This window comes from Pinus tabuliformis, chromosome 8, assembly GCF_031772625.1.
Source record: "Pinus tabuliformis cultivar Carrire ecotype Pingquan chromosome 8, CPIR1, whole genome shotgun sequence".
Lineage (NCBI taxonomy): Eukaryota > Viridiplantae > Streptophyta > Pinopsida > Pinales > Pinaceae > Pinus > Pinus tabuliformis.
Genome location: NC_142294.1, coordinates 591,805,450 through 591,877,538, shown reverse-complemented (window position 1 = coordinate 591,877,538; position 72,089 = coordinate 591,805,450).

Sequence of the window (72,089 nt, the reverse complement as noted above, 5' to 3'; positions counted from 1 at the left end):
TTTTCTTCCTCCCTGATCTCAAATCTCTCATTCTCTTGATCCTTTTGGGATAAAACCTTTCTTAGGAGTAGTTAGGGTTGTTAACTGCCCAACCTAACTATCTCTTGAGAATTACACCCATCGCCCTTTGACAAGTGTTTTCTCATGAATTATATTAAATCACTTGTAAAAATTCTAACATTGCATTTCTTTTAATAATTTCCAAACAGAAATTCTATTCATTAACCAAAAATTTTAAATCAGTTTTCCAGTTTGTTTTAATATGCAGTAAATAAAAGCATATTCACATTTTCCGGGGATATCACATCTCCCCCCGCTAAGATTGAACATTGTAACGATGTTCCCCTATGAAAATAACTGAGGGTAAGCTTCCCTCATGGTCTGCTCATCTTCCCAGGTGGCTTCTTCAGGCCCAAAATGTTGCCACTGAATTTTAACTTGGGTGATAACTCATCTCCGCAGCGTTACTTCTCTTTGATCGAGTATACCCACTGGTTCTACTAGGAATTCTCCTTCCGATTCGACCTGAAACACAAGAAGACAGAACTTTGTCAAAGTCTGAGATGAACGAAAACAAGTTCATTTAACTGAACCACTCCACTTACAAACACATTTATATGTATATATATTTTTTAATATATCTATGAAAGCCTGTCTTCCGGGAGTTCGACTAAATTGGCTCACCTGAATGTCCTGCCAGTTTGTTATATGTTTAGCATCGTAAATGTATTTCTTAATTAAAGAAACATGGAATACGTTGTGTACACGTATATGACTGGGTAAAGCAAGATGGTACACCACTGGCCCAATTCGGGCTAAAATTTGAAAAGGCCTGCAAAATCGGGGTGCTAACTTAGCACATCCGGTCCACTACAAGGTACTTTTCTTAGCTTGTACTCGTATGTATACATTTTCTCCCACTTGGAATTCTCAGAAATTCCTTTTCTGATTAGCAAAATTATTTTCCCAATCCTGAGCAAATTTTCAGTTATTTCGTACACTTTTCACCATACTCTCCATTTCTTCTAGCATATCTGGTCCCAACATTAGTTTTTCCTCTGGGCCGCTCCAACACAAGGGTGTTCTACACTTACGCCCATATAGTACTTCAAATGGACTCATCCGTAGTGATGTATGATACCCATTGTTGTATGCAAATTCTACTAGATGCAAGTAATCCTCCCACTTAGAGGGTTGTTGCATCACATAGGCTCGCAACATGTCTTCGACTACTTGATTGACTCTTTCCATCTGTCCATCTGTTTGAGGGTGATATGCAGTACTGAAATGTAATTGAGTACCCAATCCCTCAAACAGGGCCTTCCAAAAGGCTAATGTAAATTTCACATCTCGGTTAGAAATTATTACCTTAGGTAGGCCATGCAATTTGAAAATATTCTGCATGAAAATATTAGCAATTTGTACCGCTTTATAAGTGGATTGAACAGGTATAAAATGGGAATATTTGCTCAACTTATCAACAACCACCATAATAGAGTCATTTAATTTTTTTGATCTAGGTAAACCAGTGATGAAATCCATAGATAAAGCATCCCACTTCCATTCATGAATAGGCAGTGGGTGAAGCAACCCTGATGAGTGTTGGTGCTCTACTTTAATCTGCCGGCACTCCAAACAATGCCCTAAATATTCTTCTACTTCTTTCTTCATTCTAGGACAAAAGAATTCCTTTCTAAGGACAGAAATCATTTTCTGATACCCTGGGTGCCCGTCATAAGGACTTTTATGATATTCATCTAAAATTAGATCTTTAAGCAATTTTTGGTTAGGTACATATAACCTTTTTTCTATGGGTCAGCAATTCATTTGTAGGTAACTTGTATCCCATTTTCCGCTTATGGTTGTTTACCAATTTTGCTTGCTGCCACAAATGTTATACACTAAGTCTTGCTTAGCTGTTTCACGAATCTTCTCATAGAAAGTAGTACGTGAATCATTAAAAGAAATTTCATATAAGTAGTTTACTTTTCGTCCTAGGGCATCTACAGCTCGGTTTTCCTTTCCCTTCAAATGTCTGATTTCCAAATCGAATTCACTTAGGAAATAAGCCCATTGAGCTTGCCTGGCATTTAAGGTGGGCTGCTTGAAACAACTTGTCAAACTATGATGATCTGTTAATAGCAGAAATCTCTTGCCCAATAAGTAGTGTCGCCACATTTTTAAGGCGTGAATCACTGTTGTTAATTCCAAATCATATGCAGAGTACTTTTGCTCATATTCTTTGAGCTTCCTTGACTCATAGGCTATAACCCTACCTTCTTATGTTAGTACGCCACCTACCCCTTCCTTGCTTGCATCCGTACATACCACGTACTCTTTGTTAGGATCAGTAATACTTAAAATTGGGGCAATGGTGAGTAAGTGTTTGAGCTGGTCAAAACTCCTTTGGCAGTCAGGGGTCCATTTAAAGGCCCTTCCTTTCTTTTGCAGAGAGGTGATAGGGTGTGCCACCCTAGAGAAACCTTCTACGAATCGCTTATAATATCCCGCTAGACCCATGAATGATTTTATGTCTGCCACATCCTTCGATATTGACCATTCCATGATGGTTTTTATTTTTTGTGGGTCTACTATGATTCCCTCCTTGATGATAATGTGTCCCAAGTACTAGATTTGTTCCTTAAAGAAATCACACTTGCTGTATTTGGCGTACAACTAGTGTTCTCTTAGAACTTGTAGAACAATGCGGAGGTGCTCCTTAGTTCTTCAATGCTCCAGGAGTAGATCAATATGTCATCAATAAAGATTAACACAAACTTGTCCAGGTTTTGATGGAATATGCTATTCATGAGACACATGAAAGTTGCGAGTGCATTACTTAACCCAAAAGGAAACACTACAAACTCATAATGCCCATAACGAGTTCTGAAGGCAGTTTTTGTTATATCCTCCTCCTTTATCTAAATCTGATGATAACCTGACCCGAGATAAATCTTAGAGAAGATGGTTGCCCCCTTAACTTGGTCAAACAGTTTGTCTATGCGAGGTAAGGGATATTTATTTTTAATGGTCAATTTGTTTAATTGACGGTAGTCCATACACATTCGCAACGTTCCATATTTCTTCTTAACGAATAATACTAGGGCTCTCCAGGGAGACACACTAGGCCAAATATACTTCTTATCTAGCAGCTCCTGTAATTTCATTTTTAATTCTATTAATTCGGGTACACTCATGCGGTAAGGAGCTTAGGAGACTAGGGCATCTCTTGGAATCAGCTCAATTGTAAAATCTATGTCTCTTTTCAGAGGTAAACCCGGGATTTCCTTGGGGAAGACATCTGGAAAGTTTTGTATCACCGGTATATTCTCTAGAGCAAAAGATTTCTCCTTAGAGTCAACATATCCTACCTATATGGCGAAAATATGAGAGCCTTTTCTGATGCATTTGGCTAGCTGAGGCACTATCATTGGTCTTACTTGCAGAGGCTTCTGAATGCCTTGCATTTCTTGTCTTTCTCCCTTATCATCCCGAAAATTAATGGTCTTAGTTTTGCAGCTTATAAGGGACCAATGTTTTTCTAACCAGTCCATACCAACAAGGACATCATAAGACCCTAATGGTAATACATTCAGTTCTACCATGATGGATTGATTAGCTAATACTAGTGGACAATTACTAACTTTGGCCAAAACTCTTCTTTTGGCTCCAATGGCTATCAGTACCAACCATGAGATTTTAAACTTTTCTGTTTGTAATTTACATTGTTCTACAGTCTTAGGGTTACCATAACTCAAAGTAGCCCCAGGGTCAATTAAAATAGACACAACCTAGTCTAGAATTTTACCTTCAAACTCAATCATTATTGGCTGAAATTCTGCTTGATGGTCTTCCAGGGCTGCATTAATTTTTGGGAGACTCCTTGCTACATCTCCCACTGTAGAGGCTTCTTGTAACTGAGAAATCTGATCATCTCCTCTGCGTTGTGGGCAGTTCTTGATATAATGCGGGCCTCCACATCGCAAACACTGCACAGTGAACCTGCTAGCCAATTCCACTCCAACTTTGCTCGATTTCTCTTGAGTTTCAGCTTCACTTGGTACTTTCAATCTGTGCTGATTTTTATTAAAATTTCTATTATTTTGTCCTTTATACACCCCTTTGCTACCACAACTTTGTTCCCTTTTTGATTGGGAACAAATTTATTTCCTTTCTTATCATTCCACTTCTTGCTCATGTCTCCTTTTAGCCTATTCTACTGATAGCAAATTCGTGCCTTACGGATCACCCCGTCCATGGTCTTCAGGTTGTCAAATTTCAGTCGTTCCTTCATGAAAAGAGGTAAGCTGCTGATGAATCGTTGAACCTTCACCTTTTCTTCACGTATGTATGACACGTATCAGAGTAATGATGTAAACTTTGTTATGAATTCGTTTGTGGACATTTGTCATTGTTGGAGATCATGAAATTCTTTAGATTTTTCATCATAGAATCTTTCTGCTAGATATTTTTGTTTAAAATATCTCTGGAAATTTTCCCAGGTGATACTTTACTTCCTCCCACCATAGCGTGGCATTTCCTTGCAGTTGAAAAGTAGCCAAATGGGCCTTTAGGTTTTGGTCATATTCGTATAGCTGGAAGTATTTATTAATATTTATGAGCCATGCTTCAGCGACCTCTTCCTATTCTCCATCGAAGAGAGGGGGTTTTATCTTTCAAAACTCAGTCCTATAGTTCCACTTTTTACCTTTTTTGTGTTCTGTGATTGGACACATTATCCGAATCCTCTTCAAGATTCTCTTCTCCACCACCAGTTTCCACATCTTCAGTTCATAATTCTTGTTCCTCTGATGCATTTCTATGTTTGGGGTTGGGAATTAGGGGCCGGTTATTTTTTCTATCAAAAAGACTCTTCAAAAAAATTTCTTGTTCCTGCATTAACCTCTCGTTATCTACCCGTAGTTGGGGCATTTCATCCTTTAACTCCTGTACTGTCTCCCTAATATCTGTGTCAGTGTTTTGTGGCTCCTCGCCCAGCTATACCCACACTTCAGGATTGCCCTCCTGAAATGGTCTGAGTGGTGGATTACATGTTCTCCTCATACTAGTTGTTCCTACTTCCTATGTGCATTTCACAGAATTTGTTACTTCCTTGATCCCAGAGGTCTCAGTTTAATAGCCTGAGCTCGCTTTGATAGCATAAGTCACAAACCCATAAGAACCATATATGTAATAATATATATATTTTTTAATTTACCAAAGTCTAAATCATTACTCTAAAAAGACATTACTACGATTGAAACATAGTTAGATTAGCTTCAAAGTTTTATTTTTACAACATGCGAATAATTATTTGTTCTGACCTTATGATTATAAAAGTTAGTGCTACAAAGATTGTTGGGTATAATGCAATGGTTTCCTTGCTATGATTATTGCATAAATGAATTGTTGATGTTATTCTGTTTAACTATATCATAAACCCTTTAAGTTTTATTTTATAAATAAATAAATACATAAGTGTGTACATCGTGAAAACTGCAAGCTGGTACATTTCCCTTATGGTAGTCATTTAAGATGGTTTGATCACCTGCTTAGGGATTTGAGGTCGCTCCTTCGCGAGTCTTCGGTAAGGGTTATAGCTGATCGTCCTCCGTGTGGTTGACCATGCCCCATCGACAGTTCTCGTTGCAACTGGTCGTCCAACGGTGGAGGCAGAGTTGAGGGACCTTAAGCCGATGTCAGGCGCGGAATGGGGTTTTTCTGTTGTCATTTTGTTGTGGAGGGTTTCGGCTCCATCTTCTGGCAAAGGGTTTCTTAGTGAGAGTTTTGGCTCCATCTTTTGACAGAGGGTTTTTAGTGAGTAACTTCATCTCTTTCTCCTTCGTTGAATCTCTGAGGGTTTGACTATGCTGGTGAATCCTTGTTGTTCTCACTGTTTGTTGTTTACCAACAAATACTGCCATGGTTGAAGCTGAACAGGGTGTTCCGGGGAAGTTCCTCAACAAGTCGGAGGTGCACGACAGCTACCCAGGTAAGAGACAATAGTTTTTTTTTATTCATGAGTTATTTTTGGTTTTTTGTTTGTATGAAGTCCTAACTTGTGCTTTCTTTTTGTTTCTGCCAGGATTCGTGGGCTTTGATCCTGGTGGTTTCCTCCCGGCTATCACTTCTCCAAGACTATCCTTCGGCTTTAACTGGGTATGAGACACAGTGAACACTGCTCCAGGTTTTTGAGGCTTTGAATTCGACACTAGTCTTGGTCTTGACTTATACTTGTTTCGTTATGCAATTTTTTCTTGGAAAGGTCGAACTCAATTTTTCATTAATTTAATGTAAAACCCTCTTTGATGAGATTCTGAGTCTATCAATCATGCTATCTTGCTAGGGATGGCATTGGAAGGTCATTCAGTCCTAGTTGTTTACAAATAAGTCTAAGTTCTAGGGTTTTCGGTGTTTGATCAACCATATCTAGAATTCGATGGTCGGGTTTTGGTTATGCTGGCCTTCTACTTATATCTCTAGTTAGAAGGAGACTACGGCTATCACTGCTACTATTTTACTTCTTTGGTGAACGCGAGGAACCCTCGTGCAATTTCTGGCTGTAGATTTTTGATAACTACTAATACCTTAAGCAAGATTTCTCCCTATGCTTTTTTATGGAAAATTTCCTACTGTATTCACAAATGTTTCCATGGTTTATGCTGTGAAATCATTGAATGTCTATATCGAAAGCTCTTATGCATTATCTGTAGATGTATGAGTAATCTTCAAGAAAAATAATGTTGCGATTTCCTAAAATAATGATTAGTGTTGGATTTAAGGTATCGTCGAGTTGTGCTCATCTTTCTCTTTTGTTTTAAGAGATAAGTGTTTACAGAGCCATGCATATATCTTTAAGGCTTGTAAATGGTTGTAAGCTTTCTCAAGATATTTTTTTTTAGAAAGATTCCATTAGTGTTTCTTGTAGTTTTCACCTCTGTTACCAACACCCTAGTTGGTGAAATTTTACTTTTTATCTAAGGGGAATTATCAAGTCTTAGGCATTTGCTTTCTATATTCAGAATCTGAAACTGTATACTTTTCCCTTTATGGTTAATTCCTCTGAGTAATGGTTAATTCTATGTCGTATTCAAAGGTGACAGAGTGATTTCCAATTTCTTTCCTTCTGCTAAAATTACATGTACAATTGCTTTAAAGCTTATTATATTATAAACATACAGTATTGGTTGTGTTCTGTGCCATTCTCAAATGTAGCAAAGTTATTCTCAAATTCTTCCTTTCTCTAGAATTTACATGTACAAGTACCTTAAGCTTAATTTATTGGAATCCTTGTACCCAAACAAACATAGAGTAATCAAACTAAATTCTGCCTTCAGTCGTAATTAACTCTGATAGCTACTAAAACAAGTTACTCTCTTATGTAAATCTAATAACAACTAAACAAGATATTCTCCAAGAATAGTACTTATCTGGTTATCTGAACAATCAGAATTCTTGACTCGTCTTGCCTCCCAACCATGAGACTTGCGCCACAATGCCTCTGTCTCCCCCCGAGCTGCCCGTTTCCGGGTCTTCTTTTCAAGAAGCTAGATCTTGATTTGTAGTAGTTATCTGGTCCTAACCAGACTTAACTTCTTCAGTTCTTGCCTGTGCTTACAGCACAATGCTTTTCTTTCCTTCCTAATTTTTTCTTCCTCCTTGATTTCAGGTCTCCCATCCTTTTGATCTTTTTGGGATAAAACCTTTCTTAGGAGTAGTTAGGGTTGGTAACTTCCCAACCTAACTATCTCTTGAGAATTACACCCATCACCCTTTGACAGGTGGTTTTTCATGAATTATATTAAATCACTTTCTTGTCAAAATTCCAGCACTGCATTTCTTTTAATAATTTCAAAACAGAAATTCTATTCATTAACCAAAACTTTAAAATAAATTTTCCAATTTGTTTTAATATGCAGTAAATAAAAAAATATTCACATTCCCGGGAGACATCACACTGTGAGTCATTACCAAAAGATTCATATATATATATATAAAATCTTTAATCAAATAAGAATAGTAGAGTGAGTTTTCCTTTTATAAAAATAATAGCCCCAACATAAAACAAGGTAGTTATTTTAAGAGGCTTCCAATTATCTGTTATTTTAAAAGGAGATAATGTTAAGTATACTAAAATATCATCAAACAAACGAGAAAAGATTTAATGGAGTGCATATTGCTTAAGAAAACGATGTTTATTTGTCTGGAGTGTTGCTAGAAGATATTGAAGAAAATCTTCGCAATCTAGACGGATGTAAGTAAGAATTACACCATATTTGCAACACATTTACATAGGATATTATGGACAGCCAGTTCAACACGCGGAGAGGCTTCAAAGGATAAGTGCAATGCTAGAAAATATTAGCTGACTCGGGTACTCCTCCAGTTTCGGAGTGCTTGGTCGCTTGATCAGTGCACGAATAGTTATATGCTCATCTCTTCTTCTTTAATGCTCATACGTTTTGAACTTACGTTTAGTAAATACATTGTTATCTTTTGGCCGGTTAATATTGTTATCTTTTGGTTAGTTAATATTTTTGGTACTTTATTTTATTAAATCTTTCATACGTTTTGAACTTACGTTTAGTAAATACATTGTTATCTTTTGGCTAGTTAATATTAAACTTATGTTGCAATTTATTTTTAGTAATTTATTTTATTAAATTTTAGAGATAATTAATTTTTTTTAGTCAATAAATTTTTAAGAGTGCTAGCTACTATGGGATTAGAATTTAACCAATTGAGTTTTATTTTTTTTAAGTTGATTAATTTTTAGGAGTGTTAGTCAGTATGGGACTAGAATTCAACCAATTAAGTTAGATGAGTTAGTGTCAATGCCAAAAATTCCTTTTAGAACTCCAAGGAAACTTACATTGTGGTATTTAGCTTTTCGATGAAGACAACATCATATGTTTATTTACACTACATGATCCTTATATTGTGGTATTTAGCTTTTCATTGAAAACAACATCATATGTTTATTTACGCTACATGATCAGCTGCAATGCTACACTAGTCGTCAACTAACACAACATATGAAAATTTAACACAATCATATATGAAAATTGAAAAATCGACGTATGAAAATATGAAAATCTAACACAATCATATATGAAAATCGACGTATGAAAATGACACCAATCAATGTACATATCAACCACATTTACTAATGTGGTTGTGCTACTAATTAAAATAATTTTATTTAATAGTGCATTTTCAGAAGGGTCATTTCCATTAGTGTCATCTTTAAAATACTCTTCAATAATTATAAGAAATAGATGTATATCAACCATATTTATTAATGTAGTTGTGCTAGTAATTAAAATAATTTAATTTAATGGTATGTTGTTGTAAAAGCTTGTTTTGCAGCCTCTCCTAGAAGAAATTCAGCAATTGAAATTATCCTTTAATTTTTTTCCATTCATCATATATACAGGGAACGAAATGACATGGCAGACAAACTTTCTAAAGACGGTCTTCAACAAGTTCTGGGCAGCTGGAGAATAGTGGAAGAAATCAACGGGGAGGACCATGTTTCGGACCAACCTCCATATGCTCAAAACGCATAACATGGCACATGGCTGATCAACAAACTCTATTTTTGTTTTTTGTTTTTTGTTGAACATAGCTGAAATAGGAACATGTATCATGCTTTTTGTTGTGATGTATATAAATATTTTTAGTCTAAGGGCGTTTTTCCATGACAAAGGAAGCCCAGAAAAAGAAAAATGAGGATAGACTCCAGATATTAGAAAGAACAATGGCAATGTTTTTTGGGAGCTATTATCTCTTCCCATGAAGAGGAAAAGCTCAGATTTTGAACAATATTATGCAGGCTCACACAGTTATAACAACAATGAAAGTTGTAGAATGTATATGTAACTTTTTATAGTAATAAAAAGTTCGTTTTTTTCTCCGGAAAAATGTTGTCGTAAAAGCCATTGTCATTAATATTATTCTAAAATACTTTTAAATAATTGTAGCAAAGCAACATATATCAACTACATTTATTGTGTGTGACTATGCTAATAATTATTAAAATAATTTAATTTAATAATATTTTGTTGGAATCTCCATTACCATCAATATCAATGTCCTCTCCTGAATATTTTTAAATGATGTAACAAGGACATAATAAAGTTGCAGATTGAGTTATATGGAAAATTTCATATACACATTAGGATTATGATAATAGTGCTAATTTTTGATATAATTTTTTTAATAACAAAATTATTCATGAACTCGTTAATGATTATTTGTTATTGGCATCATCTATTGATGTGGAGGAATTGCCCAAATGGCCAAAAGTAGCTGAATCTAGGCAAAAAATTTTCAAAAATTCTTGTAGTAGCAGTGTTTTAATCATGTATTTGATGGTGGAAATAGATTCAACACCATCAAAAGCCTCTCGGGCACCCGAAATCTTGAAGTTTGACTATTGTAACTTAGATTTACAAAAATCCCTCCTAGATTTTATCAAAATATTACCCAAATTTCCATGATTTTTAGGGAAAAAAAGTAGTCTAGTTAGACTACTACTTAGTTATTAGTTCATGTCTACTTTAGTAACAATTCACCAAGTTTAATATTAGTTAACATTTAATTCTATTAGCTAACATTTAATATTCTATTAATTAAGATTCAATTTTTAATATTTTGTTCAATTTCAAAGTTTTAGATGATAAAATTATATATTATAATATTCAATAAAAAATACGTAAATTTTATTGAATATGCATATTAATTTTACTGCCACAAGTTTTACAAGTTGTCGGTTTCTTTATAAATCTGGGTATTAAATCGATGTCTACAATTCCATTAGTCTAGAATCTGAAGAAGTGTTTGTCCTTGATTTGTGTACTCTATCCTTTAGAGTGGATGACAAGAATAATCTAAGAACACCCAATTAAGTTATAAAATCAATTTCAGTATGAAACAATAGCTATTCTCTATATGATTTAGTGGGGGATTTCAACCCAGGGATGTATTTACATGAGTTTAGATCTATTTAATACCGGATCTATCATGCATCGAGAGGGATGAAAGGTTTGCACCTCAAGGGATTTGATCCCTCTCGGCATATGATAGATCCAGCGTTAGATGGATCTAAGTTGGTTCCAATTTAGTGAAACAATGTCACATTTTTAGATTATCATTATCTGTATATGTTTGAGATAAAATTTAAAATTCACATTATGTTTTATTTGCTTGGCATGACCATATCATTATCTTCTTTATTTTGGTTTGTGTTGCTTTCTTTGAATGGTTTGTACATGTGTGTTTCGATACTTTGAGTGGCTTGCGTGTTTATGTGTTTTCATTTGGATGGTAATGTTTGTGAATGTTATAGTTGTTGTGTTATATAGAAATTTTGAATAATAAACACTTATTCACAGAGATTATCCCGATTATACACTATTGCGGAATACATGCATAATACATAACCTCCTCCACGTTGATCATCAATTTAGTAGCATTAAAATCAATGAAACATCAATCACATGCGCACATTAACACAGTATGTAACCTGGGGAAAGCTTACAGTTGAAATCCCCACACTATCTGTATATTATAATGATTGAGAACATGTAACAATACATAGTACAATACTCCTCACAAGTACTCAGTACTATCTCCACCTGTTACACAAAACTAGCTTAGATTCGAACAAGTCATAGGTTCAAATCTCCTCTGTTGCTTTACCTGCATCCACTGCATAATCCTACAAGAGAATCACGTGAGCACAAGCTACAATTGCCTTGATATTGGCCCACACTGCGCAATCCTCATTGGCATTACTCAATCCATGCATGTGCAAATCTCATGCATAACTGATAGTCACAACTCACCCTTTCACTTACCTCTAACACCTATCTCTGTTGAACTGTCCATGCATTGAGTTAACTGATGTATTCTTTAGTTTCTTTATCAGTTAATAATTAGTGAATTAATTCACACAACTCATCACTAGTGTATTCACACAACTCATCACTAGTGTATTCTTTAGTTAGACTAAATACAACTAGTTCAACTAAGCCAAACTGAACACAACTCCATCAACTCCACATTCAACTCCACAGAACTCACATGCATGAGTTCTAATTGAAGTCCTCCATGCAATAGCTCAACTAACACATAAGAAAAGCATATTTCCTTCTGACATCTGCTTGTGCCACATCTGTAACTCAAACTGAAGTGCTCCAAGAGAATAAGATAATGTTTAGAGTCCAAATATTACTAAGGGCTAATAATATTTGACTATTTCTATTTTTAGCCTGGTAGTCTAAAAATAGACTCTGATCACTCCGTTGTGAACCAAAAATAGAAGTCCATCTATTTTTCCCAACATGACCAATCATCCATAAACAACATCCTGCAACTTGAGCGCCATTCCACCAGCTCAAAACTCAATCGCTTCTGATCTAAAATTCGTGAGAACAAAGTATTTCTTGTACAGAGATTGATTGTATGGGCATTCACCGGATATCTCACCTTCCAAAAGAAGGATGAATCCAGAGGTTACCTGGCCCGATTACAGACTCTATCTGAAGAAATAAAATGTAAACACTTTCTAAATAATAGATCTGATGATCAATCCTCGCTTTGATATACTGTAGAACTTTTTCTACAAATCAACCAGCTCAGATACCGTGTAGAAATTTTGAATAATAAACACTTATTCACAGAGATTATCCCGATTATACACTATTGCAAAATACATGCATAATACATAACCTCCTCTACGTTGATTATCAATTTAGCAGCATTAAAATTAATGAAACATCAATCGCATGCACACATTAACACGGTATGTAACCCGGGGAAAGCTTACAGCTGAAAACCCCACACTATCTGTATATTATAATGATTGAGAACATGTAACAATACATAGTACAATACTCCTCACAAGTACTCAGTACTATCTCCACCCGTTACACATAAAACTAGCTCAGATCCGAACAAGTCACAGGTTCAAATCTCCTCCGCTGCTTTGCCTGCCTCCACTACACAATCCTGCAAGAGAATCACGTGAGCACAAGCTACAATTGCCTTGATATTGGCCCACACTGCGCAATCCTCATTGGCATTACTCAATCCATGCATGTGAAAATCTCATGCACAACTGATAGTCACAACTCACCCTTTCACTTACCTCTAACACCTGTCTCTGTTGAACTATCCATGCACCGAGTTAACTGATGTATTCTTTAGTTTCTTTATGAGTTAATAATTAGTGAATTAATTCACACAACTCATCATTAGTGTATTCTTTAGTTAGACTAAATACAACTAGTTCAACTAAGTCAAACTGAACACAACTCCATCAACTCCACATCCAATTCCACAGAACTCACATGCATGAGTTCTAACTAAAGTCCTCCATGCAATAGCTCAACTAACACATAAGAAAAGCGTATTTCCTTCTGACAGCTGCATGTGCCACATCTGTATCTCAAACTGAAGTGCTCCAAGAGAATAAGATAATGTTTTGAGTCCAAATATTACTAAGGGCTAATAATATTTGATTGTTTCTATTTTTAGCCTGGCAGGCTAAAAATAGACTCTGATCACTCCGCTGTGAACCAAAAATAGAAGTCCATCTATTTTTCCCAACATGACCAATCATCCATAAACAACATCCTACAACTCATAGACCATGATCCATATGTCTAAAAATATACTTTGCACCAAAAATAGCCTGCGGGCCCACTTAGTGAAGGCGACTTCTTTCCACTAAGCTCCATCATCTTGTTGCATTTTCAACATGTTGTATTTTTATATGTGTATGTAATTGTTTATTAGTAATTAGCTCGTGATGAAGAAATGATGAAGAAGTGAGGCAATCTTGTCAATAGTTTGCAAGAGGATTGATATTACACATCTATTTCATTTAATTTTAGGTATTACACCTTTTGACAACTAATTAATTATAAATAGTGTTCCTCCAAATATTACAAAATATACCCTAAATAGTAGATTTAATAATTTACTGTGTCAAGATTACTCTTGAATAATTTGTTTCTTTGTTTATGTTTAATGTAATTTATTTCCTTCAAGAATATTCTGATGATTTTTTTTTTTTTTTTTTTTTTTAATCTATAGTATATTTTGCAAAGTCAAAAATAATGTATTTTTTTTTTTAAATGAGTGGAAAATTTTATAAAATCTTTACATTATTTGCTTCTCCAAACAATTATCACATCTCATTCAAGAATTTTTTTTTGTTATGTTTATAAATATACATTTTCCTCTAATAAATATTCTGAATAGATTGTTGTATGCAATTACCCTATTAGTAATTTTGAATATATGTAATTTTCTATTAGTAATTAGTTGGTGATGAAGAAGGTAGATGATCTTGTCAAGGATTAATTCACACTTTGCAGAAAGATTGATTCTGCACATCGTTTTCATTTTAATTCTAGGTATCACAACTTTTGACATCTAACTATATCTTTATAGTGTCCCTCTATGTATTACTAAATATATATTGAATTTTTTTTTGATAATATACATCCTCAAGATTAACAAGATCTAATGCATCTAATACAAACAATAAAAAAGGATTAGAAAACAACATCTACACTGAAATTAATGCATCTAATGTGAGCACTCAAATGAGATTAGAAATCAACATCTACATTCAAATCAATGCATCTAATTCAAGCGATCAAATAGATTTATTAATCCACATCTACACTAAAATCCATGCATCTAGTGCAAGTTATGAAATAGGATTAGGAATCCAAATCTACACTAAAATCAATGCATCTAGGGAAAACAATCAAATAAAATTAGAAACCAACATCTACACTAAAATCAATGCATCTAGTTCAAGTAGTCATATAGGATTAGAAATCATCATCTACACTGAAATCAATGCATCCAGTGCAAGAAATCTTCTTCCCTGTCTCCCCATCCATCTAATTTTGAAAAATAATTCTAGTAATTTCCATCCTCAATATTAACAACATCTAACCCATATAATACAAGCAATCAAATAGGATTAGAAAACAACATCTACATTGAAATCAATGCATATAATGCAAGCAATCAAATAAGATTAGAAACGAACATCTACACTGAAATCAATACATCTAGTGCAAGCAATCAAATATAATTTGAAATCAACATCTACATTAAAGTCAATGCATCTAGTGTAAGAAATCAAATAAGATTAGAAATCATCATCTACGTTGAAATCAATGCATCAAGAAAAAGAAATCAAATAGGATTAGAAATCAACATCTAAACTGAAATCAATGCATCTAGTGCCAACAATAAAATATAATTAGAAATCAACATCTACACCAAAATCAATGCATCTACAATGCCAACAATCAAATATAATTAGAAATCAACATCTACACTGACATCAATGCATCTATGATCAAATAGGATTAGAAACCATCATCTACATTGAAATCAATGCATATAGCCCAAGCAATCAAATAGGATTAGAAATCATCATCTAAATTTAAGTCAATGCATATAGTATAAGAAATATTCTTCCCTCTTCCCCCTCCACTTATATCTATATCTATATCTCCTTCCATATCTCCTTGTTTGTCTCTCTATCTCAACCCCCCAAACACACATACACACACACTCTTCATACGTATCTATCTCTCCATCCCACTCTCTATCTCTATCTTCTTCCCTCTCTTCACCTCCCATCTATATCTACATCTCCCTCTGCCTCTCCTTTGTCTCTCTATATCACCCCCAAAACATACACACTCTTTCTCCATATATATATATATATATATATAGATATATATAGATATATCCCTCCCTCTCCATCTCCCTCTCTCTTCCCCTTCACTCACTCTCTCCCCCATCTATCTCTCTTCCCTCCTTCTGTCCTCTCGCCCTCTCTCTTTATCTTCCTTATCGCTCCCTCTACCTCTCTCCACCTTTCTCTCTTTATGTATTTTTTCTTTCCTCTCTCTCTCTTTCCCTCCAACTCCATCTCTCTCTCTCCCTCCCTCTCCCGTTCTCTCTCTCTTCCTTCCTCTCTCTCCTTTTTTCTCTCACCTTCCTCTATCTCTCTCCTCCCTCTCTCTTCAACCTCTAACCATGTTACTGTATCCATCCCTCTCTCCTTCTCTCTCCTTCTCTTCCCCCATCCTTCCATCTCTCCTTCTTTTTCTCTCTAGCTCACCCCAAAACATACAGACTCTCTCTTCATCTCTCCCTTGTCACTCCCTCTGTCTCTCTCTCCACTCTTCTCTCTCTATGTCTTTCTTCTTCATTTTATCTCCATATCTGCCTTGTCACTCCCTCTATCTCTCCACCTCTATCACTTTATGTCTTTTTTCTTCCCACCATATATATAACTAGAGCTAATATATATCATGATATATTAATATATATTATAGTATAAAAAAATAAATATCATATTAAATTTAACATTGTATTAACCAAAAGTTATTAAATTTAATTGTTAATATTAGATTTAATAATGCTTTTTATGGCATGATAACAAAAATTATAATTAAACTACATCAAATTAATATTTTCAAATATTAGCACTTTCATGTGGAAATATTTTTTCCTTTAAAGACTTTAATATATCCATAGGATATAGTTTTTATCTTTAAACATCCATTTTACAAATATTTAATCAAAAGAAATATTAAAATATTTTGGAGCGATTTTTGATTTTTTGTGTTGAATTAGCCTATTTCCTTTGATTTAAGAGATCCTATTAGCTTTAGTAAATCTTAAGCAAAGATGTTTAATATTTCACCTAATTTAGAATTTTAATGTGGTAAAAATTGTTGTTAAAAGTAAATTTATGATCCATTCAAATTCACGGATATGATAAAGGAAATATTAAATGTATGAGATAGTTTATTATCCATTAAAATTATATATAATAATACATAATTATATTTTAATAATTAATCTTAGCCTTTTAATAAGATTAAAAAGTTATATATAGTTTAAAATTCAAACTAATATTTTGGTAAAAAATATTTTTATTATTTTTTGAGGACGTGACATACTTCTAGAATAGCACAACTAATAGTTTTAGGAATAAAGATGAAGAAAAAACAAGCACCCAAAACAAAGAAAGAAACACCTCATTTTTTAAAATTTATGCTAGTAACCAACTTCAACTTGTAATATTGCAATTTTTCATAATAGCTTAAGGCTGAGTGGAGGCCAATTACAATGGCTCTAGATAAAGGGCATGAAGAGTTATTGATAGTACATGGAAGAAACTACCGATGAATGTGAAAATAGTCTATGCAGTTAGAATATTAAAAACAAATACTATATATTATATTTTTGCGAAATATGGTTAGAATCTTAATTTATTTATATATATATATATATATATATATATATATATATATATATATTAAAATTTCATTTTCAATTTATTAATAATTTAATTAATTTTATTTTCAGAAATTGATTAAATTTTTTTTAATAAAATTCAATCAAATTAAACTCTTTATTTTTATCAAATACCAAATTCATGTAAAAAGGTATACTTCCAAACTCACGACGATTAAGCTCATATTTCCAAGGTGATGGTTTTCTATCTAAAAGTTTAAATTAATGTTATACCAAAACCCAAATTTTTAAACTAATAACATTATTTTGAATGAAGAATTAGTCCCATATTCTTTAAATAATAATAATTAATCCACTTGAATGTCCTGCCAGTTTGTTATATGTTTAGCATCATAAATTTATTTCTTAATTAAAGAAACATGGAATACGTTGTGTATATGTATATGACTGGGTAAAGTGAGCTGGTACACCACTGGCCCAATTTGGGCTAAAATTTTAAAAGGCCCGCAAAACTGGGGTGCTAACTTAGCACATCTGGTCCACTGCAAGGTACTTTTCTTAGCTCGTACTTGTATGTATACATTTTCGCCCACCTGGAATTCTCGGAAATTCCTTTTCCGATCTACAAAATTCTTTTGCGAGTCCTAAGCAACTTTTCAGTTATTTCGTACACTTTTCACCATACTCTCCATTTCTTCCAGCATATCTAGTCCCAACATTAGTTTTTCCTCTTGGTCGCTCCAACACAAGGGTGTTCTACGTTTACGCCCTTATCGTACATCTAATGGACTCATCCCTAGTGATGTATGATACCCATTGTTGTATGCAAATTATACTAGATGAATGTAATTCTCCCACTTAGAGGGTTGTTGCGTCACATAGGCTCGCAATATGTCTTTGACTACTTGATTGACTCTTTCCATATATCCATCTGTTTGAGGGTGATATGCGGTACTGGAATGTAATTGAGTACCCAATCCCTCAAACAGGGCCTTCCAAATGGTTGATGTAAATTTCACATCTCGGTCAGAAATTATCATCTTAGGTAGGCCATGCAATTTGAAAATATTCTGCAAGAAAATATTAGCAATTTGTACCACTTTATAAGTGGATTGAATGGGTATAAAATGGGAAAATTTGCTCAACTTATCAATAACCACCATAATAGAGTCATTTAATTTTTTTGATCTAGGTAAACTAGTGATGAAATCCATAGATAAAGCCTCCTACTTCCATTCACGAATAGGCAGTGGGTGAAGCAACCCTGTTGAGTGTTGGTGCTCTACTTTAATCTGCTGGCACTCCAAACAATGCCCTAAATATTCTGCTACTTCTTTCTTCATTCTAAGACAAAAGAATTCCTTTCTAAGGACATAAATCATTTTCTAATACCTTGGGTGCCCGTCATAAGGACTTTTATGATATTCATCTGAAATTAGATCTTTAAGAAATTTTTGGTTATGTACATATAACCTTTTTCTATAGGTCAGCAATTCATTTGGAGTAAACTTGTGTCCCATTTGCTTCTCATGGTTGTTTACCAATTTTTCTTGCTGCCACAAATGTTTATACACTAAGTCTTGCTTAGCTATTTCACAAATATGCTCATAGAAAGTAGTACATGACTCATTAAAAGAAATTTCATATAAGTAGTTTACTTTTCGTCTTAGGGCATCCACAAATTGGTTTTCCTTTCCCTTCAAATGTCCAATTTCCAAATCGAATTCACTTAGGAAATAAGCCCATCGAGCTTGCCTGGCATTTAAGGTGGGTTTCTTGAAACAACTTATCAGGTTGTGATGATCTGTTAATAGCAAACATCTCTTACCCATTAAGTAGTGTCGCCACATTTTTAAGGCATGAATCACTGCTGTTAATTCCAATTCATATGCAGAGTACTTTTGCTCATATTATTTGAGCTTCCTTGACTCATAGGCTATAACCCTGCCTTCTTCTGTTAGTATGCCTCCTATCCCTTCCTTACTTGCATGCGTACATACCACGTACTCTTTGTTAGGATCAATGATACTTAAAATTGGGGCAATGGTGAGTAAGTGTTTGAGTTGGTCAAAACTCCTTTGGCAGTCAAGGGTCCATTTAAAGGCCCTTCCTTTCTTTTGCAGAGAGGTGATAGGGTGTGCCACCCTAGAGAAACCTTCTATGAATCGCCTATAATATCCCGCTAGACCCATGAATGATCTTATGTCTGCCACATCCTTCGATATTGACCATTCCATGATGGTTTTTATTTTCTGTGGGTCTACTATGATTCCCTCCTTGGTGATAATGTGTCCCAAGTACTGGATTTGTTCCTTAAAGAAATCACACTTGCTTTATTTGGCATACAACTAGTGTTCTCTTAGAACTTTTTGATCCAAATCAGATCCATAAACGATTGTCATAAGAACCCTGACTGTATCGGGACAAAACAAATCCTTGAAGAATCCAAAACAGCGATCGAAAACACCCTGAACCAGTGGGCATGGCAGCCGGCACAGAATGACGAGGACCTCGGTCAAAATGCGCTGACCAAGGCCCATGGAGACTGCACAGGAGGTCGATGTAGCCCCTGGGAGCCCCGGAATGGGAAAAGGAGATTATTTTTGTAAGCACTCAGCCACGTTGGGAGCCAGAGGACCGTGGGGGGAGAAACGAAAAGCGCCATCGTACGAAGGTGGGACCCACAACCTGGAAACTGACGGTTTGATCGGGGCGCCCTTGAATGATAAGAGGTTTTGGAAAAAACGGAGTGATCACACTCAGCGATCGACGTGTGGCTGCGGAGGTGAGAGAAAAACCGCCGTGATCGCGCATTATTTGTCGAGCAAGTCAACCGCAGTCGACGTGCGTATGACATTGGATCTAGAGGAGCCTAGATCGGACGACTGAGATTGCGTTTGATAGACAGAGCGGAATTGACAGAGAATTAAGCCACGATTTAAGGGGATTTGGAATCCATTGACCGCCATGGTGGAGAAAGAAACGAATCGACAAATAGGCTAGCGTTGTTTCGATGGAGACGCGTGGCTACTTCTCGAGCATTCATGCTGACGCCAAATAGGGAACTCCAAGCACGAAGGCGACAGGCGAATCGATGCAGGCGGGAGAGGAACCAAACAGGCATGGAGGTCGAATGGCTAAAGCCATGAATAGAGATATTTGAATGGAGATTCAGAGAAAGAGAGAGAGCGAAGAGTCCAAGCGACTGAGAGAGAAAGTGAACAGTGAACCCTGAGAGGAGGACTAAGCACAGAGAGCAGTAAAGCCAAGCAGAGGAGACAAAGGGCCGAGCTGACCACAGGTAGCATCGAGCACCAGAGAGCTTGAAGAATCAAGCCTTCCCATAGAGGAATCTATCCAGATTGACCATCATAGTTGGCTCTTTCCACTGTAGACCAAGGGTCACAGAGCTGGTAGGAAGAACAAGAGTCTGTGTACTCCAAGTGGCTTGGGGAATCCAAGAACCACCCTGCCAAGCAAAATCTGATTTAGGAGAACTCATATTGAGTCCTTGCATTGTAATTTCTCTACTGAAAGACACAATAAAACAAGGCCACCACTGAAGCTGGACCGGGGACGTAGCCCTGGAGAATAGGGTGAACTCCTTATTAAAAACTGTTTTTGTCTTTGTGTTGCTTACTGTATTTCTCTGCTGTCTTTCCATTTATTTTTTGTGTATTGGCAATCTGATCGATCAGTTGTTTCAATAACACAGAACACACACCAGCACATGGGTCTGTAATACCTTTTTGTTTAATAAATCTTCAACTGAAGTCACTCATAGGGTGATTATCAGATCGAGTGGTATCAAAGCTCTAGGCTGTAAGGTTGGACAAGCTTGTGTTGGTTTAGCTGTGAATGCTCACTAGATCAAAGCTCAAATTAGGAGAAGGAGAGTTGGTGGAAACTAATCTTGAAATTGGGAGAGTCTATTCTCGAAAGACAATGTCAGAAGAAGGTTCTATAGGGCTAGACTCTCAATTCATAGAAAGTTTCCTAGCTATAAAGTCCATGGTAGAAGAAATGTATAGGGACTTTAGAAAGCATAAGGGTGAAGATTCATCAAGCTCTAAGTAAGATAAAGAAGAAGATGAATCTCATTCCCATGACCACTCCAAAGGAAATGGGAAAGAAGAAAGCTTCCCTACACCTCCTAGTAGCCCTGTGCATAATAAGAAGACATCTTTGATTAAATTAGATGTTAAATTTGATTTGCCTATATATGATGGAGAGCTAAATGCTGAAAAGTTGGACAACTGGATAAGACAAATTGATGTGTATTGCAGAGTACAAAATATAGACTCAGACAAGAGCAAGATTCAGCTGGCAAGCCTTCACCTAGGGGGCACTGCCTTGGTTTGGTGGGAAGGCAGAACCCAAGATGATATGAGGAAGCATGGTAAGATCATCTCTGTCTGGAGTGAATTTGTTACTGCAATTAAAAAACAGTTCTATCCATTGGCCTACATGCAACAAGCCATGATGAGTTGGCAAACTCTTCGGAAGTTGAAAGGGAAAAGTGTACAAGGGTATACTCAAGAGTTCAGAAAGAGAGCATTGATGTTGGGTATTTCATTAGACTCACCAGAAACTCTTTTGAAGTACATTGGTGGTCTACACAGCTACATGAGGCATACCATCCTCATGTTTAATCCCACTAGTATAGATGAGTTATCTGTACAAGCTACTCATCTAGAAGCTAGAGGAAAGAATGGAAATCCAGAAGTTGGGGGACCATCCCAACCCACTATAAGCAAGAGCAAGGAGAAAAGAAAGCAGAAGTGGAAAGCAAGGAAGGCTAACATTGCATAGAAAGGCAAAGCCTCATGCACTCACTGTAGAAAGGAGGGGCATGATAATGAGCACTGTTGGATTCTGCATCCAGAGCTGAGACCTAAGAAGTCCGAGGGCAAGAAGAAGAAGACTGCTGCAGCTATTCAGAAGGATTTGGGGTCAGACTCGGGAAATGAAACAATCATTGTAGCCACAGGTATAAAAGGTAAGAATTCTGAAGCATCTACTAGTAATTCTGCTCAATCTGTTATTGATGAAGAAAATAAGAGAAAAAGGCATGAGCTTTTCCATATTCGAGTTGTTTCCAAAAATCAAAAGATTGATACTTTGTTTGATAGTGGCTCACAAGTAAATCTGATTTCTGAAGCAATTTTAAAGAAGTTGGGATTAGCAACTACACCTCATAAGAAGCCATACCCATTAGGATGGTTGAATAATAAAGCACAACTACAAGTGACTAGACAGTGCAAACTCAAGTTTTCTTTTGGGTTAGCATTTGTAGATGAGGTTGAGTTAGCTGTAATTCCTTTGGATATATGTGGAATTGTTTTAGGAAGTCCTTACTTGTATGATAGAAAGGATATTTTCTATAGATCTGAGAACAAGTATCTACTTGTTAAAGAGGGAATCGAATACTTTGTAAGAGCTCATAAGTGCAAGAATAATTATACTCTCATAAACTCAGGACAGATGAAAAGAATGATAAATTCATGCAAACAGTTCTTACTAATGGTTGTAAAGGAAAATAAAACTGATAAAACCAATGTATTTGAGGGTTTTAATTCTGATCAGCAAGCTAATATAGAAAAGATTGTTTTAGAGTATGATGTCTTGTTTCAAGAACCTCAAGGTCTGCCTCCCAAAAAGGGAATAGTACATGATATTAATTTTCAGCAAGATGTTCCTTTGTCTAACATTGGGATGTACAGGTTATCTGCTTTAGAGAATGCTGAAATAAAGAAGCAGGTGTAGGAGTTGCTCGAGAAAGGGTTCATCAGGCCTAGCACATCACCATGTGGGTCACCAATCATTTTGGTGAGAAAGAAAGATGGATCGTGGAGAATGTGCATTGATTACCGAGCACTGAATAAGATAACAATCAAAAATCGTTATCCCCTTCCTCGCATAGATGATCTTTTGGATCAATTGAAGGAAGTTGTTTATTTCACCAAGCTAGATTTGCACAGTGGATACCATTAGGTCAGGGTTGCAGAGCAAGATGCATGGAAGACTACTTTCAAAACAAAGCACAGATTGTATGAATGGCTGGTTATGCCTTTTGGCTTGACCAATGCCCCTACTAATTCCATGAGATTAATGAATGATGTACTCAGACCTTTTCTTGATGATTTTGTTATTGTGTATCTGGATGACATTCTGATTCTTAGTAAAACGTGGAAAGAACATTTAAAGCATGTTAAGCAGACATTAGATGTTTTGAAAGGAGAAAAAATTTATGTTAAACTCTCCAAATGTGAATTTCGCAAAACCTCTCTAAATTATTTGGGTCATATAGTAGGGGGACGTGAATTGAAAATAGATCCCTCTAAAGTGGCAGTCATTGTAAACTGGCCTAAACCCAAGTCTGTTACAGAAGTGAGAAGCTTCTTAGGAGCAGCACAGTATTGGAGGAATTTCATTTCAAATTTTTCCTCAATAGCAACTCCCTTACATGTTTTGATAGGATTGAACAAGGTGTTTCAGTGGGGAGGAAAACAACAAAAAGCCTTCGACACCTTGAAAGAAAAAATTAGTACAACACCTGTACTAGCACTGCCAGATCTACAAAGACCATTTGAGATCTAAACTGATGCTAGTGACCATGCCATGGGAGTAGTGTTGACACATCACGATAAACCCATATGTTATCATTTTGAGACTTTTAATCCTGCAGTAGTCAACTATCCTACATATGATAAGGAATTGTATGCATTAGTTCAGAGTGTGAAAAAGTGGAAACATTACTTAATGGGAAAAGAAACAGTAATACATACTGATCATCAGCCACTTCAATACCTACACTCCCAAACTAAGTTGCAATAATCAAGACATTATAGGTGGATGGGTTTTCTACAACAGTTTCATTTAGTCATCAGATATAAAGGGAATACATAACAAGGTTGCAGACATGTTATCTAGACTCATTATAAATGAATCTACCATACTTAAGCATAATTTTGTGCTGCATGAAAGCTACATAGAACAATATGCTCAGGATATGGACTTTAAAGATGTATATGCAACTTTGAGTCAAGGAAAAAGAGTAGAAGAATTGGACTATCATGTGAAGGACCGACTCTTATATCATTGTGGGAAACTCTGCATTCCACAAACTGAGAGAGCAAAGATAATTAGGGAAGCACACACTTCTCTAATATCAGGTCACTTTGGGGTAAGTAAAACAGTTGCATAGCTGCAAAGGCTCTACTATTGGCCAAGAATGAGTGAGACAGTTTCTAGATATGTAAAGGGGTGTGCTATGTGTGCTAAACGCAAGCCCAACAACAGAAAACTAGGCTTGTACACTCCATTGCCAGTTCCTTCTCACCATGGATTTTGTTGGAGGACTGCCTAAATCTAGGAAAGGTCATGATTATCTATATGTTGTTTTGGATAGGTTCAGCAAAATGTGTATTTTGATACCCTGTATTAAACAGATTAAAGATGAACAAACTGCAAAATTATTCTTTGAACATGTATGGGTTCATTTTGTATTACCCACTTCTATTATATCTGATCGAGACACCCGATTTATGGGAAAGTTTTGGTCCAGTCTGTGGGAACTAATGGACACCAAATTAAAGAAAAGCACAGATTTTCATCCACAAACAGATGGCCAGACAGAAGTAGTTAACAGGACAGTGATCCAGTTACTGAGAGGATATTTCAACAAACACCCTAAGCTTTGGGATGAACACTTGTGTTATGTGCAGCATGCTCACAATAGAGCCAAACTCTCTTCTACCCAGAGATCTCCTTTTGAGACCTACTTTGGTTTCATAGCAAGGTATCCATTGGATTTTGTCTTTGGTAAAGATACCATGGTTGATGGACACAGTGATGTGGACAGGGAAACTAGGTTCATTGAAAAGATCTAGGAGATCCACCAGGAAGTACAGGAACAGCTAGAAAAGAGCCAGGCCGAGTACAAGGCTAGGCATGATAAGCATCGGATGGAGCATAGTTTTCAAGTTGGAGACCAAGCCTAGCTATATATCAATAAGGATAGGATGCAAGGTGAAGGCAAGAAGCTAAAACCTATTAGGTATGGACCCTTCAGGATACTTGAGAATATTGGTGAGAATGCTTTTCACCTTGATCTAGTAGCTTACATGCACATCTACTCAGTCGTGAATGCAGATTACTTGAGGTTGTTTGAACCTTCAATGATTGAGGACCTTGAAGAGCAGAGTCAATTTCCTTCTGTTGATGACTTGCTACCTGAATATTTTAATGAGTTGCAAGAAGATATAGTGCTGGACAGGAAGGTAAGGACAACGCGCAGTGGATAGGTGGAATACCTCAGAATTGGGCTTAAAGGTTCGAAGCCGAGCAGTGCGAAGTGGATTGAGATTGGACAAGTGAGACAACAGTTTCCTCACTTAGTTGATGCTTGAAGAAAACCAACTTTTGGTGGTCCAAAAGCTTTTAAGTAGGGAGGCCGTGATCCAAATCGGATCCATAAATGACTATCATAAGAACCCTGACTATATCGGGACAAAACAAATCCTCGAAGAATCCAAAACAGTAATCGAAAACACCCTGAACCAGTGGCCATGGCAGCTGGCTTGGAACGATGAGTACCCTGGTCAAAGCACACTGACCGAGGCCCATGGAGACTGCGTAGGAGGTCGATGCAGCCCCTGGGATCCCCGGAATGGGAAAAGGAGCTGATTTTTGGTGCGCAATTAATCGCACATCGCTGGGTGAACACGGCTGAAATGGTAGGGCCTTAAGCACTCGGTCACGTTGGGAGCTAGAGGACCGTGGGCGGAGAAACGAAAAGCGCCATCATACGAAGGTGGGACCCACAACCTAGAAACCGGCGGTTTTATCAGGGCACCCTTGAATGGTAAGAGGTTTTGGAAAAAACGGAGCGATCACACTCAGCAATCGAAGCGTGGTAGTGGAGGTGAGAGAAAATCCGCCGTGATCGCGCGTTATCGGTCGAGAAAGTCAACTGCGCTCGACGTGCATATGACGTTGGATCTGGAGGAGCCCAGATCGGACGACTGAGATTGCGTCCGATAAACAAAGCGGAATTGATAGAGAATTAAGCTGTGATTTAAGGGGATTTGGAATCCGTTGACTGCCACGGTGGAGAAAGAAACAAATTGACGAACAGGCTGGCGCTGTTCCAATGGAGACGTGTGGCTACTTCTTGAGTGTTCATGCTGACGTCAAACAAGGAACTCTAAGCACGAAAGCGACCGACGAATCGACGCAAGCGGGAGAGGAACCAAACAGGCATGGAGGTCGAATGGCTAAAGCCATGAACAGAATAGTTGAACGGATATTCAGAGAAAGAGAGAGAGCGAAGAGTCCAAGCGACCGAGAGAGACAGTGAACAGTGAACCCTGAGAGGAGGACTAAGCACAGAGAGCAGCAAAGCCAAGCAGAGGAGACAAAGGGCCGAGTTGACCACAAGCAACATCGAGCACCAGAGAGCTTGAAGAATCAAGCTTCCCATAGAGGAATCTGTCCGGATTGAGCATCATAGTTGACTCTTTCCACTATAGACCAAGGGTCACAGAGTTGGTAGGAAGAACAAGAGTTTGTGTACTCCAAGTGGCTTGGGGAATCCAAGAACCACCCTGCCAAGCAAAATCTGCTTCAGGAGAACTCATATTGAGTCCTTGCATTGTAATTTCTATGCTGAAAGAGACAATAAAACAAGGCCACCACTGAAGCTAGACCAGAGATATAGCCTTGGAGAATAGGGTGAACTCCTTATTAAAAATTGTTTGTGTCTTTGTGTTGCTTACTGTATTTCTCTGCTGTCTTTCCATTTATTTTCTGTGTATTGGCAATCTGATCGATCCGTTGTTTCAATAACACAGAACACACACCAGCACATGGGTCTATAATACATTTTTGTTTAATAAATCTTCAACTGAGGTCACTCATAGGGCGATTATCAGATCACTTATAAAACAATACGGAGGTGCTCCTTAGTTCTTCAATGCTCCGGGAGTAGATCAATATGTCATCAATAAAGATTAACACAAACTTGTCCAGGTTTTGATGGAATATGTTATTCATGAGACACATGAAAGTTGCGAGTGCATTAGTTAACCCAAAAGGCAACACTACAAACTCATAATGCCCATAACGAGTTTTGAACGCAGTTTTTGGTATATCCTCCTCCTTTATCTGAATCTGATGATAGCCTAACCCAAGATCAATATTAGAGAAGATGGTTGCCCCCTTAACTTCGTCAAACAATTTGTCTATGCGAGGTAGGGGATATTTATTTTTGATGGTCAATTGTTTAACTAACGGTAGTCCATACACGTTCACAACGTTCCATCTTTCTTCTTAATGAATAATAATGGGGCTCCCCAAGGAGACACACTAGGCTAAATATACTTCTTATCTAGCAGCTCCTGTAATTGCATTTTTAATTCTATTGATTCAGGTACACTCATGCGATAAGGGGCTCAGGAGACTGGGGTAGCTACCAGAATCAGCTCAATTGTAAAATCTATGTCTCTTTTCAGAGGTAAACCAGAGATTTCCTTGGGGAAGACATCTAGAAAGTTTTGTATCACCGGTATATTCTCTAGACCAGAAGATTTCTTCTTAGAGTCAGCATATCCTACCTGTATGGCGAAAAACTGAGAGCCTTTTCTGATGCATTTGGCTAGCTGAGAGGATGTCATCGGTCTTACTTGCAGAGGCTTTTGAATGACTTGCATTTCTTCTCTTTCTCCCTTGTCATCCCGAAAATTAATGGTCTTAGTTTTGCAGCTTATAAGGGACCAATATTTTTCTAACCGGTCCATACCAATAAGGACATCATAAGACCCTAATGGTAATACATTTAGTTCTGCCATGATGGATTGATTAGCTAATATTAGTGGACAATTACTAACTTTGGCCAAAACTCTTCTTTTGGCTCCGATGGCTAGTTGTACCAACCATGAGTTTTTAAACTTTTCTGTTTGTAATTTACATTGTTCTACAGTCTTAGGGTTATCGTAACTCAAATTAGCCCCGGGGTTAATTAAAATAGACACAACTTGGTCTAGAATTTTACCTTCAAACTCAATCATTGTTGGCTAAAATTCTCCTTGATGGTCTTCGAGGGCCGCATTAATTTTTGGGAGACTCCTTATCTCCTACTGTAGAGGCTTCTTATAACTGAGAAATCTGATCATCTCCTCTGTGTTGTGGGCAGTTCTTGATATAATGTGGGCCTCCACATCGCCAACACTGCACAGTGGGCCTGCTAGCCAATTCCACTCCATCTTTGCTCGGTTTCTCCTGAGTTCCAGCTTCACCTGGTACTTTAAATCTGTGCTGATTTTTATTAAAATTTTTGTTATTTTGTCCTTTATACACCCCTTTGCTACCAGAACCTTTGTTCCCTTTTTGATTGGGAACAAATTTATTTCCTTTCTTATCATTCCACTTCTTGCTCATGTCTCCTTTTGGCCTATTATGTTGATAGAAAATTCGTGCCTTACGAATCACCCCATCCATGGTCTTCGGGTTGTCAAATTTCGATCGTTTCTTCATGAATAGAGGTAAGTTGCTGATGACTTGTTGTACCTTCACCTTTTATTTACGTATGTATGGCACGTATCGGAGTAATGATGTAAACTTTGTTATGAATTCGTCCATGGACATTTGTCCTAGTTGGAGATCATGAAATTCTTTATATTTTTCATCATAGAATCTTTCTGTTAGATATTTTTGTTTAAAATATCTCTAGAAATTTTCCCAGGTGATACTTTACTTCCTCCCACCATAGCGTGGCCTTTCCTTGCAGTTGAAAAATAGCCGAATGGGCCTTTAGGTTTTGGTCATATTCGTATAGCTGGAAGTATTTATTAATATTTATGAGCCATGCTTCAGCCACCTTTTCCTGTTCTCCATCGAAGAGAGGGGGTTTTATCTTTCGAAACTCAGTCCTGTAGTTCCACTTTTTGCCTCTTTTGTGTTCGGTGATTGGACACATTATCTGAATCCTCTTCAAGATTCTCTTCTCCACCACCAGTTTCCACATCTTCAGTTCATAATTCTTGTTCCCCTGATGCATTTCTATGTTCGGCACTGGGAATTAGGGGTCGGTTATTTTGTCTGTTAGGTAGACTCTTCAAAAAAAATTCTTGTTCCTGCATTAACCTCTCGTCATGTACTCGTAGATAGGGCATTTCATCCTTTAACTCCTGTGTTGTCTCCATAATATCTGTGTCGGTGTTTTGTGGCTCCTCGCCCAACTGTACCCACACTTCAGGATTGCCCTCCTGAAATGGTCTGAGTGGTGAATTACCTATTCTCCTCATACTAGTTGTTCCTACTTCCTACATGCATTTCACAAAATTTGTTACTTCCTTGATCCCAAAGGTCTCAGTTTAGCAGCCTGAGCCCACTCTGATAGCATAAGTCACAAACCCATAAGTAAGAACCGTATACATAATAATATATATATATTTTCTAAATTTACCAAAGTTTAAATCATTACTCAAAAAAGACATTACTACAATTGAAACATAGTTGGATTAACTTCAGAGTTTTATTTTTACAACATGTGGATAATTATTTCTTCTAAACTTATGATTATAAAAGTTAGCGCTACAAAGATTGTTGGGTATAATGCAATGGTTGCCTTGCTATGATTACTGCATAAATGAATTGTTGGTGTTATTTCGTTTAACTATATCATAAACCCTTTAAGTTTTATTTTATAAATAAATAAATGCATAAGTGTGTACATCGTGAAAACTCCAAGCTGGTACATTTCCCTTATGCTAGTCATTTAACATGGTTTGGCCACCTGCCTAGGGATTTGAGGTCACTCCTTCACGAGTCTTCAGTAAGGGCTACAGCTGATCGTCCTCCATGTGGTTGACTGTGCCCCATCGACGGTTCTTGTTGCAACTGGTCATCTAATGGTGGAAGCAGAGTTGAGGGACCTTAAGCTGTTGTCAGGCGCGGAATGGGGTTTTCCTATTGTCATTTTGCTATGGAGGATTTCGGCTCCATCTTCTGGCAGAGGGTTTCTTAGTGAGAGTTTTGGCTCCATATTCTGACAGAGGGTTTTTAGTGAATAACTTCATCTCTTTCTCCTCCGTTGAATCTCCGAGGGTTTGACTATGCTGGTGAAGCCTTGCTGTTCTCACTATTTGTTGTTTACCAACAGATACTACCATGGTCGAAGTTGAACAGGGTGTGCCGGGGAAGTTCCCCGACAAGCCGGAGGTGCCTAACAACTGCCCAAGTAAGAGACAATAGTTTTTGTTTGATTCATGAGTTATTTTTGGTTTTTTTGTTTGTATGAAGTCCTAACTTGTGCTTTCTTTTTATTTCTGCCAGGATTCGTGGGCTTTGATACTGGTGGTTTTCTCCCGGCTATCGCTTCTCCAAGACTATCCTTTGGCTTTAACCGAGTATGAGACACAGTGAACACCGCTCCAGGTTTTTGAGGCTTTGACTTCGACACTAGTCTTGGTCTCGACTTATACTTGTTTGGTTATGCCAATTTTTCTTGGAAAGGCCGAACTCGATTTTTCATTAATTTAATGTTAAACCCTCTTTGATGAGATTATGAGTCTATCAATCATGTTATTTTGCTAGGAATGGCATTGGAAGGTCATTCAGTCTTAGTTGTTTACAAATAAGTCTAAGTTCTAGGGTTTTCAGTGTTTGATCAACCATCTCTAGAATTCGATGGTTGAGGTTTGGTTATGCTGGCCTTCTGCTTATATGTCTGGCTAAAAGGAAACTATGGCTATCATTGCTACTGTTTTACTTCTTTAGTGAAGGCGAGGAAATCTCGTGCAATTTCTCGCTGTAAATTTTTGATAACTGCTAAAACCTTAAGCAAGATTTCTAATTATGCATTTTTATGGAAAATTTCCTACTGTATTCAGAAATGTTTCAATGGTTTATGCTATGAAATCATTGAATGGCTATATCAAGAGCTCTTATGCATTATTTGTAGATGTATGAGTAATCTTCAAGAAAAACAGTGTTGCGATTTCCTAAAATAGTGATTAGTCTTTGATTTAGGGTATCGTCGAGTTTTGCTTTTCTTTCTCTTTTGTTTTAAGAGATACGTGTTTACAGAGCCATTCATATATTTTTAATGCTTGTAAATGGCTGTAAGCTTTCTGATGATCTTTTTTTTAAGAAAGATTCCATTAGTGTTTCTTGTAGTTTTCACCTCTGTTACCAACTCCCTAGTTGGTAAAATTTTACTTGTTATCTAAAGGGGAATTATCAAGTCTTAGGCATTTGCTTGCTATATTCAAAATCTGAAACTGTATACTTTTCCCTTTATGGTTAATTCCTCTCAGTAATGGGTAATTCTATGCCGTATTCAAAGGTGACAGAGTGATTTCCAGTTTCTCCAGTTCCTGCCTGTCTTTACAGCACAGTGCTTTTCTTTCCTTCCTATGTTTTTCTTCCTCCCTGATCTCAGATCTCCCATCCTCTTGATCTTTTTGGGATAAAACCTTTCTTAGGAGTAGTTAGGGTTGGTAACTACCCAACCTAACTATCTCTTAAGAACTACACCCATCACCCTTTGACAGGTGGTTTCTCATGAATTATATTAAATCACTTTCTTGTCAAAATTCCAGCACCGCATTTCTTTTAATAATTTCAAAACAGAAATTCTATTCATTAACCAAAACTTTTAAATCAGAGTTCCAATTTGTTTTAATATGCAGTAAATAAAAGAATATTCACATTTACGGGAGATATCACACACCCACAGTGCGTTGTGTGTCATTACCAAAAGATTAAGATCCAAGAATATATATATGCAAAATCTTTAATCAAATAAGAATAGTAGAGTTAGTTTTCCTTTTATAAAAATAATAACCTCAACATAAAGCAAGGTAGTTATTTTAAGAGGCTTCCAATTATCTGTTATTTTAAAAGGAGATAATGTTAAGTATACTAAAATATCATCAAACAAACGAGAAAAGATTTAATGGAGTGCATATTGCTTAAAAAAACGATGTTTATTTGTCCGCAGTGTTGCTAGAAGATATTGAAGAAAATCTTAGGATTCTAGACAGATGTAAGTAAGAATTACACCATATTTGCAAAGCATTTACATAGGATATTATGGACAGCCAGTTCAACACGCCAAGAGGCTTCAAAGGATGAGTGCAATGCTAGAAAATATTAGCTGACTCGGGTACTCCTCCAGTTTTGGAATGCTTGGTCGCTTGATCAGTGCACGAATAGTTATATGCTCATCTCTTCTCCTTTAATGCTCATACGTTTTGAACTTACGTTTAGTAAATACATTGTTATCTTTTGCCCGGTTAATATTGTTATCTTTTGGTTAGTTAATATTTAACTTATGTTAGCAACTTATTTTTAAGTAATTTATTTTATTAAATCTTTCATACGTTTTGAACTTACGTTTAGTAAATACGTTGTTATCTTTTGGCTAGTTAATATTTAACTTATGTCGCAACTTATTTTTATTTATGTTGCAACTTATTTTTATTTTTATTTATTTTTAACTTAGGTTGCAACTTAGTAATTTATTTTATTAAATTTTAAAGATAATTAATTTTTTTTGGTTAATTAATTTTTAAGAGTGCTAGCTACTATGGGATTAGAATTCAACCAATTGAGTTTTTTTTTAATAAGTTGATTCATTTTTAGGAGTGTTAGTCACTATGGACTAGAATTCAACCAATTAAGTTAGATGAATTAGTGTCAATGCCACAAATTTCTTTTAGAACTCCAAGGAAACTTACATTGTGGTATTTAGCTTTTCGATGAAGACAACATCATATGTTTATATACACTACATGATCCTTATATTGTGGTATTTAGCTTTCCGATGAAAACAACATCATATGTTTATTGACGCTACATGATCAGCTGCGATGCTATACTAGTCGTCAACTAACACAACATATGAAAATTTAACACAATTACATATGAAAATTGAAAAATCGACGTATGAAAATGACACCAATCAATGTACATATCAACCACATTTACTAATGTGGTTATGCTATTAATTAAAATAATTTTATTTAATAATGTATTTTTGGAAGGGTCATTTCCATTAGTTTCATCTTTAAAATAATCTTCAATAATTATAAGAAATAGATGTATATCAACCATATTTATTAATGTAGTTGTGCTAGTAATTAAAATAATTTAATTTAATTTAATATTATGTTGTCATAAAAGCCATTGTCATTAATATCATTCTAAAATACTTTTAAATAATTGTAGCAAAGCAACATATATCAAGTACATTTATTGTGTGTGACTATGCTAATAATTATTAAAATAATTAAATTTAATAATATTTTGTTGTAATCTCCATTACCATCAATATCAATTTCCTCTCCTGAATATTTTTGAATGATTGTAACAAGGACATAATAAAGTTGCAGATTGAGGTATATGGAAAATTTCATATACACATTAGGTTGATAAACTAATTATGATAATAGTGCTACTTTTTGATATAAATTTTTTAATAACAAAATTATTCATGAACTCGTTAACGATTATTAGTTATTGGCATCATCTATCGATGCGGAGGAATTGCCCAAATGGCCAAAAGTAGCTGAATTTAGGCAAAAAAAAATAAAAAAAAGTAGTTGAATCCAGGCAAAAAAATTTCAAAAAATCTTGTAGCAGCAGTGTTTTAATCATGTATTTGATGGTGGAAATAGATTCAACACCATCAAAAACCTCTGGGGCACTCAAAATCTTGAAGTTTGACTATTGTAACCTAGATTTATAAAAATCCCTCCTAGATTTTATCAAAATATTACCCGAATTTCTATGATTTTTAGGGAAAAAAGCAGTCTAGTTAGACTACTACTTAGTTATTAGTTTGTGTCTAGTTTAGTAACAATTCACCGACTTAATATTAATTAACATTTAATTCTATTAGCTAACATTTAATATTCTATTAATTAACATTTAATTTTTAATATTTTGTTCCATTTCAAAGTTTTAGATGAGAAAATTATATATTATAATATTCAATAAAAAATACATAAATTTTATTGAATATGTATGTTAATTTTTATTGTTACAAGTTTTACAAATCGTCGATCGCTTTATAAAGCTGGGAATTAAATCGATGTCTACAATTCCACAATCGACATTAATCTAGAATCTAAAGAAGTGTTTGTCCTTGATTTGTGTACTCTATCCTTTATAGTGAATGGATGGATGACAAGAATAATCCAAGAACAACCAATTAAGTAATAAAATCATTTTCAGTATGAAACTGTATCTAGTCTCTATACGATTTAGTGGGATTTCAGCCAGGGATGTATTTACATAAGTTTAGATCTATCTAATATCGGATCTATCATGCGCCAAGAGGGATGAAAGGTTTGCACCTCAGGGGATTTCATCCCTCTCGGTGTATGATAGATCTAGTGTTAGATGGATCTAAGTTGGTTCCGATTTAGTGAAACAATGTCACATTTTTAGATTATCATTATTTGTATATGTTTGAGATAAAATTTAAAATTCACATTATGTTTTATTTGCTTGGCATGACCATATCATTATCTTCTTTATTTTGGTTTGTGTTGCTTTCCTTGAATGGTTCATACATGTGTGTTTTGATACTTTGAGTGGTTTGCGTCTTTATGTGTTTTCATTTGGATGGTAATGTTTGTGAATGTTATAGTTGTTGTGTTATATTTTTATATGTGTATGTAATTGTTTATTAGTAATTAGTTCGTGATGAAGAAGTGATGAAGAAGCGAGACAATCTTGTCAATAGTTTGCAGGAGGATTGATATTACACATCTATTTCATTTAATTTTAGGTATCACACCTTTTGACAACTAATTAATTATAAATAATGTTCCTCCAAATATTACAAAATATATCCTAAATAGTAAATTTAATAATTTACTATGTCAAGATTACTCTTGAAATAATTTGTTTCTTTGTTTATGTTTGATGTAATTTATTTCCTTCAAGAATATTCTGATGATTTTTTTTATCTATATATTATATTTTGCAAAGTCAAGAAATAATGTCTTTTTGTTTATTTTAATGAATGGACAAATTTATAAAATCTTTACATTATTTGCTTCTCCAACAATTATCACATCTCATTCAAGAAACTTTTGATTTATTTATTTATTTATTTTTTTAGTTTTGATTTTTTTAATTTTTTAATTTTTGATTTTTTAATTTAATTTAATTTTTTTTTTTTTTTTTTTATTATTTATTTATTTATTTTTTATTTTTATGTTTATAAATATACATTTTCCTCTAATAAATATTTTGAATAGATTGTTGTATGCAATTACCCTATATGTAATTTTGAACATATTTTGAATATCTGTAATTGTCTATTCGTAATTCGTTGGTGATGAAGAAGGTAGATGATCTTGTCAAGGATTAATTCGCACTTTGCAGAAAGATTGATTTTGCACATCGTTTTCATTTTAATTCTAGGTATCACAACTTTTGACATCTAAGTATATATTTATAGTGTCCCTCTATGTATTACTAAATATATCTTGAAAAATATTTTTTTTTGATAATATACATCCTCGAGATTAACAACATCTAATGCATCTAATACAAACAATCAAAAAGGATTAGAAAACAATATCTATACTGAAATTAATGCATCTAATGTAAGCACTCAGATGAGATTAGAAATCAACATCGACATTCAAATCAATGCATCTAGTGCAAGTAATCAAATAGAATTATTAATCCACATCTACACTAAAATCCATGCATATAGTGCAAGTTATGAAATAGGATTAGAAGTCCACATAGACAATAAAATCAATGCATCTAGGGAAAACAATCAAATAAAATTAGAAACCAACACCTACACTAAAATCAATGCATCTAGTTCAAGTAGTCATATAGGATTAGAAATCATCATCTACACTGAAATCAATGCATCTAGTGCAATAAATCTTCTTCCCTGTCTCCCCATCCATCTAATTTTGAAAAATACCTTTAGTAATTTCCATTCTCAATATTAACAACATCTAGTCCATATAATACAAGCAATCAAATAGGATTAGAAAATAACATCTACATTGAAATCAATGCATATAATGCAAGCAATCAAATAAGATTAGAAACGAACATCTACACTTAAATCAATACATCTAGTGCAAGCAATCAAATATAATTTGAAATCAACATCTACACTATAGTCAATGCATCTAGCGCAAGAAAACAAATAAGATTAGAAATCATCATCTACGTTGAAATCAATGCATCTAGAAAAAGAAATCAAATAGGATTAGTAATCAACATCTAAACTGAAATCAATGCATCTAGTGCCAACAATAAAATATAATTAGAAATCAACATCTACACTGAAATCAATGCATCTACAATGCCAGCAATCAAATATAATTAGAAATCAACATCTACACTAACATCAATGCATCTACAATCAAATAGGATTAGAAATCATCATCTACATTGAAAACAATGCATATAGTGCAAGAAATCAAATAGGATTATAAATCATCATCTACATTTAAATCAATGCATATAATATAAGAAATATTCTTCCCTCTCCCACCTACACCTATATCTATATCTATATCTATATCTCCTTCCATGTCTCCTTCTTTGTCTCTCTATCTCAACCCCACAAACACACATACACACACACTCTCCATACCTATCTATTTGTCCATCCCTCTCTCTATCTCCATCTTCTTCCCTCTCTTCACCTTGCATCTATATCTATATCTCCATGTGCCTCTCCTTTGTCTCTTTATATCACCCCCAAAACATACACACTCTTTCTCCATCTATATATATCTCCCTCCCTCTTCGTCTCCCTCTCTCTTCCCCTTCACTCACTCTCTCCCCCATCTATCTCTCTTCCCTCCTTCTGTCCTCACTCCCTCTCTCTTTATCTTCCTTATCACTCCCTCTACCTCTCTCCACCTTTCTCTCTTTATGTATTTTTTCTTTCCTCCCTCTCTCTTTCCCTCCAACTCCATCTCTCTCTCCCTCCCTCTCTCCTTCTCTCTCTCTTCCTTCCTCTCTCTTCCTTCCTCTCTCTCCCTTTTTCTCTCACCTTCCTCTGTCTCTCTCCCCCCTCTTTCTCTTCAACCTCCAACCATGTTACTGTATTCGTCCCTCTCTCCTTCTCTTCCCCCATCCTTCCATCTCTCCTTCTTTCTCTCTCTAGCTCACCCAAAACATACAGACTCTCTCTCCATCTCTCCCTTGTCACTCCCTCTGTCTCTCTCTCTCCACTCTTCTCTCTCTATGTCTTTCTTCTTCATTTTATCTCCATATCTCCCTTGTCACTCCCTCTATCTCTCCACCTCTATCACTTTATGTCTTTTTCTTCCCTCCATATATATAACTAGAGCTAATATATATCATGATATATTAATATATATTATAGTATAAAAAAGTAAGTATCATATTAAATTTAACATTGTATTAATCAAAAGTTATTAAATTTAATAATGTTAATATTAGATTTAATAATGCTTTTTATGGCATGATAACAAAAATTATAACTAAACTACATCAAATTAATATTTTCAATATTAGCACTTTGATGTGGAAATCTTTTTTCCTTTAAAAACTTTAATATATCCATAGGATATAGTTCTCTTTAAAGATCCATTTTACAAATATTTAATCAAAAGAAATATTAAAATATTTTGGAGTAGGATTTTTGATTCTTTGTGTTGAATTAGCCTATCTCCTTTGATTTAAGAGATCCTATTAGCTTTAGTAAATCTTAAGTAAAGATGTTCATATTTCACTTAATTTAGAATTTTAATGTGGTAAAAATTGTTGTTAAAAGTAACTTTATGATCTATTAAAATTCACGGATATGATAAAGGAAATATTAAATGTATGAGATAATTTATTATCCATTCAAATTATATATAATAATACATAGTTATATTTTAATAATTAATCTTAGTCTATTAATAAGATTAAAAAGTTATATAGTTTAAAATTCAAACTAATATTTTGGTAAAAAATATTTTTATTATTTTTTGAGGACATGACATACTTCTAAAATAGCAGAACCAATAATTTTAGGAATAAAGATAAAAAAAATACAAACATCCAAAACAAGGAATGAAATCTCATTTTTTAGAATTTGTGCCAGTGACCAACTTCAACTTGTAACATTGCAATTTTTCTTAATATGTTAAGGCTGAGTGGAGGCCAATTACAATGGCTCTGGATAAAGGGCATGAAGAGTTAATGATAGTACATGGAAGTAACTACCGATGAATGCAAAAAAATGTGAAAATAGTGTATGCAGTTAGAATATTAAAAACAAATATTATATATTATATTTGTGAAATATGGTTAGAATATATATATATATATATATATTCAATTTATTAATAATTTAATTAATTTTATTTTCTAAAATAGATTAAATTTTTTTAATAAAATTCAATCAAATTAAACTCTTTATTTTTATCAAATACCAAATTCATGTAAAAAAGGCATACTTCCAAACTCACGACATAGGTGATTAAGCTCATATTTCCAAGGTGATGGTTTTCTATCTAAAAGTTTAGATTAATGTTATACCAAAACCCAAATTTTTAAACTAATAACATTATTTTGAATGAAGAATTAGTTCCATATTCTTTAAATAATAATAATTAATCCACAAAATTGATTTTCAAAAATTTATAGAATAAATTCTCAAAGATGTGAGAGTTAATACAAAATGATCAAGTTGCTTGTGTAAGAGACAAATCTAGATGTGGTCATAGTAACAATCTCCTGCCAGAGGCCATCAGAGTAACGATTGATGACAACAATAAAGGAATTTTGTTGTTATTATATTATAGGTTTGTAAAGTTATTTTGTTATTAGTATATGGGAGGATTGTGAATCTGCTTTTGTCTCTACTATTACACAAAATTGTTATATCAAATAATATCAAAGAAAATTTGTAGTTAGTATTTATGGTAGGATTGTGAATCTGCTTTTGTCTGTGTGATCAGATCTTCTAAAAATAAGTGTACGGATCGGATAAGGCGATTAGAGATGACGAGTAATTGGAAAATGGCGATCCGATTGACTGGACATCGTAATGGTAGGTGCGCAATAATAGTAAAGGAATTTTGAGTTCTCTGTATGGTAAGAGTCTTCAAATAAAGTCTGATTTTGTGGAGGATGCATGAAGCAGGAGGGTTGGTGGTGTGGTTGGATATTGGCAGAAAGAAAATGCCAACAATACTCTAAAATTGTTATCCTCAACCTTCCAAAAACCGGCGGCAGAAATCAGTGCCACGTAAGTTGTTCCACTTTTTCCCGCTTTAGAATTGCTATACTCGTCATTCCAAAACTACTGGCTGGTAATAATCCTTATCCTCAGCATTTCAAATCTACGGGCAGAAATAAGCGCATGCGTTTTATATTTTATATGGATACATTTAATTATTAGTATTGGAATTCAATTATATATCTGTTATGTTTTCATATTTTAGAATTTAATTGATATTTATAATTTCAATAAATTTTAATGGATAAATTTTTTAGATAAAATAAATGAAAAATATATATTCTAGAAAATAATAAAAAATATAAACTATTGAATTTTATATTGACTATTTAATTTATGTTTATTTTTTTTAATTTATAATTAAAAGATTTAAATTCAATGTGATGACATATATAACATTGATTTTTAAATTTACATAATCATATTTATTATAATCTGTATGTGCACTCTTTTCTAGAACTACCACGTATTGATGTTATATTATGTATATGAAAATTAAATTAAATTTATACAGATTTATTTTTTATTTTTTATATGGATTTAATTCGAGGGAAAATGATTTATTTTTATTATTTAAATATTTTGTAGAGTTTTCTTAATTTTTAATATTTTTTAGATTTTTATTTAAATTAATATGAACAAAATTTCAATTTCGGGTGGTCCTTTACAGCTCAAATGTTGTAAAGTTGCAGCGACGTTCAGATAGCTCAAATGCTAACTCGTGGTCATAAATCTCCAGCCAGTCATTCTCTATTATGGATAAGATGCAAGATGTCTAAATGTCTTTGTTGATGTGATGTTTTCCAATATCGCATAGATTTGTTAATGATTCAATTACATTTTCATATCGTACTTAAGAATGTAATTATATTCCAAGAAGAATATGAATATTGGTGCAAGAATGCTTCAAAGAACTTTTAGTTGATAATTTTTTGGATTTTAATATTTTTTATTACCTATGAATAATAAAATAAAATAACAAATCAAGATATATTTTATATTTTAGGAATATTTGTATTATTTTTATTGATAAAATTTTATATAATTAAAAATGTTTTTAATTCAAGGGTATATAGTAGATAATGATAAAGTATTTCGTTAAAATATTTCATGGTATAAAAGTGGTTAGAGACTGGATGATTTTGATTACTTAAATGCCTCTAGGTAATATGTTACAAATTATATTATATTAGAAGTTGAATGTAGTGGTAAAGTATTATAAAAAAAAAAATTAAAACTTAGATGAATTCATCTTTGTTGAAGCCCCATGTTTTTTAATACTTTAGTATAAATTGTTACTGTGGTTCCTAAAAAAGTGAGATATTACTTAACAAAGAGTTTGTTTATTTTTTAGGTTGACAATATTTTGTATAAAAAATATGAGTGAATTAAACTAAATTTTTATTGGAGACTTTAAATTAGCATTTTAAATTTTTTATTATCACTCTTAATTGAACAATGAAAATATTAGTGAATAGTTTCACTTTAATTGTAAATGTAAGTAAATAATTTTAACTCTTGGTTGAAAATATCTTTCAAAACAAATGAAATATACACACATATTTTAGGTTTTATAGTAAAATCTAATTCCCATATCAGAATCTCTTTAAAGAAGCAAATTATCATTTGAAAATCTTAGTAAATCTCAATTTTCAAAAATTTCCCAATTAAAAATCAAGGTGGAAAATCTTACTCTCACACAAAAAAATTCTTACTAGAAAATCTAAATTCTTATCCAAATTGTTTTTCCAAAAATTATAACAATATAATTTAACTTCAATTTTTCATTAGAACATAAACTCTAGATAATTATTATAAAATAATTATAACCCCTTACTAAACCTCATCCATTCTAAAGTAAGAGTATTTTTACCTTTTCACCCTAATTTAATATACTATAAGTTATAATTATCTAGATAATTATTATAAAATAATTATAACCCCTTACTAAACCTCATCCATTCTAAAGTAAGAGTATTTTTACCTTTTCACCCTAATTTAATATACGATAAGTTATTATTAATTATACGTTAAATATTATCTGATGTTATTTTTTAAATACATTTCAATAAAATACTTTTTATATATTTAATATGGACATTTAAAAATAATTTAATTATTTAATAAAATATTTAATGAAATAAAATATATTAAAAATTAATTAAATTTGATTTTAGAATGTTTAGTGATTTACATTTTATATATATATATATATATATATATATATATTACAATTTATTCAAATAAAATTAAATGAATAATGGGAAAACTTTAAGTGAAAATCACATTATAAGAGTTTTGTCAAATAAAATTGATTAAAATTGTTTTTATCATCTTATGGAAGATGTTATCATTTATTTTGGGAGGAATACTAATTTTCTTTGGTTTAATAATTATAATTTTCAATTTTGAGATATTGATAAAATTTTTAAAAAAAGTTTTAAAATTAAATTTAAATAATATGATTTAATAAAAAATATTAAAAGAAAATAAATAGATAATTATTCATTAAATCATTTAATCAAGTTTTCAAACATGTTTAATCAATATGTTTATTTTTGAGGATGATAAAATTTAATTTAAAAAAATGTTAAGTAATATATGTGGAGAAACCAAGCATCGGGTAGATAAGGGTTGACTCCTCTTACCTAATAAAGACTTGTGAAAGTTTAATTTCTTCATATTACTTCTTAAGTTTTCTTTATCAGATAAATATACAAATATTTAGTCTTTAAAGATAAGCAAAGAGACAAGAGTCGCAAAAACTAGGCTCAAGCCAGGGCAAAAACCCCACAAGGGGGAAACCCAACAAAATTTCTCTTATATTATTAGATCAAAATGAGATATAAAGACCCAAGACCAAGACTGAAACTTCCATAAAAAATACCAAGTAAAACCCTCCTCCAAGTCACCTCCAATGTGAAAGTCAATGATTGCCAAACTATCCCAAATCTGGTTAACTCTCTGAAATTATAGACCTATAATTAGGGGGATGAAATTTGGTTTGTGGAAACCTAAGAAATTCAACCTTTGTTAGAGAAATTATAGTCACAGGTGTGAGCTGCTTCAAGCTCAAAATTTTGGTCAACTTGGAAAATTTGTCTTTGTCTTTAACTTCAAATTTCTCTCTCCTTTGACTCAATTCTCTTCTCTTCTTCATTTGCTTCATATGTTCTCTTGTTGGGTGAATGGAAGATATCAAAGAGGGCGAAAATTCCCTCTTATGTATAGATATCTGGTAGGTAAAAAAGGTGACTCTTGGAGGCCCAGGAAACTTGTCCCAAGGAGGGCTAACTTGACATTTTGTAGACTCTTTGACTCAACATAAAAATCATTTTTTTTCTTACAAAAGTCCAAATGGGACTTGACTCAAATGCATTTTCTTTTTGACTCATAATAAATAATTTTGACTCTTTCGACTCTATAAGCACGAAGTACATGCTTTGAACAAAAATAAAATAATAATATTGAATAAAATAAATACATTGATTATTACATTATGAAGACCAGCACTAGTTACAATTTCAACACTCCCTCTTAGCTAGGGAGACATTCATAATGATTCAAAAGGATAATCTCAATTTGAAATATTCATATAAGAAAGGATCCAAATTGATAAGCATCAATGATTATAGCATCATCATAACCAACATTGTCAAAAATTCCAATGCCTTAACAGGTACACTCTATCTCTCCACTAGATCATAGCACAATGCTAGGAGGCATAAATTTGGACACCATTGCCTCTCAACGAACATACCCCACTTGGGTGTTCCCAATATATGACCTCTCAAGACCATTTCCTAATCCAAGGAAAAGTATGTCCTCCAGACCATTCTTTACCAAGTCCATGTATCCAACTTAGGATGCTAATCCTAATTAACCACAATACACGACTCAAGCATGTACATCCCTGATGCTTATCCAATCTGTCATTCTCCCTACCAGTGTTCATGCACTACACCTACAAATATTAATCCTGGTGAGAGTACATGACACATGGAGAACACAGTGTCCACCCTCGCTCCCTCTTAACTAGGGAGGAGATCCACACTCCCTATCAGCCAGGGAGGAGATAACTACAAGCTCAATATTGTGTCAGAAGTACTCATACTTCCCATACATCAAACTCTTATTCTTTCGTGGAGATTTTTTGTAGCTTCTTGGCTCTTATACACATCATACTCTCTAATCATAAAGCACTTTGACCTTCCTAGTTCTCTGACGATCGTCATGTAGTTTTGATCAATATCATAGTCGAATCCAACATGTCATCGAGTAGTTCATAAAACACCTTATGGAGACAAACTTCTTCATAGATGATAGTAAAAGACTTCACATATTCTTCCTTCACATTGCAACGGAATTATGCTTCAACCTCTTTCAAGAAATCATATCATCTCCCAACCATCAGTAGTATCTCTATCAGCATCATCCCAATCGATTTGTTCTTGAATCGAATATATCATGGAACCAATTAGAATCTAGTACAATGATGTATCAACAATAACATAACTCTTCAACTTATTGCTAAAGGGTATTTCCATAAATATGTCATCTGTCCTTTTGATCACCAACTTCTTTGCCAAACTTCAAGTAGTATTGTATCCCTCCAAGATCTTACAACTCCCTTTTTCTAGTTGGGGTAAGTGAACTTCATGCCTTTTATTAAGTCTTGCTTTCATGCTTTCATCTAATTGCCTTCTTCAATGCATAATTCAAACTACTTTCTCCTTCTTAATTTACGTCTTATACGAAATTCTTCAAAGCTTAAACAGTTCTTATTATTGACCTCCAAACTTTATGAGGAAGTTACTAAATAGCAAATATAGTTAACAAAAAATACAAAGATAATGGAAATAGCAGTAAATAAGGAGATGTAGGGTACTTATATTTTAAAGAAGGATAAATCCCTCTTAATCTTGGTCTATTTCATCAATCTTTCCCTCACATTAGCATGTTGTTATTTCTGTCATCTGCAAGAGCTAGATCTACTTCTTTCAATGGAAACAATAAGTTAGGGTTTTTGTTTCTATGGTTTTCTAATTCAAATGTTTTCTAGGGTTTACAATGTTGGAAATACTGAGAGGGGGGTGAATCAGTATTTCTTTTTCCCACTATTGTTTTACCAGCTAAAACATATATATTCAGAACACAATATGAACAGCAAGAATAAATGCTTTTATTAATATAATTGTGTAGTAAAATAAATACAATATATAGATGGTCACAGTCGGTTGCCAAGCTCCAACTTGGACTTTGGTGAGGCTCCAACCTCCAGAGCACCAACTCTATTTTCCCAAGACACCAATCTTGGACTTAAGAGCACCAACTCCCAAGGACTTCAATCCTTCCTGCTTTTGAGGCACTAACCCCAAGGACTCCAACCCAATCTCACTTCTGAGGCACCAGCCTCAAGGACTCCCATCCTTCTCACTTTTAAGGCTCCAACACCAAGGACTCCAATCCTTCTGCTCTTAGAACTCTTCTCTGCTGAGTTCTGTCTATTTACATCTTCACTGTAGTCTCCAAACTACAGTATCAATGACAACCATGTCTTCTTATGGATGAGTCTTCACAGCTCTGCACACTGCCCACGCATAGTCTCCAATAGCCTTTTCTGCTGCTGCTGCCTCTATAACCTCCGCTGCTTCTACAGCCTCTACAGCCTCTGCTGCTTTTACTACCTCACACTTTGGTTCTTCACCCCCACAGCAGCTCCAACAGTGTTCAACAGCCGCAACAGTGTTCACTAGCAAATTCAAACAATGCTCCACCACCTCTGTTGCTTCTGCTACCTCATATTCTGGTTTCTTTGCAACAACCATCACCACACATGCAGTCCTTTGTTTACTGTTTTATGCATACCTGTCTTTGTCCATTCGTTTCCTATTTCTTGCTGGCTCTTCGGCTTCCTTCTCACCTGCTTCAGATTCCTCACTTCTTGGCTTATTTGTCACTGTAGCTTCCTTTGTCCATTCGTTTTCACAGGACACGTTGAATCAATGAGCAAGGATTGAGTCATCCGTAGAGAACACAAGTTCAAAAACCTGTAACAACGCTGCTTTGCCAATGATTGTGGGCATACACAGGGATGGCATTTTTTAACGGACAGCCACGTCCTTATCATAATCATAATCGCCATGATTTGGTTTCTCAAGCTATCGAGACTGTTCCTTACAGTATTTTTGCCTCCACACTTAAGAATCGAAGCCACCCTTTTATCACCGCTTTTATGTCTATCAAAAGCTTTCCTTAGGCTATGTGCCTTCTATAAACCTTGGACTTACTTAGAATCAGAGCCACCTTTTTATCGGCGCTTTTAATCACCCATCGGAAGCCACCGCCCAACCGCGTGTTAACTATCAGGCTAAGCTTTAAAGCCCCATGGAAATGCACATATACAAATATATGGCCAACACTATAAAACCCCGCGGTCACATATATTTTAATACACGGGAACCCATGTAATTCTGCTCAATATGAACATTCGCGGATTTCAAATCTTATCCGCCCACCTTTATAATTATCGGCGGGTCCGGATTTCGGCGATCCCAATTAATCCCTTAACTCCGACCTCCGACGCCCTTGCGGACCCGATATGCCGATTACATCCCTTCCTAAAATGACTTCGGGTCCGGGATGTCGGGGTTATCACGGCCTCTTGCGATGCGATAGTTCTACGGACCCGACGACCCTCTATACTCTGCTTCTTAATGATTTCGGGTCTGGCGTTTCGGCAGGTTCGCATCGACAGTTTTGTAATACAAAGGGTCTGCGGACCGGACGCACCTTTAGGCTCTGTTTTATAATATTTCGGCTCCAATTATCGATGATGTCACATATCGCTTCCCCCGATCCTTCCGACGCAATCGGTCCGATATGCCGATTAACGATTAGATCTCCGCCGTCCATTATACCTTCAGATCGGACGGTCAGCGCTAAGTCGCATATCGCGTCCACTGCACTGTTGCTCCGTTCTTCGACAAGGAATGCGGACCCGACACCTCCTTATACTCCTTCCTAACTTAATTTCGGCTTCGGGTTCTTCGGCAATTTCGCTGATCGCTACCTCCGAAATGATACAAGTCCTCCGCGGACCCGATATGCTTTCTATTTTGCTTGATAAGAGTTTCGGCTCCGGGTCCTTCGGCGATTTCGCTGATCGCTACCTCCGAAATGATACAAGTCCTCCGCGGACCCGATATGATTTCTATTTTGCTTGATAAGAGTTTCGGCTCTGGATTTCGTTGCTTGCACCTTGAATAGTTCCGATGACTCCAAGGGACTTTCGCCGATGCGATAAGGATTCTCTACTCCTCTGCGATTTCTTTTGGACCGTTGATCTGGCAGATCAAACGGCTCCTATGTATTCTCCCGCTTTGATGAAAGTTTGGCTTTAAACACAACTATATATATATGAAGTATTGTCTTTGATATGGCTCCTCTGCTCTAACACTCCTTCGATATGGCATATATATATGCTCTGTTCCATTTGCTCTGTTTGCTCCTGTAGCTCCGCTAACTCTGTCTACTCCATTGCTCCTCTTCTTTGGCATATATGTATGGTCTATAAGTATGGCTCCGATAGCTCCTCCGATGGCTCTGTGTGCACCTCCTCTTTGGCATATACCGATGGCTCTATATATATTGCTCCTCTTGGCTCCTCTTGCTCCATCTGCTCCTCTCGGTCCATTTGCTCCATTTGTTCTGATATGTCTGTTTTACAGGCAGCATTCCTCTTGCTTTGACATGGCTCTCCGATGGCTTGGTGGCTCTGTCTGCTCCTCTCGTCTCCATCTACTCCTCTTGGCTTGGCAGTGTCTTTCAAAGACCTCCTCCTTGCATATATGTCTATTTCCGCATATATATATATATATATATGGCTCGGCTATCCTGATGGCCTTTGCTCCTGTCTCTTCATGAATCTGCTCTGCATCCCCTTGGCTTCATGTCATCCTCTAGTATCCAGAATATTGCCATATTGACATCAATGACAACCTAGTTCAACAATCTCCCCCTTTGTTATTGATGGCAATATTCTTCTTCTCTCCCCCTTTAACATCAATGGCAAAGGAGTGTTCTGGGACTCCCCCTATCAAACTGCTTCTGTTCTTCATGAATGGTAGATCTTCATGGGTCTGTGACTCCCCCTGTCATAGTGCTCTTCTTCTTCAAGATAGAAGGATTGATGCTTTATCATCTTCATGTCTCAGAACTGCTTTATCATGGCTTCAACAATGCTTCAGGATGCTCTACTTTAATGCTTTCATTCAGATTGCAAATGGCCATACACAGGTGTCCAAGTCCAGGCTTTCATGCTCAATCCATATTGATGTCTCCATAGGCAGAATTGAGAGACCTTCAGAGTTCGAATCAAGATAGAAACTACTCCTGAGATTGTCTTTCTTCAGATCTGAGTTTATTTGTGTCTTTGTGCTTCCCCTTAAGTTACTGCCATCTAGTATTCAATCATCATTGCATTTGGACAAAAAAAAATGTGAGGGGTTGTGCCTTATTGTTGCTATATTCCTTAAGCGATCTGTATCAGCTTCAGTTATGCTTGACTGCACAAGATTCTCCTTCCTGTGAGCCATCTTTTCCTTGCGTTCTTGTACATATCTCTGCAGATTCAAATATCCAATCTGTGACTACCTTTTAAATCCAATTGCTGATCTGCATCCTTTTACAATGCTTCAATTTGTTATATGCTGCTAGCTGCTCTTACTTCAACCTCCATTCCAGATGTATCTGTTTGTTTGAAGACTGCCTCTATTAGTGTCCAGAATTTATCTGTTCTCACATTAAATTCCTGAGTTAAGACATAAACCTCTGTGATAACAGCACCATGTATGTTTGCCCTATTTCTTTAAAACAGTCCAAAGAATGGTTACAGGATCATATGCTTCAATGGAGTGCTTTTGAAACATGATAGGCTCCCCCTAACTATATGCATCATCTCCTCTTGGCAGAGTCTTCTTATAAAATGCTTAGATTGTTAGAATTTAGGCCAATGATACATGTTGTTGCCTGAAGAACTCAAGGGACTTTCGGATTGTATTTCCTTCCTTCTCCATAATTGTGTAACTTTCTTCTTTTGCATGGTTCTAGCTTGTGTAAGAGCCCGTGTTAAGTTACAATCTCGTGCCATATGACCAATGTTATGACACTTGAGGCATTCTACATTGTACATGAATAAGAATTCATGGTTTCCTCTTGAAAAATTGTTTCCTGGAGGTTGTTGGAGGCTATAACATCTATCTATATGAGATGGTTGGGGACCACAACATCTATCTTTATGATATACTTTACAGTCTTTTGCCATATGACCAAAGTTTGAACAGGAATAAAAATAACCAAAAAATGAACTTTGATACCTGGGAGATGGAGGTTTGTTTGGTGTACTTCTGAAGCCTTGTTGCCTTGAGATCCTTTGATGATAACCATTGCCTCTCGCATCTTTGTCATCATCTATATTTCTTCTTGGAGCGGGTTTTCTTCTTGGAGTAGGATTTCTTCTTGGCGCAGGATTTGTTATATTGTAGCCTTGATTTTTCTCCTTGCCTTTGCTGGAACTAGGAGCATCACTATTTCTTTCTAGCTTCTTCACATCTCTTTTGTTTGAAGAATTTTCATTCTTGTTTGAGGATTCACCTACATATCCGAGACTTGATTTATCAGATGGACATCTGTGATAGCTGAGCATGTCATCCAAGGCCTGAGAGCTCTTCATGATTTTGTTCATCCCTTCAACCTTTTTCCTGAGGAGGACAATCTCTTCTTCCAATCTTTCACACTCATTATTCTTCTTTGCAAGTTGTTACTCAGTTTCTTCCTTGCTACGAGTAGCTTCAGCTGCTACTATTTTAAGGGAGATGATATCTGACTTCATTTTGAAGATTTCTTCATTCTTTGCTTGACTACTCTCCATTCTCTTCTCGGCTCCTTGTGCCTGTTTCCTGGCTTCTTGTAATTGAGACTTAAGGGAGGAAACCTCTACCTTGTACTGACCAATCTCTTCTTCAAGTTTGTTCACGCTCTTGTGCCTTAGTTCAAGTTGACTTAACAAGGTATCTTCCCGTTTCTTTGCTTTATGATATTCCTTCTTAATCTTGGCAAGCTCTTCATCCCTTTCTTGTACTTGAAGCTTGATGAGATCAACTTTCTTCTTTGTTTGATCTTGGTCACCAACTGGAGCTATCTTCTTAAGTGCCTCATTTTCTTTTTTCAAATCATTATTCTCTTCCATGACAGTCATAAGTTGAGCAAGGAGTTCTTCTACGAAGTCTTTTTCATTCTCTTCATCTTTTTGGTCTGCTACAGTCTTGATGTCATCATTCTTATTTTCAGCTTCTATGATGGGTTTTGGATTTCCTTCTAGATTTCCATTATCTTCTTGATTGATGTTCATGGTCAATGCTCCTTTTGAGTGAAGGTCATGAAGTTTGTCCCATATACCCTTTGCTAATGAACATTTTCCTAGATTATTCTTTATAGAATCAGGTAGCTCATTCAAGATTGCCTTTACTGCTTTTGCATTGTACTCCTTGGATTTTTCATCCATACTGCTATCATCAATCACAGATTTCCAGATTTCAAAGCCTTGAGTCTGTAAGAAATTCCTCATTCTTACTTCCCATATATTAAAGTTCCCATTGAGCCTTGGAGCCTCCTCAAATTCATTGTCTTCTATTTTAGTAGTAGAGGGAGACACATCCTTAGGAGGATTGGAGACTTTCTTCCTTGATCTCGCCATTTGTGTTCTAAGAGTCAACCTTCAAGCTGTTAAGCTTTGAATGAAGGAACTTTCTCTGATACCAATTGTTGGAAATACTGAGAGGGGGGGTGAATTAGTATTTCTTTTTCCCACTATTGTTTTACCAGTTAAAACATATATATTCAGAACACAATATGAACAACAAGAATAAATGCTTTTATTAATATAACTGTGCAGTAAAATAAATACAATATATAGATGGTCACAATCGGTTTCCAAGCTCCAACTTGGACTTTGGTGAGGCTCCAACCTCCAGAGCACCAACTCTATTTTCCCAAGACACCAATCTTGGACTTAAGAGCACCAACTCCCAAGGACTTCAATCCTTCCTGCTTTTGAGGCACTAACCCCAAGGACTCCAATCCAATCTCACTTCTGAGGCACCAGCCTCAAGGACTCCCATCCTTCTCACTTTTAAGGCTCCAACCCCAAGGAATCCAATCCTTATGCTCTGAGAACTCTTCTCTGTTGAGTTCTGTCTATTTACAGCTTCACTGTAGTCTCCAAACTATAGTATCAATGACAACCATGTCTTCTTATGGATGAGTCTTCACAGCTCTGCACACTGCCCACGCATAGTCTCCAATAGCCTTTTCTGCTGCTGCTGCCTCTATAACCTCCGCTGCTTCTGTAGCCTCTACAGCCTCTGCTGCTTTTACTACCTCACACTCTGGTTCTTCACCCCCACAGTAGCTCCAACAGTGTTCAACAACCGCAACAGTGTTCACTAGAAAATTCAAACAATGCTCCACCACCTCTGCTGCTTCTGCTACCTCATATTCTGGTTTCTTTGCAACAACCATCACCGCACATGCAGTCCTTTGTTTATTGTTTTATGCATACCTGTCTTTGTCCATTCGTTTCCTCTTTCTTGCTGGCTCTTCGGTTTCCTTCTCGCCTGCTTCAGCTTCCTCACTTGTTGGCTTGTTTGTCGTTGTAGCTTCCTCTGTCCATTCATTTTCACAGGACACATTGAATCAATGAGCAAGGATCGAGTCATCCGTAGAGAACACAAGTTCAAAAACTTGTAACAGCGTTGCTTTGCCAATGATTGTGGGCATACACAGGGATGGGATTTTTTAACGGACAGCCACGTCCTTATCATAATCATAATCGCCATGATTTGGTTTCTCAAGCTATTGGGACTGTTCCTTACAGTATTTTCGCCTCCACACTTAAGTATCGGAGCCACCCTTTTATCACCGCTTTTATGTCTATCAAAAGCTTTCCTTAGGCTATGTGCCTTCTATAAACCTTGGACTTACTTAGAATCAGATCCACCTTTTTATCGGCGCTTTTAATCACCCATCGGAAGCCACCGCCGAACCGCGTGTTAACTATCAGGCTAAGCTTTAAAGCCCCACGGAAATGCACATATACAAATATATGGCCAACACTATAAAACCTCGCGGTCACATATATTTTAATACACGGGAACCCATGTAATTCTGCTCAATATGAACATTCGCGGATTTCAAATCTTATCCGCCCGCCTTTATAATTATCGGCGGGTCCGGATTTCGGCGATCCCAATTAATCCCTTAACTCCGACCTCCGACGCCCTTGCGGACCCGATATGCCGATTACATCCCTTCCTAAAATGACTTCGGTTCTGGGATGTCGGGGTTATCGCAGCCTCTTGCGATGCGATAGTTTTGCGAACCCGACGGCCCTCTATACTCTGCTTCTTAATGATTTCGGGTCCGGCTTTTCGGCAGGTTCGCATCGACAGTTTTATAATACAAAGGGTCTGCGGACACGACGCACCTTTAGGCTCTGTTTTATAATATTTCGGCTCCAATTATCGGTAATATCACATATCGCTTCCCCCGATCCTTCCGACGCGATCGCTCCGATATGCCGATTGCTGATTAGATCTCCGCCGTCCATTATACCTTCAGATCGGACGGTCAGCGCTAAGTCGCATATCGCGTCCACTTCACTGTTGCTCCGTTCTCCGACAAGGAACACAGACCCGACACCTCCTTATACTCCTTCCTAACTTAATTTCGGCTCCGGGTTCTTCGGCAATTTCGCTGATCGCTACCTCCAAAATGATACAAGTCCTCCGCGGACCCGATATGCTTTCTATTTTGCTTGATAAGAGTTTCGGCTCCGAGTCCTTCGGCGATTGCGCTGATCGCTACCTCCGAAATGATACAAGTCCTCCACGGACCCGATATGCTTTCTATTTTGCTTGATAAGAGTTTTGGCTCCGGATTTCACTGCTTGCACCTTGAATAGTTTCGATGACTCCAAGGGACTTTCGCCAATGCGATAAGGATTCTCTGCTCCTCTGTGATTTCTTCTAGACCATTGATCTGGCAGATCAAACGGCTCCTATGTATTCTCCCGCTTTGATGAAAGTTTGGCTTTAAACACAACTATATATATATGAAGTATTGTCTTCGATATGGCTCCTCTGCTCTGACACTCCTTCGATATGGCATATATATATGCTCTGTTCCATTTGCTCTATTTGCTCCTGTAGCTCCGCTAACTCTGTCTGCTCCATTGCTCCTCTTCTTTGGCATATATGTATGGTCTATAAGTATGGCTCCGATAGCTCCTCCGATGGCTCCTCTTGCTCCTGTAGCTCCTCCGATGGCTCTGTGTGCACCTCCTCTTTGGCATATACCGATGGCTCTATATATATTGCTCCTCTTGGCTCCTCTTGCTCCATCTGCTCCTCTCGGTCCATTTGCTCCATTTGCTCCGATATGCCTGTTTTACAGGCAGCGTTCCTCTTGCTTTGACATGGCTCTCCGATGGCTTGGTGGCTCTGTCTGCTCCTCTCGTCTCCATCTACTCCTCTTGGCTTGGCAGTGTCTTTCAAAGACCACCTCCTTGCATATATGTCTGTTTCCGCATATATATATATATATATATATATATATATATATATGGCTCGGCTATCCTAATGGCCTTTGCTCCTGTCTCTTCATGAATCTGCTTTGCATCCCCTTGGCTTCATGTCATCCTCTAGTATCCAGAATATTGCCATACTGACATCAATGACAACCTAGTTCAACATACAAACCATAGATTCCCCAAAGTCTTCAAGATTTGTGATTTAAGAATTGAAAATTCTACAAGCATAATAATTAGTTTGTTGCAAAACCCTAGAGATGTTATTGACAAGCCTTCTATGAGATGGAGTTTATTTAGTTCATCAATCACAAAAACCTAGTCTTTACATGCAAGGAAAGAGTTTTAATGCTAACATATCAACAATATATAATATATCTACAAACCCCTTTTATAATAAAATAACATATTTGAAGAGAGAAATAGATCATTAGCTTAGCATGATATGCACTATAATTTTCATTTGCAAAAATTATATCTACCTCTTTTAAACTTACCTCACCAATCTCACAGTTCTTATATCACAGTGATTTGGTCCTTGTGTAGCAGAGATAATTTGTCTTTTCTTCAACATATACCTCTAACAAAAGTATCATAGATTTTTGGCCTTCAAATTTAGTCTTGTATGAATTCTAGGCCTTCTATATAAATTTTGGACTTAACTTCAGATTATTTCATAGACTCATCGCTGCTTCAAGGAGATCAAATTTCACAAATTCAGATATCACAGGGATGAGGCTTGATATAGGTATCGGCTTTGGATATCTATTATCATAGTCCATTTTATAGGGAGTGTTAGAAAATTATATATTACAAAGCAATGGAACACATAAAATATTGCATAAATATAAACTCATAAAACACATAAAACAAGAGAGACACATATATGCATGGTTCACCCAATTTGTGCTATGTCCATGGAGAAACAACTAGTCCTTCCTTTTATATTATCCAACAAAATGAAGAGAAACAACCTACACCAGATCCATTGTAATTCCCTCATCTCTCTCACACAATCTCCTCCCTCTTTCTTGCTCAGAATACACATCTACATAGTCGTAATACAACTCCCTCATATATAGTGAGGGGTTGCCTTAGAGGGAAAAAAACCCTAAATTAAACATAACTTCTACCGTGAGATTTCTGCCTAATGAACAACCCAGATTGACTACAAAATTACAACATTTTACTAGGCAATTTTACATCTATTTTTAGCTTCGGGGGCACTGCCCCCAATCCCTCGCCAGGGGGGCTCCTAAAGATCAATGCCCCCCCAGACCCTCCTTGCCACACAAATAATGGGCAGCATTTCCACCACATTACGAAATGGGGTCCAATGCAGTGATACCTCTGAAAGAAGATAATCAAGCTCCACACCCAATAGGGAGATAAAACATTGTTTTTATGATTTATAATTACTTCACACCTTTTGTTACATGCCTCAAATATTCTACATAGATATAACTTGAAATTTGTTATTAAGTCCCTCCACAAAGTTCAGAGATGATCCATATGGTTTTGGTTTCGTTCATAGGCATAGTTCCTTCATCTTCAAATATTAATGCACATGCCACATAGATGATGAGCCTACTGTCCATTGCATATAAATTATGTCCTTTGTCTCTCACATCCTCACATATAGCCTCAGAGCTCACATAAAATTACAGTGCCATAGAATGTTTGGATGCCATTGCAATATATTTTCATAGAAGGCTCAGATGTCACCACTGAATATTCAAATTTGTCACAGGTTTAGGGCCTTGCTTTTGTCTTTTGTAAGCCTTCCGTTGTTCTTGGTATAGACTATATAGATTAAGATATATATAACTTCTCTTTTGAAATTAGATGCACGATCATACTTGTTTGTTTCATATAGTGCCTCGAGATTTAATTTTTAATGTTTTCCACATAGAGAATGAGAAGGACTTCCTAAAACTTATCATTTTTCCCAAAACATATCTATTTAAACTTCAAATAATTTGAATGCCTTAAGTCTATCTATAATTCAAGTCAGAGGATGCCATGTTCTTTCATTTTGATGTTATGTCCAGAAAGAAAGAATTTCTCAACAAAGTTATGTATTCACTAGAAATAGATAGTCTCAAAGGGTTTATATTCCACAGAGATATGTTGCTTTTAGACTTAGTTGTCTTTTTAAACCTTCATACATTTTTGTCTCAAACCTTTATGAATGACTTGCCTCCCAAATTTACTTGTAGCCCTGTCTTCTCCAATAAGTGAGTATTTTAGTATTCTATGTTCAACATCGAAGAACGAGTAGTTTTGACTTCTTTATTCCACAAGGATTCTTCTTCAAAGATGAGAAAGCTTGGCCTTTTTCAAGAATATAAATGATACTCCTCATGGAAAGTAGGAGTATTCCTTGATCGAAATACCTTTATGATCTTGGCCTCTTTGCATGCTAGACTTTTTCTCTGATTTATTTCATACTTATCCTTACTTAGGGTTTCTTTAACAATGCTCCTATCTTCACCAAAGATTTGATACCATGTTGAGAAACCAAGCATAGGGTAGATAAGGCTTGATTACTCTTAATTGATAATTAGTTGTGAATGTTTAATGTCTTCTTAATACTTCTTAAGTTTTCTTCATCATATAATTATACAAATGTTGAGTCTTTAAAGAAAATAAAAGAGATAAGAGACACAAAAATTAGGCTCAAATATAGGGGAAAATCCCACAAGGGGGAATCCCAATAGTCCTTCTCTTATATAATTATATCAAAATGAGATATCCAAGACCCAGGACCCAAGACAAAGACCAAAAGTGACACAACAAATGCAAAGTCAAGCCCTCCTCTAAGTCACCTCCAATGTCAAAATCAATGATAGTCAAACTATCCCAAATCTAGTGAGCTCTATGAAATTAAAGACCTACAATTAGGGCGACAAATTTTGTCCTATGGAAACCATAGAAATTCACCCTTTGTTACAGAAATTACAGTCACACGTGTGAGCTACTTCAGGGTCAAATTTTTGGCCAACTTGGAAAATTTGTGTTTGTCTTTAACTTCATCTTTCTCTCTTTGACTCAGTTCCCTTCTCTTCTTCACTTGGTTTAGATGTTCTCTTGTTGGTCAAATAGATGTTTTCCAAGAGGCTCAAATTCCCTCTTATATATAGCTGTCCAGGAGGTTTAGGGTGTCTCTTGGAAGCTGAGGCCAACTTGTCCCAAGGAAGGCTGACTTGAAATTTTGTAGACACCTTGACTCAACATAAAAATAGATTTCTTTCCTTACAAAATTCCAAATGGGACTTGACTCAAATACATTTTCTTTTTGACTCATAATAAATTATTTTGACACTTTAAGCATGAAGAACATGCTTTGACCAAAAATAAAATAATAATAATGAATATAATAAATACATTAATGATTACATTATGAAGATCAGTGCTAGTTGTACAATTTCATGAATATAAAACATTAAATGATTATAAGTTTTTTTAAAAAACGATTCAAATTAAATGATTTTATATAACTACATTTGTTATTTGATGTCACAAATTCAAATAAACATTCTATTGTGAATTTAACTTAAAATTATATAAATATTTAAAATATTAATAATTATTATAAGATATAATATATTTTTAAAACAAACAACATCAACATGATAGGACATTCATAATATATATGAATGAGAATATCAAATAAATATATATGTTAAATATATGTTTTCATGTCAAATAAAAGTCATAGGAATCAATATACATATAAGCTAATGGTAGGTCTATCACAAACTTCAGGTGCCCGAGGTTATTTTTATCGGGTCAATTTTAAAAAAAATTGGAAAGCTATTTTTATCAAAGTTTGATTTTATTACGGATGGAAAGTTTTATGCAAAATATTTGGCCTCTGTTTTATGCAAAATATTTGGCCTCTGTTTTATCCAAAGTATTTTAGTTGGCATCCTACTAATTCGTAGAAAGCTATATGCAATTGTGTAGGCAAAGGTGGCAAGATACATGCAGTTGCGTTGGCAGAGCCTCTTTGAAATAACATGTCTATAGCTTGTTTAAAATACAAATCTCTCTTCTCCCTACACCTCGGCTCCGCCATTACCTTAGTCATGGAGTTCCTGATTTATGCTAGTAGACTGACAATGTGAAACTTTTGGTATAATTCTTCATGCAATTATTGGAGTATAAGGGTCAGGTTACTGGACAGTAAGTGCCAGGCCAGTGACTTAGCCATGGAGCGCATCACCCAACAAACTTCCCTGGTGTATTTCAAGGCTTGTGAAAAAAGGAAATGGTAGTGACCTGCAACAAAGCAAAGCAAATGAAAATTTCACGAAAAGCAATTTTCTCCATATGTTTCAATTCCTATGCAAGTTTCAGTGTCTATGCATTTTATTTGTTTCAACATAAGTTTCAGTTATTATGCATTTTCTTTTGGCTTAAAGCAAAAGAGTTATGTATAGTCTGTCAATAAATATTGCAAGAATGAAACCGATAGATATTCTCTGAACCTTTTGAAGGAGATACAAGATTGTTCTGCATATGTTATCTTTTATATTATTGTGGTTTATAAATTTCGAGATTTGATTGTGTTATTTTATGCTGAAACCTTTAAATTTATGGTTGGCATCCTTATGACATCTAGCAATGTAAGAAACAATATTATTTATTTTGAAAAATACGACATATGTTTACATAAAAGTATTTACAAACAACAAGACAAATGCTGAAGGATATTCTTTGTTATTTCTGTGTTTCGAGATTGGGTTAGGTTACTCAGATGCTGCAACCTTCAGAGCTATTAGGCAATCATGCTTACCTCATTTTTATTCTTCTAATGCACTTAAAAAATTTGTCTCCCATATTTGAACTTATATCTAGTTATATGGTATTTCCCTTTTTTTATGCCTCTTTTTTTTCTCACATGTAAACAAAAACCATTTACCAAATGACAATTTGTATAAAATGCACTCTAAAATAAAAATTTTATGGCAGAAGCTTTACAAACTTCAAATTCTTATTTTATAACCTTTTTATAATTTGTGACATGCTTACCAATTTTGAGCATCTTTAGTAGCAAATGATAGGATATCTACAAAAGAAACATTGTTTGGGTAGATCGTCTCTAATCTCGATTTCGGTTTCTCAATCACATCAAATCCATGAAGGCTCAGGCTGTTAATAGGACCATCTTTATCAGATCCATCGCATTCATAAAACCTCTTTCTCCAGTTCCTACCCCTTTCTTTCTTTGGTACTTGCCGAAAGTTTCCTTGAGATAGAAAACCACCATCACAAACCACTGGTGATGGGATGTGCCAAAATTTTGAACCCTGATTCCCAACATAAGGTTCAAAGCTCCTTCAATGGAATAATTTCAACTATGTGATTTTCTACCACAGATGTTGACATAGGATTTTTTGCAGCAGTTTTAATTTGACTGCACTGTTTTCCTCCTTGAAAATCTTCCCACCTCACCATCAAGGTTGCCACCATAGCTTGGGATGAAACTAAGTTTTTGTTGCTATCACAAAAAAAAATATTGTTATTCGATCTATAGCGACATCTATTGTTGGGTTATCAACTAGATCAAGAAAGCTCAAACTTACAAAATTTAGATCATAAGAAAAGGTAAAATACATAAAATCACAATATAGACCAGATTAAGGATGAGGCAACCGACCCAAAAGACCTATGGTTCAATTTACATGGAAAACACGTATTTTCTATCATAACACTACAATAAGCCAGCAATCATAAGACTATTACATCCATGAAAAATCTTCCCTAATGGTTTTCAGAATGCACTATATTTTATAACATTAAATAAGAATTATTAATGTCATGAATATTATCTCTCTTGTGTTATGTGACTGTCATTTTCAACAAGTGCATTTGATAGATATATATTATTTACATGTGCGAATCCCACCTATTATATGTTATTTTTTGTACACATCTTTCTTTCTTGATGTTATTATGCATTATATGTAAAAAAATTATTAAATGAATTTAATATCCACATTGATATCAATGTTTAATGAAATGGATATCCAAAAGACGTTAGATTTTGGTATTCCAAGTGATCCCTCTCTCTACCATTATAATTTCAAAAAATAAATCACACTAACATGTCCACATTGATATCAATGTTTAATGAAATGGATATCCAAATCCATAAAGACATTAGTTTTTGGTATTCCAAGCAATTCCTCTCTCTATCCATTATAATTTCAAAAAATAGTGAGTAAATGTTGAAAATAACGGCAATGGTTGCAGTCCCTACCGAGAAAGGGAAGTTCATATATAATAAGCACATAATGAGAACTAGAAGATCATAGAAGATCATGGGGTGAATTGGCCTCCAAAATTTATACATGACATTTAATGTCGGTAAGTATCCTAAAACCACATAAGACATACAAATTATTTGAATTTTAATAAATTAATTATATACTGGATCATTGAATAACTAAGAGAGGTGCTTAACAAAAATGTTGTTATGATGGAGAAATAGCTGGGAGCACAATATGATTTGGCTGGTGACACTCCTTGTACATTCTTAATAAGTCTTCACTCACTTCATTTATCTTTAATTGAAATAAGAGAAAACTAATCTTAACGTTGGAATTTCATGTGTATGGGAAATGGAGATCCCATGATCATTTACCTAAATGGTTAATGGAGAGAAAATATCCCAAGCAAAGCATCGATCGATTTATTTTTTATTTAATAAAAAATTCCCAAGTAGAGCATTCCTATCATTATTAATAAATACAAATTTCCAGGTGAAATAAGTATTATAAAAAGTTTTAACTATATTCAAAGCTGTGGCCAACCATAAATGAAGAAAAGACATTGTTGACATAAAGTGACTCCCCCAAAGATGGGAATAACAACTAATGTGGAAGCATGGTTTCCACCTTATTATAATATTATTTTGACATGTGGCATATCACTTATCACTTGGAACTTATCTGGAATAATAAATTAAATTACATTCAACCATGTTTTTTTGATGTGGTTGATATCAATTCAACTTAAGATGGAATAATAGGAATAAAAAGATTACATTCAACAATGTTTTTTTGGATGTGGTTGATATCAATTCAACTTAAGATGGAATAATAGGAATAGGAATAAAAAAATACATCATTGGAAGTCATTTTTAGTGAAACCTAGTTTTTAAGTAAATATTAAATGGAAGTTTTACGTTTTAATTAAAGTATATATCGGTAGGGAATTGCCCTAGAAAATCAATTAGATTGCAGTAATATGAGCTCAAGCTATTCAGACTTCAATTGGTTCTATTTCTTATCTTTCAGGATCCCATGAATTCCATTTTGTTTCACAAAACTGTACTTCTTTATGAGTGGATCAAAGCATTTTCATATATAATAATAATAATAATAATTTCCATTATTATGTATTAAAAGATTGAAAAATGGGAATCCATGCATAACACCATTGATCGGGCATCATTGGATTATATAGCTAGACATCGACCACGTATATTACTCCCTGCCTTCGACACTACAAGACTCTAGCAATTGACCGTCCACGGATGAAAACCGGCCAGTTCCATTACGGGCTCAATAGAAAAACAACGTAACACCCATTATGAGCCATTACAAAATTTTAGAGTGAGTTTTCCTTTTATTAAAATAATAGCCTCAAAACAAAACAAGGTAGTTATTTTAAGACGATTCCAATTATCTGTTATTTTAAGAGGAGATAATGCTAAGTATATTAAAATATCATCAAACAAACTAGAAAATATTTCATAGATTGTATATTGCTTTGAAAAAAAACGATGTGTATTTGATGAAAATCTTGGTGATCTGGACAGATGTATGTAAGAATTATACTATATTTGCAAAACATTTACATTGGTTGGCTAGTGGAGGTAAGTCTCATGATTTATTTTTTAATGAAATAAAAGGTGGAAAAAATTAAAAGATTTTATTCTTAATGGTAAATTTTATTAAACACAATTATTATGGATGAAAATCTTGAACCAAATTACCAAACTAACTCCATTATAGAGCCATAGAATATATTAACTTAAAGGAAAATACCAACCCACAAATATATATTGCAAATGATTTAAATCAATTAAAAATATTGATTTAAGAGATTAGGCACATAAGGGAACTATCACAACTCTCATTACGCACAATCCTTGATTGTGTTATTGCATCTATTAATTATTCCCACGGTTAATTGACAAATATTATTGAATATAGAGTGAATATGATTGTCTACTTCATCGGTATCAATAAACAACAGCTTAAAGATTTGAATATCAGCAAACAAATGATTGTGAGGCTATTTATTAATCCAAGAACTAGCCAAACCCAGGATCTAAGGAAGAGACATCTTGGAATGGATTGGTGCACATTTGACCATGGAAAAAAAATTGTATGAGCCATTGGTTTAGGGTTTTTGATAAACCATGTAATAATAGGGAGGTTCCATTATATTTCCTTCAAAATTTGTGGGTCAATTTCATAACTAATCTCCATGTTAACTATTTTGACATTGGTGAGTTCTAGGGGGGTGGTTTTGGCTCTTCCAAGGATAGATGAAATGGTAAGCATAATTCATTTGATTTCCACCTACTCCTAGGCATATTCCCAAACCCCCTCCCACAAATACCTCAACTTTTGGATCACCTTACTCATATTAGTAGTGTGAGAGCACATCTCACACTAGTCTAGTGCATCATAGTTTATTTATGGTAGCCTTTAGATGAGACCCATCAGAGGAGTATCTTAGACCTCCATGTGTAAGGCATTTAGGCCACACTAATTATCGACCATCAAGTCCACATAGTAAGGCCTATTTTTTTTGTTCAAGTTGAGGAGCACCACATATATTCTCTTGTTAAGGGAATACTTGCCATGGCCTGATGGAAGATCCTATCTACGACATATCTATGGATAAGATTAGTACATTTTTTAATTGATGCTAAATCATTGGTTATAAAATTGATTATAGAATTTCTATACCAAAATCAATTTGATTTTTCCTTCATTAAATTGAGAAAATTTTAATTTTTACATCATTAGAAAACTTTGATGATGTTAACTTGTGTAACATGGCTTGTTTCACCCAATTTACTCAGTGAATTTGATTTGGAGGAGTTAGAGTTCAGTTATGCATGTTTGATTGCTAATTTGTAGCAATGAAGGTCGGTTATCTTAGGTTGCTTTCAGTTAAACTAGTTCCAACTTTTGGATGAACTAGTGGAAGGTCAGTCAAGCAGTGGGACTTCAGTCAAACTCAACGATCATCCAGTTAAATGATCAATCAACCCAAAATATATAGTGCATGCACAGAATTCGAGATACCAGTTGAGGTGGAGATTCCAAGGCAATGTAACATTATTTGTAGACTAGCCTTGATTGTACGTGTGTTGCATGCAGTTAGATGATCAACCTAAGGAATTATGCAATTCAATTTGAGGAATTTCCTAAATAATAGGGGCCTAATTCTGCAAGGAACAATGCAAGAAAATAAGAGCTCAAGAAGAGAAATTTTTTGACTAAGTCTTGGTTAGAGGCCTTTAATGAGCAGAGAGATAGGTTGTGCACTTGTAGGGTGTGTTTAGTTGAGCAAAGAAATTGTAACACATCTCTCTTCATTTGATTAATGCAAGCAGGCATTGGGGTTTTTAGCAGAATTCTTTCCCCCAAATAAAAATACTTATTGCATGTGTGTTATTTATTCTTGCATGTCTAAGATTTTTTGTTCTAAATTGTGAATTAACTTTTGTTGAGTAGTAGAGTAGGTTTGTGTCTTGTGATTTTGATTGAAACTTCATGCATAGTTTGAAATATACAAGATAATTTCTACATGGCATCAGAGTTGGATTCACATTAGAGTAGGAAATTCAAAGTTGTTTCTCAGAGGTTCGAATTTGAAGATCAATGTAGCAGGATTTCTTCAGAGGTGAGAAGATGGCCTTCAACGGACTAAGGTTAGAGTATGCCTTGGAACGAATCTCAAATTTTGTTGCATGGAAGGACCAAATGGAGGCAGTATTGGATGACAATGGATTTCTTGAATATGAAAAGATAGATATTCCAAGATCACCAAGAACTAATGTCTGGGACCTTGTAGAGTGGAAGAAACATGTAGCCAAGGTGAGGAGAATAATATTAGAGGGAGTACGATATCATATTGTATCAAATCTCCATGGAAAAGAAACTTCGTTTTCCATTTGGAAATCACTGACAGAATCGTTCAAGATAGTAGTGACCCCATGAAGCTGGCACTCAAGGATAAACTTCAAAGTATCAAGATGCAGAAGAAAGACACTATACTGTAGTATCTGAGTAGGTTCACACAATTAATGTCATGATGAACTAGGCGAGGTCAATGTTACTAGCCCTGAAGATGACTTGGTAAGCCTAGCCCTCTTGGGCCTTCCCAAGAGTTGCAATAGTTATCAAGATTCATTGAATGTGAGGGAGAAACTACCGAATTGGGAGAGCTTATGATCTGATTTGCTACAAGAGAAAATAAGGTGGAATACCAGAGATGGGAATTCATCCAAGGGAAAGGATGAAGAAAAAATTACATTGGATGAAAAGGAAAAGAAGGGAAAAGGGAAGAAATCCCAATCCAAACCAGAATCCATTGAAGGGCACAAGAATAAATATTTGTAAAAAATTAAACGCTTCCATTGTCATGAATTTAGGCACTATGCCACGAAGTGTCCACACAAGAAGACCTTAGGAGGAGTAGCAGGTGAAGCTTTGGCTTCATAGTTTGAGCTTGAATTTACCCCCATTGCATGCATGGGCAACAGAGTGATTAGGAACTTGTGGTAGTTGGAATCAGGTGCATTGTTGCACATGATAGGGTGTAGAGACTTTTTATATGACTTGGAAGAATTTCTTTTGCAGATGCACATTGAGATTGGGGATGACAAAAGGTATAGCATGACTGGGATTGGTACAGTCACCTTTCATAGGGAGGCAGACTGCCCCCCAAGCTCAAGAATTTCATGTTCATTCCGGGACTAAAGAAAAATCTTGTCTCTGTTGCATTTTTGGAAGACTGTGGTTATTATGTGATCTTCAGCAAAGGAAAGGAATTCATGAGACACATAGCCACAAGACAAGTGAAGCAGATCGAGGTTTGTGTGAAGAACCTGTACAGGATAGATGTGGAGGATTGTATTGCATTGAGCACAAAGGCAGAGAAGGTGAAAAGTCGTGATGTCGGTGAACTTTGGTATAGAAGACTTGGCTATTTACATCATAGTGCTTTGAAGATCATGCAGTAGATAACCAAATATCTTCCCAATGGATCACTTTAGCAGTAGGATGTATGCAAAGGATGTACTTTGGGGAAGTACACAAAATCCACTTTCCATGATCGGGACAACAAAGCATATGCATCCTTGGAAAGGATCCACTCTAATGTCTGTAGACCTTTCTTGATAACCTCCACTGCTAGGCACAAATATTTTGTCATTTTTATTGATGACTTCTCACGGAAGTGCTAGATCTTCTTCATGTGAAGAAATATGAGTCATTCTCCAAGTTCGTAGAATTCAAGGCATTGGTTAAGAAAGAAACTGACAAGAAGGTGAAGGCTCTTAGGAGTGATAATGGAGGTGATTATGTGTTGAATGAGTTTAATTTTTTTTTTTTGCAAAAGAAGGCATTCAACAAGAGTTGAAAACATCCCACAATTGATAGCAGAATGGGGTGGCTAAGAGAAAGAATCACAACATTGTGGGACCATCGAGGGTAATGTAATTTCATGATCAAGGCCTACCTTTGCATTTGTGGGATGGTAACACAACAGTTAATTTGTAGAACCAGAGTTCTCATTAGATTCTAGATACGATTACACTAGAGGAGGATTTCTTGTGGAGAAATTTGGATGTGTCACACTTCAGGATTTTTGGAGCCTCTATTTACCGCCATGACTCCAAATAATCAAGGAAGAATCTAGAACTGATAAGATAATTGGGGGTATTTTTGGGTTGCAAAGAAACTCTGCACAAGTACCATGTGTACTTACCATCCCTCAAAATGACAGTTGTGCGAAGGTATGTAAAATTTTAGGAAGATAAATTGATGTGGTGCTCTCTTTAGAAGGATCTTCAGATCCCACCTGAAGAGGAGATTTTAGCTGCAAAGGTGGAACCTCAGGAAGTTTTGGAGCAGCGAAAAATTGAGAAAAAATAGTGGAGACAACCACTCAAGAAGAACCATCCAGAGAAGGCAGGAATAGAACTAGGGAACCATCCAGAGAAGGCAGGAATAGAACCAGGGAACCATCCAGAGAAGGTAGGAATAGAACCAAGGAAGTTGAGAGACTTGTGTAGGATGTGAGGGAGAAGATGGGTGCTCCTTCAAATTAGTGTAGGAAGAGAAGGTCACCATATTGGTACAATGGATACATGGATCTAATGACTGATCTTGTAGATATTAAGCCATCCTCTTTCGAGGAAGAAGAAGAGAAGCCGGTATGGGTTGATGAAATGGTAGAGGAATACAAATACATTGTAAAGAATAGCGTTTGGGAAGAGGTCCCAAGACTAGCAGACAAATTAGTTGTGGGTTTGACATGGATCTTCAAGGTAAAGCATGCAACATACGAAAACATAGAAAAGTACAAGGCTATATTTTTGGCCAAGGGGTACTTTGAAGTTGAGGGGATTGACTATGAGGAGACCTTTTCTCCTATAGTAAGGTACTCATCCATTAGATCACTTCTTTCTCTGGTTGCATGTATGGGGTGGAAGATCCACTAGATGGATGTAAAAGCAACATTCCTCAATGGAGTTATTCAGGAGGATGTGTATATTGATCAACCAGAAGGATTCAAGAATTTTGATCGAGAGTCTCATGTGTGCAGACTCAAGCAAGCATTGCAGGGTCTCAAGAAAGCATCCTCTGCTTGGTACACTAGGATCGATAACTATCTCACCAGTTTGGGCTTCACCAAAAGTGAAGCAGATGCAAACCTCTATCATATCTTGATACAAGGTAAATTGTTGATTATTCTCTTATATGTTGATGATTTTATTTTAATTGGTGATGAGAAACTGATCAGATCTTGCAAGGAGGACCTTGCAAGAGTGTTTTAAATGAAGGACGTGGGTCTCATGCACTACTTCCTTAAATTGGAGGTATGGAAAGGTGATGGAGAATGATTTGTCTCTCAAGAAAAGTATGCCATCAAGATACTTCGTAGGTTCTGCATGGACAGTTGTAAACACATGGAGACACCACTAGTGACCAACTGAAGGAAAGATGATGCCACTTTAGGTGAGGAAGTGGAGCTATTGTTTACCGACAGTTGGTGGGTTCACTAATGTATCTTGTGAACACACGACCCGATATGTGCTATGCAGTCAACCAACTGAGCCAAACTATGGTTAGGCCAACCAAATTATTTTGGAAGGAAGCTAAGCTTGTTCTATGGTACCACAGAGGTACTACCTAATTTGGACTATGGTACAAATGGACAAAGGGAGTGAAGCTATGTGGCTTCACAAATGCATATTGGGTGGGGATTCCATTAGACAGAAAGAGTACATCAGTTGGGATTTTCAATGTTGGGTCCGAAATGGTTTCCTGGTACATCAGGAAGAAAATATATGTACCACTCAGCTCGTCAAATGTAGAATACATGGCTTCCAATCAAGCGACATGTGGGGCGATCTAGATGAGAAAAATACTTGTTGGATTGTTTGGTTGGAGGATGGATCCAACCGTGATATACTGTGATAATTAGAGTTGCATCAAGCTCACTGCAAATCTTGTTTTTGATGATCGATCAAAGCATATAGATATCTAGTATCACCACTTATGGGAGTGTAGAGGGGAATAATGTTGTTGCAGTAAATTTCGACAGAGGAACAAGACGTTGACATTTTGAAAAAGGTCTTGTCAATAGGGAAGTTTGATTTCCACATGTGTAGGAGAGGGGTGGTTGATAATCCCTTTCGTGCTCAGAGGGAGTGTTGAAAAATGCAACAAGAAATTCTCGATTTGATTTTGCCTTGATTAAATTAAGAAAATTCGAATTTCCACACGAGCAGATAAATTGGATGATGTTAACTTGTGTGACATGGCTTGTGTTACCTAGTTTAATTACTAAATTTGAGTTCCAGGAGTTAGAGTTCAGTTCTGCGTGTGTGATTGCTAATTTGTAGCAATCAAGGTCAGTTATCTCCGGTTGTTTTCAGTTAAACTAGTTCCAACTTTTGGAGGAGCTAGTGGAAGGTCAGTTAAGCATTGGGAATTCATTCAAACTTAGTGATAATCCAATTAACTAATTAATCAATGCAAAATATCTAGCGCATGCAATGAATTCGAGTTACCCAGTCGAGGTGGAGATTCCAAGGCAGTGTAACATTAGTTGTAGACTAGTCTTGAGTGTATAGGTGTTGCATTCAATCGGATGATTAACCTAAGGAATTTTGAAATTTGATTTGAGGAATTTCCTAAATAACAGGGGCACAATTCCTCAAGGAACAATGCAAGGAAATAAGAGATCATGCAGAGGAAAAATTTGACTAATCTTAGGTCAGAGGCCTTCAGTGAGCAGAGAGAGAGGTTATGCACTTGGAGGGTGTGCACAGTTGAGCAAAGAAATTGTAATACATCTTTATTAATTTTATTAATGCAAGCAAGCATTTGGGTTTTTATCAGATTTCTTTCCCCAGATAAAAACATTTGTTCCATGTGTGTTATTTCTTCTTGCATGTCTAAGTTTTTTTTTCTAAATTGTGAATTAACTTTCGCATAACAGTAGAGTAGGTTTGTGTCTTATGATTTTGATTAAAACTTCATGAGAAGTTTCAAATATACTACCTAATTTCTACATTCAACTTCAATGTACATTAAAAAAAAAAAAAAAAAAAAAATCCAACTTTTGATGTAATTTTAATATTGTGTGTTTACTTACATTTTGCAATTATACACTCAAGCTTGAAATAACTATGTTGAAGCTTTCACACCCAATTCTTGACATTTTTCATTATATTCCCTTCGCCTTCTCATATTTATGCTTACACTAGATTTTTTTAGAAAGAGAGGTATCAACCTCTTGTCAAAATTGGGGATTGGTTAAGGCTATGTGAGTTTATTATGGCATGTAAATTATGTGTGCCATGTGAGAACTTTAATTATGTGTCACTTATGGTTCATCACTTATGTGCATCAATAGTAAGTGTTGATGGTCATGGTTCATTTCTTATGTGTGTCACTTATGTTTTTTTAGTTAAGGGAATCACTTATATGTGACACCTAATACAGTGTATCATGGCTTGTGTGCATTGCTTTAGTGCATTGATGCTTAACTATGTCACTTATGGCAAGTATCTTGTGACACATTGACTATGTGACTAACATTTATGTGTATCACTTATGTACATTTCTTATGTAACACATCCCACCCCTTTAAACATCTCAGGTTGCGGGATTGGTAGCATTTTTACCCATTCTCCAAGGTTTGTTATGAAGATCGGGTTACAATAGCCCTTTTTCCTCAAATTTTTTAAAACTAATAACTAATGCCACCATTTCATTAAGTCTGTCGAGATATTTCTAGTGATATAAATTTTACCTCAATCAGATTCTCGGGTAGAATTTTATGCCCTTATAACTTTAGTCCACTAAAGAAGCCATATAATCTATAGGAATCTATGTAGAACCCATGTGGCCATTCATGGCCCACATGGTGTCACACTACTACCATGTGGGGGTCCACATGGTACACATTTCATATCAGTACAGGAACAAACTTTTAGCATTTAGTCTCGTCAATGTCATGGTATTTGGTATTTCCTTCCCCCAGATCAGTATTTTAACGCTTCCCTCGATACTACATTCCCTAGGTACCATGTTCACTGACATTGCATCTCCCAAGGCTAGTAGGTTTTATTTTCCCTTAGTATTAGAATCCTTGTGTACCATGTTCCTCAATACTACATCTCCCTAGATTGGTAGTTCTTATTTTCCCCGGTAATACAATCCCTTGGTACCACCTTCTCTGATACTGCATCTCCCCATGATAGTAGGTGTTATTTCCCTTGGGTATCATTTTCTCGAGGACCATGTTCCCTAGCACCATTTCCCATAGGTGCCATGTTTCTATGTATCGTTTCCACCATAAATAACAATCATCTACTTTCTTTAATTAAGTTTTATGTAAGGTAATCATGTCATAATAAAAGGATTATGAATTAATCTCATGCATACCATTGGGTAATTGCTCCCAAAGGTTCACCTAGGGTTCATATGGGGTACTTCTCAGCTTTAAGAGTTGGAATCCATTGTATAAGTAGTTTATCAATTATTTTTTCATAGTAAACGCCATAAGGTTTTGATGTCCATTGTCTATGTGGTTTATAAACTACTCAAAAAGCACCATAGTGACATAGAATTCCCTGTCCAGGTGGTTTATCAACTATACAACAAGAACCATAGTTATTTAGTTTTCCAATGAGACTCCCATTAATCCACATGGACTTAAACACACATTGTAGTGGCCTTGTACAAAGTCCGTAGGGAAGTCACCCAAAATTCATGGGGGTTTAACTTAGGCATAGGGCCCTACATACTAGTTTAGACACCACTCTATCTTCTATTTCCAAATCCCTACAACTCCCACATGTTTCAATGATTAGATAAGTGCGCTTAGAAGGGAGAGAGACTTGGTATACAGTAAAACTCTAGTTAACATATTCAACAAGAGAGAATTTGAGGGAAAGAAGAACATCCCTTTAGCCCCAAAAAACAATAATAATTTTCTTTAGTTGTGCCTTCATATATTCCTTTCCATTGCCCTCTTGCACATTTGAGAGGTTGTAGGCTTGTCTCTTTCATACGCTAATGGGAAGGGCACCATATTTTCCTCCCCCACCTCTAATCATATCTCATAAATTAACTATCAATTAATAGCTCATCTATAATAGTATCTTATAAATGTTACTATTAGTAAGTAGCTTATAGTTCATTAACTTCAACATTTAAGTTTAGGGCTAGGTTTCTGACTTTCTAAGAAAGAAACCTCCATCATACATTGGGGTTCCAAAAGGTTTTCCTCTCCTTCAATCAACAATCATAATTTTTAAAGGTTTTCCTCTCCTTCAATCAACAATCATAATTTTTAAAACACATTATATTAGCTAGTCGTTTCTCCTACTCCCACGCTGTCATTACAATCACATTTTTAATCAACAAAAGAAATTGGGCTAAATGTGAGTGTTGTCACAAGCCCCACCCCCTTAAAGGAACACCATCCTTGATGTTGTATGAACCCAAAAAAAAATGGACCTTTATCATTAACAAATCTTACATTTGTCTATAAATCAAACAAAAATGGGTAGAGATCTCTCATTTGGTCTTCAAATTCCCAAGTAGCTTCATCATGTCCAAAATGTTGCATTGCACCTTCACATTCTCTATTACTCTATTCTATATCAAAGTCTATATCTATTCTAGGATTCATAATGTTTGGGTTTAAATTCTCTCTTAGATTCCACCTATATCATTGAACAATCAATCACATCATTAATATCACATTCATACTCTTTTTAGGAAAGCAATATGAAACACATCATGTGCTTTAACTATGGGTGGCAAGGCCAATCTATAAGTTACTAGCCCCACTCTCCAAAATATAAATCACTCCATAAAATATGGGTCCTAGTTTAGCACATGACCTCACTTTTAGTGAACTCTTACTTTGTCAAATGTGGAGATATACATTCTCTTCCACTTGGAATTCTTTATGTTTCTATGTCGGTCTGTCTAACCCTTTTTCCTTTCTTGGGATGATTTTAACTTATGGATGATATTAATCACTTCTTGCTCCATTTCTCTCAGCATGTGTAGTCGAAGTACCACGTTGTTCACCAGGTCATCTAAACTAATGGGAGTATTGCATTTTATACGATATAATTCCTCAAAAGGAATCATCTTTAGTGACTCTTGGTACCTATTGTTGTATGAAAATTCAACTAATGGTAGGAACTCTTTTCACCTCTTTGGATGATTCATGACATACATCATCAGGATGTATTCAAGGATTCTATTTACCCTTTCAGTTTAACCATCTATGCGAGGATGATAGGTTGTACTAAAATCTAGTTGAGTGCCAAAGCATGAAAACAATGGTTTCCAAAAATTTGAAGTGAAATTGGCATCTTGATCTGAAATGATCTTCTTGGGTATGCCATGCACTATGAATATTTATTTCATAAAAATATGAGCTACATCAATAGCTTTGTGGGTGGATGTAAAAACTATAAAGTGAGCTTCGTTACTCAGTTTCTCCACCACCACCATAATGCATCATGTTGTTTGTATTTCTTCATCAATTAGGCTTGATAAAGTCCATGGATATGACTTCCCATTTCCACTCAGGGATTGGAATTGGATGTAGTAATCCCACTAGATGTATTAATTTTACTTTGGCTTGTAAGAATTTTAGGAACTTGGAAATATATTTAGCTATTTACTTCTTCATTCCTTAGCAATAATATAATTTCTCTATGATGGTTATCATTTTTTGGTAACTAGGCTGACCTAAATAAGGTATTTTGTGAAACTCGTCCATTATGAGTTTCTTAAAGTTAGTCATAGAAGGTACATATCATCTATCTTTGAACAAAAACATACCATCATCAATTATCTTCTAATTCTTACTTAGTTTTCTCTCTAGTTCCTATTGTAATCATTCGTCCACATACTAGAAATGCTCATCATGTAGCAATGCTTCTTTAATCTTTTCTTTGGTGTCAATTTCATAAGTGCTCATGGATGCCAAGTGAGCTACTTGTAGACTTCTACTAAGTGCATCTACTACTCAGTTTTCCTTGCCCCTAATATGCTTTATTGCAAAATCAAAATTCACTTATCA